This window comes from Bradysia coprophila, unplaced genomic scaffold, assembly GCF_014529535.1.
Source record: "Bradysia coprophila strain Holo2 unplaced genomic scaffold, BU_Bcop_v1 contig_151, whole genome shotgun sequence".
In the NCBI taxonomy this organism is placed as follows: Eukaryota; Metazoa; Arthropoda; class Insecta; order Diptera; family Sciaridae; genus Bradysia; species Bradysia coprophila.
The window spans coordinates 1,923,497-1,994,772 of record NW_023503423.1 but is presented as its reverse complement, the minus strand read 5'-3'; the positions used below and the strand labels follow the sequence as shown (position 1 = coordinate 1,994,772).

The 71,276-nt window shown below is 36.8% G+C and overlaps 6 protein-coding genes across 11 annotated transcripts in view; 3 read left to right on the top strand and 3 right to left on the bottom strand.

The window, feature by feature from the left end:
- LOC119074371 (galactosylgalactosylxylosylprotein 3-beta-glucuronosyltransferase P) overlaps positions 1-28,849 on the top strand; it is a 29,227-nt gene extending 378 nt beyond the window's left edge. The window contains exons 1-7 of one of the 4 annotated variants that reach the window (XM_037180477.1): positions 1-278; positions 23,043-23,137; positions 23,768-24,046; positions 25,653-25,848; positions 27,934-28,088; positions 28,161-28,451; positions 28,514-28,849. The exon at positions 1-278 is cut by the window's left edge and continues 378 nt beyond it. In XM_037180477.1, coding sequence (XP_037036372.1) covers positions 23,834-24,046; positions 25,653-25,848; positions 27,934-28,088; positions 28,161-28,451; positions 28,514-28,621 — 963 coding nt within the window. In that variant the 5' untranslated portion in view covers positions 1-278; positions 23,043-23,137; positions 23,768-23,833 and the 3' untranslated portion in view covers positions 28,622-28,849. Of the gene's footprint in view, positions 279-22,196; positions 22,217-22,694; positions 22,714-23,042; positions 23,138-23,767; positions 24,047-25,652; positions 25,849-27,933; positions 28,089-28,160; positions 28,452-28,513 lie in introns of those variants that run through there. The other 3 variants (XM_037180480.1, XM_037180478.1, XM_037180479.1) reach the window with 3 other exon arrangements.
- LOC119074372 lies at positions 14,987-16,131 on the bottom strand. Its single transcript, XM_037180482.1, has 4 exons — positions 15,901-16,131; positions 15,665-15,830; positions 15,434-15,556; positions 14,987-15,358 (listed from the first exon to the last, which is right to left on the bottom strand). Exons 1-4 carry the CDS (start codon positions 16,093-16,095, stop codon positions 15,111-15,113), a joined length of 732 nt encoding a protein of 243 aa, XP_037036377.1. The 5' UTR covers positions 16,096-16,131; the 3' UTR covers positions 14,987-15,110.
- A 9,901-nt stretch (positions 28,850-38,750) lies between the features above and the next one.
- Positions 38,751-39,512, top strand: LOC119074370. The gene is made up of 2 exons (XM_037180476.1): positions 38,751-39,007; positions 39,077-39,512. The coding sequence occupies exons 1-2, from the start codon at positions 38,954-38,956 to the stop codon at positions 39,482-39,484; spliced, it is 462 nt and encodes a 153-aa protein (XP_037036371.1). The 5' UTR covers positions 38,751-38,953; the 3' UTR covers positions 39,485-39,512.
- Positions 39,513-41,433: 1,921 nt separating this feature from the next.
- Positions 41,434-48,721, bottom strand: LOC119074368 (glutamate receptor ionotropic, kainate 3-like). The gene is made up of 15 exons (XM_037180473.1): positions 48,582-48,721; positions 47,323-47,495; positions 46,929-47,151; positions 46,675-46,868; positions 45,425-45,686; positions 45,179-45,351; positions 44,897-45,115; positions 44,622-44,828; positions 44,206-44,290; positions 43,871-44,147; positions 43,590-43,806; positions 43,185-43,407; positions 43,001-43,116; positions 42,740-42,889; positions 41,434-42,457 (listed from the first exon to the last, which is right to left on the bottom strand). The coding sequence occupies exons 1-15, from the start codon at positions 48,643-48,645 to the stop codon at positions 42,320-42,322; spliced, it is 2,721 nt and encodes a 906-aa protein (XP_037036368.1). The 5' UTR covers positions 48,646-48,721; the 3' UTR covers positions 41,434-42,319.
- A 201-nt stretch (positions 48,722-48,922) lies between these two features.
- Positions 48,923-49,996, top strand: LOC119074369. 2 transcript variants are annotated; one of them, XM_037180475.1, is made up of 3 exons: positions 48,923-49,048; positions 49,293-49,907; positions 49,977-49,996. In XM_037180475.1, exons 2-3 carry the CDS (start codon positions 49,433-49,435, stop codon positions 49,979-49,981), a joined length of 480 nt encoding a protein of 159 aa, XP_037036370.1. In that variant the 5' UTR covers positions 48,923-49,048; positions 49,293-49,432; the 3' UTR covers positions 49,982-49,996. The 2 variants fall into 2 exon arrangements, with proteins under 2 accessions (XP_037036370.1, XP_037036369.1); XM_037180474.1 differs by lacking the exon at positions 49,977-49,996 and having other exon boundaries at positions 49,293-49,960.
- Positions 49,997-51,192: 1,196 nt separating this feature from the next.
- On the bottom strand, positions 51,193-65,587 carry LOC119074366 (glutamate receptor ionotropic, kainate 3-like). 2 transcript variants are annotated; one of them, XM_037180469.1, is made up of 15 exons: positions 65,457-65,587; positions 62,485-62,657; positions 62,045-62,267; positions 61,802-61,995; positions 60,047-60,296; positions 59,818-59,990; positions 57,359-57,589; positions 57,099-57,305; positions 56,952-57,036; positions 56,609-56,885; positions 56,280-56,496; positions 56,003-56,225; positions 55,819-55,934; positions 51,489-51,635; positions 51,193-51,429 (listed from the first exon to the last, which is right to left on the bottom strand). In XM_037180469.1, the coding sequence occupies exons 1-15, from the start codon at positions 65,545-65,547 to the stop codon at positions 51,259-51,261; spliced, it is 2,778 nt and encodes a 925-aa protein (XP_037036364.1). In that variant the 5' UTR covers positions 65,548-65,587; the 3' UTR covers positions 51,193-51,258. The 2 variants fall into 2 exon arrangements, with proteins under 2 accessions (XP_037036364.1, XP_037036365.1); XM_037180470.1 differs by lacking the exon at positions 62,485-62,657 and having other exon boundaries at positions 65,457-65,555.
- Between the last annotated feature and the right edge of the window lie 5,689 nt (positions 65,588-71,276).

Below are 71,276 nucleotides of genomic sequence, written 5' to 3'. Positions count from 1 at the left end.
TAATCATGTTACGAATGACTCGATTTGAATGAAACTTCCACAAAACATTCATTGTATATTGTAACCGGATAGAAGATATAACAATTTTAAGCCAAACACTGATAAGTGAACCGAATGTGTTTCCCATAATTTTGTGTTTTGTTTGTTATTTATTGTCAAGCTCCGATAAGACAATGGTTCATTCCCTTATGCTATAGTGTGTTCCATATATAATCAGTGGAAACAATGAAGGATATTCGTGGCAGATCAACAACGTTGAGAAAACCGTCACGTACAAGGTAAGAGAGTTCGCTGCAAATTACATTTGTGGACTTGTAAAGATCGATACGTACCGAGTTTTCCGCTTTTCACTTCATGGTTCGTTTCAATGTTTTGTGTATTGTTTTTGTCGTGTTGCTCTGGTGGCTGCAGAGAATCCCTGTGTGTAAATTAGCCACTTTCTTTATGGGAAAACATATTCGAATAATTAGAAGGACGTGAGTTTATTGGTTGTTTTAATACAACGTCGCTTATCGATTATACATAATGGTGCGTGTTTATGAATTCACTTTTGGCACTTCAGTGTCTTACTTGACTGACCTTTTTTCGTAGCGCATAGGGTTGTGTGTTTCATAAAGGGTTACCCAACCGTATTTTTTGGTGTAACACTTTCCAGAGAATAAAAGGTGGCGAAACATTTCTATACGGTCAATATCGTCAGGAACGATATTATCGCTTTTTATCGACCAGGACGATGTTATCATCCAAATAGATATTATCGTCCCAAAATATTATGGTCTAGGAAGATAATATCGTCCAAAAGAACGATAAAATCGTACAGAAAATGATAGTAACAATAGGGATATTATATTCTACCGATAAATTAATTCAAAACTACCGATAAAAAATAATAAATGACAGATAAACACGGTACCGATAAAAAATAATAAAGTACCGATAGCGAAATTCCCAAGTACCGATAAAAATATTTAAAACTACCGATAACTTTTTACCGATAAAAAGTACTAAAGTACCGATAAACTGGTCGTTTTATCGATCATTCATTATTTTCTATCGGTAGTTTAATACTTTCTATCGATCATTAATTATTTTTTATCGGTAGTTCATTATTTTGTATCGGTAGTTCATCACTTTCTATCGGTACTTTAAGGCAATAACGTATTAGTATACGTTGGACCATAAATTTATGGTACCCAACATCGATTCGAATGGATTTTTTTTTTCTTCAAAATCGTCTACGTAGTGCCAGTCTACTTCTATTTAGTGTTAGTCATAGATATAGGAAACGATGAAGTTCTAGTTGAATAAAAACGCCAACCGATTCCATAAAATGAACAATTATTTATTTGATTCACAGTGATGTGAAATACAAGTGTTGTCCTTTCTACGTTTCGCCCACGACTGATTACATTTAACCTCGTTGTTTGAGAGAACGATGAGCATCATCGTTCGACATCTGATTGACATACTCGCCCTACCGATTATACGGTAACTCGTTCCCACATAGATGTACCACAAAAATAGATGTAAGTGGCTCTGCAGCATCAACCTCATACGTATTGACATTTTTGATTGAGAACATAGGTCAGCCATTTCGGAACAGTTTTTTTTAGGATAATATATGACGTCAATTAAAAATAATTTGTGCAATTTTCAATGCTCCATTATTTTCATATTATTTTCTTGAAAATCGTAGTACCTAGTACGTAATCGTTTTTTGGTTTAATTCGCTCCTAAGCATATGGTTTAGTCGTATCTATAAAACAAATATCTTGACGCATCGATTTACACGTATCTAGCGTATATTTGTCAAAAGTTTCACAAATATTAGGCCCTGTCACAAGCGTTTTTCGTCCATTGTAAGCCATTGTAGCCCTTTTTGGTAGCTAAACTGGGAACTTTTCAGCCCAAGGATCTGATTCCTCAATATTATTTAGGGTATGGGTTACGTAGAATAAGAGAAAAGGTCAGAAAGACACCATTTACTAAATATCCACCAAATAAAAAGAAAAAAAGTTTTACAAAAAACGAGAAAGAAAAACACGAAATCGAAGATTTTATGGAAAAATAAGATTATTCGACCAAGATAAACTTTTTCGGACCACCCTGTACATTCCAATTTCTTGATTCGTGTTCAGAATTTAGAGATTCACATATCTCACTTAATATATGTTCGTAAAACACTTAAAAGAAAAGAAAATGGTCCAAAATCACGCATTTTCTTCAATACCTTAAAAATTTCGACTTCGATAATTTTTTCGGCCCATCCAGTATTTTCCACAAACTTTTTGTATTCGGCAATGTTGTTCAGAATTCAAAACTCTACATTTTTCCCGAAGAAACTAATTTTTTATCTTTTCGGGTTCTCGTGATATTCAATGAAAAGGAACTCAGCCAGAAAGGCCTCAATTGGAAAATTTTGATTGGAAATCGAAAAAATTAAGAGAAAGGCCTCAATTGGAAAATTTTGATTTGAAATCGGGAAAAAATTAACAGAAAGGCCCTGAGTGGAAACATTTCGATTAGAAATCGAAAAAATTAACAGAAAGGCCTCAGTTGGAAAATTTTGATTAGAAATCGAAGAAAAATCAACAGAAAGGCCCCAGTGACGACCGATAAATTAATTCAAAACTACCGATAAAAAATAGTAAATGACCGATAAATACGGTACCGATAGAAAATAATGAACTACCGATAGAAAATAATGAACTACCGATAGAAAATGGAATTTGACCGATGAATAGTCGTTAAATTATTAATTTATCGGTATTTTATCACTTTTTATCGGTAAAAAGTTATCGGTAGTTTTGAATATTTTTATCAGTACTTGTGAATTTGTCTATCGATAATTTATTATTTTCTATCGGTACCGTATTTATCGGTCATTTACTATTTTTTATCGGTAGTTTTGAATTAATTTATCGGTCGTTTATTAGTATCCGTAACAATAATATCGTCAAGCGGATATTTTCATCCAGGACGATATTATCGTCCAAAATACGATAATATCGCTTTCGAACTATATCATCGTTATGTTAAATCGAAGGGTTTACGCTTTATAGTTCCAAATAGAAACCTTTAATCCGACGAAAACACCTCAAAAACGGTAAATTCTCAACACCGCTAACTAGACAAGATTCAATCAGTATCGATATTATCGTTCCTGAAGATATTGACCGTGAATGAAATATTTTCGTTTTACAAACACTGATCATTTTACCAATACAACGGTAAGACTCACAGATTATTTTAATAGCGACCGATGGCAGATCACAGTGGCATATATCGGGTATATAGGTGTATCGTACTTATGGTGTATGACCAATAAAACAGCCTGTGTCCATGAGACAAGCTTTCGGAATACTGATAAAAAGAACTGGTCGCCCTGACATTATCTCTTCTACCTTTTTCTCGAGAACTGGCAGGATTTTCCTAACCTATATGGACTTCTGCATTACTCATGGACGCAAGCTGTTCCATTGCCTAGTAATTTCTACATGCTTATTAAAAACAATCATAAATCATAAAGTCAACAATGGTGTACGGTACACATAGAATGTATGTTTGTTCTAAGTAAATAAATGTAAACGCGAACTTCGTCAGAGCCAATTCAACCACAGAAACATTAGGGATAGTACACATTTCATAAGACTGCGCAAAATGCATGAAAAGTGATTGAAAAATGAGAGTTTACATCAGGTCTACATCACTAACGAAAAATATTTGACAGATGGTTCATACATTTTCTGTCAAAATTTTTCAATCATGAAGCATTTTTCACGAACTGTGTTCATGTACTCGTCCTAGGCGGGTCTGGGCCTTTGACTAATGATACGTTCGTTTTATCTACTTTCGTAAATTTGAAGTTGCATAATACATTCAAACAATTAGTTGCACGAAAGGTAGGAAGGTTTAAAATACCGTTTTGGATATTTGCCCATTTCCTGCGAAATTATCTCGCCATCTATGCCTTTAATGGAATTGTTTCTTTAGATAGTCATGTAGAACCCATTGCAGCGCGCGTTTGGAGGCTACGTTTAGGCGTGTTCGGCCAACAAATTCTCATGAGTTTCCACGAAGCAAAACATTTTCTAGTTCGCACAGTGGTTAAAAATACCGTTTTGGGTGATTTTCGACTTCCCTCCTTTGATTGTATTGTTTCTTTTTACAGTCGTTTTAAACTCGTTGTAGTGCGTTTGAGCTTAGACGTTTAACATTTCACAGAGCGATTGAAAATACAGATTTAGATCTTTGCCCACTTCCTGCGACATTATCTCCCAAACAGGCATGAGCGCCGACGGAGAAACCTCGGCGGCGGCTAGCCGAAAAAAATTTCTCGGCGGCGGCGAAAAAGTCGGCTTGAGCCGGCTTAAAACGGCTCGGCTGGAGGTTCCTTTTAACTTTTTTTAAAAATAAAAACGTTTAGATAAATTCATGGAAAATGAACTAGTAAGCATGAAAATGAAATTGTACGGAAAGCGAAAATGTAGGTAGATTAGGTTGTTCAAAGTGCAAGTGGAACTGGTCTTGTTACAAGCAAGTCTCTAAGTCTAAGGTTCACTAACACGTCAAGTTTTAATGCCTCAAAACTTGAACTAAATGGAAAATCATGCTCCGGTACACTCATTTAACTCATTAAGAAAATGGTTTTCGAGAAGAAATCGAAAGCTCACGAAAATCAAGTAAAAATTGAAAAGAAAAAAAATCGAGAAAATTCCCAAAGATCGATAAAGTTTTCTCAAATTTGTGAATTAACTGATTGTGCGCCTTCGGCTCGTTCCGCAAAGGTCATACTTGCCAAAACAACAAACTTAGAAGCGAGGACGTAATATACCATTCTGGAAAATTCATGAAAATTCAAGAAAATTTTCAAAATTTTCTTAATTTTGAAAAAAAAAAATCAAAATGTACTTGAGCTGCTTAGGATCAACAGGAATCTCGGTTTTCCAAATTATTTCACCCATTCACCTTTCGAAATCTTTATTTCATTTTCCAGCCGTTTCAAGCCGGCTTGAGCCATGTTCGGCTCGGCTCGGCTGCGGCGCGGCTTGCTCAAAAATGGCCGGCGGCGGCTTCATCGGCGGCTTCATCGGCGGCTTATTTTCGGCGGCGCTCATGCCTGCTCCTAAATCTATGACTTCGAATGTTTCTTTTTACTCTACGAATTACGTTTTTCATTGTTCAATTTACCTAAGCTCCCTTCTATCGAACATCTAATTGAGTAACAGCAGTTTAAATGTAAATTTCCAACGAATTTCCTAATTAATAACCCTTCCAACCTCTCATTTACTTCATTCAATTTCTGTAGGAAAGGAAGCTACGCCGTGATATTCTTCAATTTGCCATCATTTAAATCATCTTATATTAGTCTCGAAAGTCTGTTCAACACAAAACATTTTAGATGTTGAGGTTGAATGTGTTATAATAAACCAATGTGTGTATAGGAATTGTGTGGTATTAAATACATAAAATGAAAGGCACTATTGTTGTTCTACTTGGTTCGCGCTACTTTAATACATTATATTTTCTTCATCCATCTATGTTGTGTTAAACTCTTACGTTAGATGTTTCCGGCTCGGGTATATTTTATAATGTTTCGTTTCGTTCATTTATGTAATGCTACTTTGCGTGTTTATTGAAATTATTACGCTACATTTTGCTACAAATTGATTCTGGGCTGTTTATGGTTGCGCTGTGTGTTTTGTCATGAAAGAGGGCTCGCCACTAACCCGTAACGTTCAGTTAAACTGAGAAAGAGAGGTTGTCCGCTTTTTCTCCCGTTAGCTGACAGGTAATGGCCATACTACACTTGTGACGTTTTTGGTTGGTAGATAAAAAAGAGAGAAGAAACGAAGACCAAAACAGAGAACGTTTATCGAAAGCGTCAATTTTTTTTACACTCACTGCGCTCTGTTGCGACCTTCACTCCTGCTAGAATTACCAGTATTCATCCTCTTGGTTAACAAAGGAATGCTTTCCAGGTCAATGCAAGGTATGCGAATGGTACAAGTTCAAGATCAACCCAATTTTTATTTCATTGAAGATTATATTACCTTTTCCATTATCAATTAAACTCACACTTCCACAGAGCACCGAATCATTTTCCCAAAGTATATATTTACATTAAATTAAGCCAAACAAACTTCTATTTTTGAATATTTAAGCCCCGGCGCTCACGCATAGTTTCGTTTGTTTAACTTACTAACATTTTTGTTTCCTCATCTTAAACATTAAAAGAGAAGATACATTAATCGACGCCGAATTTTAATACAGCAGAGACGACGGTAGAGTGTGTGTGCGTGTGTGTTGATTAGGAAAGAAAGTGGAGAAGGTGAAATTACATTTATGTTTTGTTGCATTTTGCGTTGACAGAAGTCATCTGCCAAAATTATAACATAAAAATTCCCTAACATTACTTTCTTGAATGTGGTTTTAAGGGACCGTTCATAAATGACGTCCGCGGTCTGGGGGAGGGGGGACTCAAGAAAACGTGACGGCCCTAACAAAATTGGGTCAAATTTGACCATTTTTGCGTGACGGTGGGGTAGGGGGAGTCTAAAACCGACCAAAAGTAGTGAACGTCATTTATGAATGGCCCCTTAAATGCTGTCAGAAAGCTGTGAGTTGCTAAGAGCACTTTATAGCACATCTTTTCCAACAGACAGACTTAATATTGAGTAAAATAGTTATTTGTCTGCCGAGAAGAAATTCCAAGAGTGACATTTGGAAAATTTGCAGTCTGTCAAAGTGACATTTCAAACGTCAAACGAAAATAAATATAGAAAGTGGCCACAAAATCGTTTACGGTTACTCAATTCTATTTCTCTGAAATAAACATATTTTTAGGTTAGGTTCTATGTGGATAATTTCTGAATAACCTTGGACTGGATCTACTGAAAGGACGATCACACTGTGCGAAAGTAATTTGATATTTTTGCAACTATGAGCACCATAATGTGCAAAATTTGCAACGCCTCTGTTGCAACGTATGAATCTCGGTGCAATTTCTATTATTGCCTACTAGCAATAATGAAAAGAGCAGGTGGTTTGGTGCTCGTTTCTTTCTCTATTAATAGGGAAATTAAATTAAATGACAATTCCGAAACGAATTTGTTGAAATAAATGTACGAACAGAAAAAAAAAAGTATTTTAAGCGTACCGCCACTGGACTTTCGTAACTTGAAAGTGTGAAAATGAGTAATTAAATTAGAGTAACATGTTTACGCGTTTCGATGGTCATCATAAAATATGATGACTTATATACGTTCGATTTCAATATACCGGTTAGCTGTTTTGGGTTAAAAGTTAAAAGTGTTGGCCTTGCAAAATTTCGTTTCATTCAACGTTTGATTCAAAAATATGGAAGAACTAAACACCTCAGATTTACTAGTGGATAGTGAGAGCAAATAAAAGTTTTTTTTTCGCAGTTTTTTTGTTCTTGTATGAAAGTTTACTTTTATTTCGCTTACGATTCGCTAGATGTTCACGTGTTATGAAAAACATATACATAAAAACTGCCAATCAACGATGCATCTCATCATTTCACAGATCGAAACACTGACAGAATGACAATAATTCTGATGAGATGTTAATATTGGACATATGTACTGATGACAAGTCCATGATGCGTCGAAAAATGTACTTTTCATGTTTGAAGCACGTCTTCCGACGTGTAAAATCGATTACATAACTCACATAACTCGGGATTAAAATGAAAAGTCTCGTTTTCGTGTGTTTATTGACCTCGGCTTCGCCTCGGATCAACAAAATTCACACGAAAACTCTACTTTTCATCTTTTTATCCCTAGTCATGTAAAGGGTCGAAAGTTGCTTATTAAGTCACTAGGAAAACAAGAGAATTGATCTATGAGCTTACAGCATGTAAAATCCATTACAAAACTTGGGATGAAAATGAAAAGTCATGTTTCCGTGTGAAGTTTGTTGATCCGAGGCGACGCATACTGAATGTAATTTTGAACTTTTTCTTCTCGCTTCAATTGGACTTTGCGTGTAATACAACATTATGGAGGATATAGAAGATTGTAACCTAATGTTCGGATTGTAAAATCGTACCGCTCGTCAAAATAAAAATGTCCAAACAAGGACGCAAACTACCATATTCCCCAACAAAGTGGGTAAAATATGCTAATGTTTTCCAAGCGTGAAGTGAAGTAAATTGAATTCTGTATTAACAATGCTGTGTTAAAAGACGTTTCACTTGCAAGTACCTTGACTTGATTTGTTTGTGAATTGAAAAACCGTAAAAAGAAATTAGTCAAAATAATTACGAAAATAATTTAAATAATTTCGTTGCAGCAACAAGGTGATAAGAATATTTTAGCTTATGTGTGCCATTTGAACAATAAATAATACAATAATGCTGACTAAGGTATGACTATATAGGTTTCGTACAAGCGTAAAAACAAACTTCTTACTTTCATTGCTGTACCCTACCCAATGTTAAATTCAAAATTTGCTTTTTATTCCAATTAAGAAGTTTAGTTAAGGCTAGGTCAAGCTAGGTCAACTGAATTGCGTTATAGTGAAGCCCTATTAGAAATGCTAAATATTATTCGAAGACCGATACTTCACTCAAAAACTCGGGGTAATAAAGTTTATGCTGCATGCGTCGAACACCGTATTTTTCATATTTCAAGCACTACCCCATTGTCAAGTAAGGTATTCCATTCAAAAACTTTAGGCTCCGTAAAGTATAGTTAACTTTACCTTACATTTTTAAATAACTCGGTATAAAAATGAAAAGTCTCGTTTTCGTGTGTTTATGACCTTAAAATACTCATTCCTCAATTCAACTAATTTCAATGAATTAAAATGTGGTTTTCTTGAGTCAGCATTTAAAATCATTTTCGTACCAAAACGCGAAACTGAGAACCATTTTAATCTCAACGAGCACGATATCTTATATGAATGCTGAACTTCCGGAGATTATTGTAATAAGAATCATGCCCGCACGTTAGTAAGCGGGCGTGACGCAAGTCCACTACCAAAAATGTTTTAACAAAAAAATTTTGAGGACGGCGGAGCATATTTACAGCAACTTTTTGACTTCTCCCCCTTAACTCCAACGACCCAAACTAGGATATCTGGAATCTAGGAATCCATACGAGCTCAACGAGCTATCACACGTTACTGCAGCTTCAAAATTGGCCGAGATATTGAACGTCGAAATATTGATGTTTGTATGAAAATAAGCAAAATTTCGAATTTTCAGATAATGCAAATCGCCTACGTTAGTTAGTTAGTTACTTAGTTACTTAGTTCCTATGGAAAAGTGGATCCAACAACTCCTAAACGTTTCTATAGATTTTCCTGAAATTTTGGTTGGCCCAAAAATAAGAATGGAATTTTCGAAATTTGGAAAAAACCCATATCTTGGGAGCTGGAGCTTTCCAAAGTCTCTAAGCCAATTTGTATGTGTGTGTGTGAGTTGTATATTTTGTTGCATGATATGGATGGTAATGTGGTGAATGGTGTGTGTTGTTTTGGGATGTATTAGTATTTCTTGTAGGAAATTGTTGGGATCATTAACTTCCACTAGGTCGGTTCCTAAATTTTGGGATGACAGATGATTCCTCTGGCACTTCCTAACGTCCATCGGATTTTTCGATGGATTTGGGATATTTTCGACATGAGTGAGGTGTTCCAAGGTTGGTTCCTAAATTTTGGGATGACAGATGATTCCTCTAGCACTTCCTAACTTCCATCGGATTTTTCGATTGTGGCAGATGTTGAGGAACGTATTGTTAGGAAAATGGTTGAAAAATGTACTGAAAGAATTTAAACGAAAGAAAACCAAATCATCTGCCACTTGTGACGCAAATTTCTTTTTGTAAAATTTTCTTACACAAATTTTTTGGGTCAATTTTTTGTTGATGAAACTTTTGCGTACGGCGCACAATGTGTCACTCTCAGCGATATCAGTTATTTTGTAAGTAAGATAAAGGACTTGCGTCACATTTACCCTTTAAGGGTTTTTTTTGACTGATTATATATTTAACAGAAAGTGTATTTGAGAGGCACGCCTGTGTTTGTTAATTAGATGAAGGTTCTCGAAGTTTTAGAGACCTTAAAAAGTGTCAATGGACATGGAGTATAGATCGCTCTTCGCTCGTTGGTTTAAAAGGTAGTGAAAATTTTGTGAAACTTTATTGAAAATTGTTGATCTTGATACAAAACGTATGATTTTGATTTGATTTACTAATGACAAAATATGTGTAAGGTGATCTACCTTATGTATTATGGTGTTTATTGACCTCGGCTACGCCTCCGATCAACCAAATTCACACGAAAACTCTACTTTTTATCTTTTTATCCCTAGTCATGTAAAATTTTATTTAATGCTTGGTGTAAGCCTGATGTCACTGCTCATTTTTCAGTCTTTTTTAGTTGTTTAAACTTTTCACTAAGTCTCTTATGCAAATTACGGCTCATGAACTTGGAGTTAATGATAGATTTATCTAAATTTTAATAAAAAATTTCGTCAACATACGTCCACCAGTATGTGCGAAATGACTGGCAGACAGCTTCACTTCTGCCTTACTTCGGATATGTATATTCTAACGTCTGACAGTATATGATCATACATACTGCTCGTGACTGTTCTAGTCACTCGTATGTATATACGTCGAACATGTACGATATACATGTCGGACGTTAGAATACACATATTCCAAGTAAAGCAGAAATAAAGCTGTCTGCCAGCCATTTCATACATACTGGACGTATGTCGACGAAATTTTTCTTATCATAGAGAGAGATGAACTATTTCAATTTCACGAAAATAGGCTCTGCCATATGACATGGCTGTCAATATTGCTTTCCATTTTGAAGCGTGATAATAAGCGATAATCACACTGTTATATCCTATTGAGGGCCAGAGTCTGCCCTATTTTTTTTTTCGTGGATGAATGGTTTTAATGAAGAGATCCAAAACATGAATGAACTCTCTTCATCGAAATATTTCTGTTTGTAAAAATGAAATTCCTCAATTAATCGAATTTGACATCGGGTCAGGCCATAGACATTCAATGATTCAATCAATATAATAGTAGCTAGCTCTCACTTACAAGAAAAGAAATAAACAACACGCAAATCACCAACGCCACTTAAATAAACCCACATAGAAAATGAATATCTAAGTCTAATTTGTAGGTCGCTTCAATTACCTTAATATAACAACAACAACAACAACAACAGAATTTCTATTAATAAAACTTGTTCTAGTGACACTTAAGGAAACATAATTTTCATATTAATAAATGAAATGAACGTTTCCTGTGGAGTGAGTTTCTGCACGGTGCATAAACAAACCTTAATTTCAATAAAATGTGCAATGATGATGAGTGCTCATCACAAAATTTATTATCATAGTCCACCATGCAGTATTACATTAGTTAGAGGTTACTGGCATTGAAAACATATTTTCTGCTATTTGTATGAGCAACCTGTTCATTTGGAGGCATCATTATACGCGCAGCTATTTGTATGAGCAACCTGCTCATTTGGAGGCATCATTCGCACTAAATGTACAATTAACGTGCACAAGCGCCTGGAGATCAGGAATAAGTCGTTCTGAATGGGATTAGAAAGTAGAGTGTTGGCCAATGGTTACATTTTAATTCTAGCAGCACTGACTATCCTATTACACCCGGCCGGAGAGAATTGTGCAACTATTATATTAAGATTTGTGACTCGAGTGCCAATCGTGTCCCCTATAGATCATCTTCATCTTCATCTTCCTCACTAAGTTTCGTTCATTCAATCATTTGAATGAGATTTTTTTTGAACGTGGATGGCATTTCCTAACGTAGATGGCATTTCAAACGGCCTTGAAGATGATCTATAGTTAGACGCTACTCGCCCTCGGGTGCAAATAACAACTACAATCATACTGACATTATTCGCACCAGGGGACAGGAGTATCTGCCTTACTTATACAATTCTTAATGCAGCTCAGCAGCAACTAGACGTGTTCGCCGCCGTCGGCGCGCCGCCGAAAAAAGCTTCACGCCGATGCCTCGCCGCCACCGACGAAAAATGGGTCACGCCGCCGCCGCCGCCGACGGTCATCTGTCGGCGTGTCGCATTAGTGCAAAATAAACCAAAAATTCGGTTGATGCCCGAATGTAAAGATACGAATTAGGCACGAATTGCCAGTATCAACTAGAGTGGTAAATAAACTAGATCGAAACTTCATAAAACTGTTCAATTGATTATAAAAATTAAGTGACTTTGCCTACTTCTCTTCGTTTTGTAAATAGTTAATGTGTTCCCCATACTGCAATGTATTTCTGAAGCTCACGAGATCTGCAACAAGATGAGGATCTGGCATTTCTTGATGGAAAGAGCCTTAGTGACTTTCAATTGAAAATTGGGAAATTTTCCTGATGAAAGTAGCAAAGCCGGGGAGGGGAACTAAAGATCAAAGATCTGAGTTCCTGTTTTTATTTTTGAAGCCTCCCAGTCTTCCAACCTAATCTAATCCACCCGTACTGCAGCGGCTTCATAATAATACTTGGAAATAACACTCGAAAAATTACATAACTTCGAAAGGCACACAAGTCTCTCAGCTAAAGAATTGTCCAAGTTCATTTGTATCTTGTACAGTATCGACTTAATCTAACCAACAAATTTCCCGTATATTAGTCTATGATTAGAAGTATCTTGCTGTACGCGAGCCCAGTATGAGGAAATTGTGCAGAAACGCACGTATCAATTAACTTCCATTCTAATAAACGTTCCCTATTCTAGCTAGACTTTGTTAAATTTATTTATTATTCACATCAAAAACGTAAGTAACAAACGAAAAAGGAACATTGCTGACATAAGTAGTAATTCTCTGGTCTTGACTCGTCATTATTAAGTGAATGTATGATTTCACAATTAAATTCGATGCCAAAATTAATGAATTTGGCTGCAAAATTATTGTGTATTACCGCTACAAGCACTCCGAAAGAGCTTGATTTTTCAATAGCACTGATGATTATTCACTCGAAACGTTTGTGTTTGTGGATAACTTAAAACTGTATTCTGTTCATCCATAACAGGTCTGTTCCAAGGCCATTTGAATTGTCAAACTTTTCATACAAAATCCTGTAGGTTATGTTGTCTGTGGATGAAATTGTTGTCGTTCGTGTGGTCAAAGTTCGTTTTTACAGCTTCTTGGAACAAACCTATAATTATGGTATTGTCGAGGAAGCAAAATTTTGTAAAGGTGTTAAAGATTGTCTTCTAAAAACTCACGCCGCCGCCGCCAATGAAACGTATATCGGCTCACACGTCTAAATCCACGCCATTAGTCGTATAAATTTATACGGCAGAGAGAGCTTTTTTCTCCTTTGTTACGATCTGTCAGTTTTTCTATTTTGCGATTTAGTATGGAAGTGAAAACTAAAATTGAGATATCTTTGCGGTTTTAAGTGGTTTTTGATATTTTTTTGGACCAAAATGTTTTAAAATGTGTTTGGAATCGATTGGCATTAACAGATTGTGTGAAAATATTTTTAGCCCCGTACGAAGTACGAAGGGGCTTATAGGATTACGATGCCGTGTGTAATTGATGGAATTCGAAGCAGACGGTAAGGGCAAAGTGTTTGCCTATGTTCATAGATGACGAATCCGCAATAAAAATTTGGGCCGTCTGTCCGTCTGTCCGTCACGTCGATATCTTGAGTAAATCAAATCCGATTTCAAAAATTCTAAGTTCGAAGATGGGCATATTCGGGTCGGCCCTTCGTGAGTTAGGGCCACCTAAGTGATTTAAGGTCTTTTGGTGATATTTATGGCAAAATAAACGATGGAAATGTAAATGACACGGCAAATGATAGGTATTGTTAATACCAATCCAGGAAAAAAAAGTTTTTTAAAATCGGGTGAGTGGACCGTGAGTTAGGGCCTTAGAAGTGAAAAGCTGCTAGGGCCCTATGTGTATTTTACATATAACTCGAGCAAATTTCATCCGTTTTTCGTAATTTTTGTTTCATTTGGAAGGTAATCAAAGGCCGAATAGAATGTTGTTGAAAAAAAATTAAATTTGGGTCCTCGGACTAAGGCCGCTACTAGGGCCCTATGTGTATTTTACATATAACTCGAGCAAATTTCATCCGTTTTTCGTAATTTTTGTTTCATTTGGAAGGTAATCAAAGGCCGAATAGAATGTAGTTGAAAAATAAATTAAATTTGGGTCCTTGGACTAAGGCCGCTACTAGGGCCCTATGTGTATTTTACATATAACTCGAGCAAATTTCATCCGTTTTTCGTAATTTTTGTTTCATTTGGAAGGTAATCAAAGGCCGAATAGAATGTTGTTGAAAAAAAAAATTGGGTCCTCGGACTAAGGCCGCTACTAGGGCCCTATGTGTATTTTACATATAACTCGAGCAAATTTCATCCGTTTTTCGTAATTTTTGTTTCATTTGGAAGGTAATCAAAGGCCGAATAGAATGTAGTTGAAAAATAAATTAAATTTGGATCCTCGGACTGAGGCCGATACTAGGCCCTATGTGTATTTATACTCAATAAATTAAAATTTTAGGGCTATTTGAAATTTTGGTTTTATTTGAAAGGAACGTCGTACGGGGCTTCGTAATTGCGCTATGTGCAATTTCTAAGATGTACACATTACATAATAATTTTACTTTAACTACTTTAACCGGCGCATAGGCTTACGGTCAAAGTAGGGTGACAGACGCACTAGGGTCACGTACGCAATAGATATACGGGTTTGTACGGGGCTCAGTCGCAGCAAACGCTCCGACTGTTCTGATGGCTCGTTTTCTATTTTATTATTCTGTTAATATCAATCGATTCCAAACACATTTTAAAACATTTTGGTCCAAAAAAATATGAAAAACCACTTAAAAAAGCAAAGATATCTCAATTTTTGTTTTCATTTCCATACTAAATGGCAAAATAGAAAAACTGACAGATCGTAACAAAGGAAAAAAAAGCTCTCTCTGACGTATAAATTTATACCACTAATGGCGTGGATTGAGCACGAACTTCTAAGTAAATCTGATTTTTTTTAAAGACTAAAATCTTATTAACTGAAAGCGAAGCAAACAATTGAGAGACACTCGCCATTTTTTCGATCAATTACATTGCGTATTGTTAAAATCAAATTTAATAATGTTGGATGGATGAGTGTTGAATCCACGTCGATTCAATTCGCTAATGATAAGTGCCATGTCCGCAAACGATAATTCCGCGTCCAAATTAAATACGTTGAATGAGGTAGCTACATCAAATGCAGCGCCTGTGTGAGTCTTTCCTATCCAACAGTTAAGAAATAGCACCCATCTGTTGTTTGTGGCCTGTAGTACAGCGTTGTAGGTGGCGGCTTAAAATGAAAATGTGTCAATTATGGACCATTCTTGTCTCTCTCGCGTCGAGCTTCACAGGCAACTGATATTACTTCCTAGTCTTTTTCCATAAGTTCCCGGAGGACCGTCCAGACCCAAGCAGATGTATGTATGTGAGCTAGTCGGAACAGTAGCGCACTTTCTAACGACTTGTCTTTCGAAATTGCATGCAAGATCTGAAAGCGTTCAGAGACATTTTACACATTTTTTACGTCATTTTGTCTTACGATTATGGAAAGCAACAGTCCATCCGAGTACGAGTCAAATCACTTGTTGTCAACTACCTATAGCTATGAAATTATCCTTTCCGCTCCAAGCAGCGATTATGTTTAATGTTTCGAGGAAGGTTTTGTTGGCTTGACAATTATCTTGATATCCCATGGCATCAGCGAATCTAGCCACATGGTACGCTGACGCTAGAGACATGTAATAAATTCCGCAGTTAGTGTCCTAGAATGCATTGAACAGATAGCACTGGTATCACATTTCGCATGGCTCGGTCATTATTCTTGTCACTCACAAATCCACCTTTTATCTTAATCGTTGGTCCGATAGCGGAACATTTCACTCCTTTATCCAAATTACTAGGCCTGCATTCCGGTTCGCATGAGTATGAAACAGTCTCTTCGTATGGATTGCCTGTAATATGTCTAACTGCTGTACAAAATGCAACCGATACCGTTAATGAAATGACTAGAATTTTGTTATTCAACATTGTGTTCAACGAACAGCGAGATTTCTTAAATGAAATCGTCAGTAATTGTTGAACCCTCTTATATCGGTGAAATATTGAAAGATAGCTATTAAAATGGGCTTACGTCGTACAGAGGCGTCGATCTGAATTTTTTAACATTATTGACTAGACCCCACAAAGAACGTACGCGATTCAGTGTTGCCAGACAGAGCTGAAACTCAAAAATGATACGCTTTGGGAAGTTAACTTTATCCTCTATCTCCCATTCAGGGGATGCATGCATTGAAGGGGTCATACATTTACCATCTCAAAAATACTTACTTTTGGAGTTATTAACTATTTTAAACCTGCGTGGCAACACTGAATCGCAGACGTCCTCTATGTATGTTCCCAAATTGATGTTGTGAATCTAGGATTCAGATACTTTGTGACTTGATCTTTCAACTTCTATTGCGTATAAGAAGACGTGACGTATCAATTAAACACAAAATAGAGTAATCGTGTTGGTGGAACCTCTTGCAGGTATAAAAAATCTTGTCGGCGCTTCTGATTAAAAAAGGAAATGTTTTACAGTGCTGTGTTCAGTATGAATAAACAAGAACACATTTTTCAATTGTTGTTCCGTGCATTCATTGACCTGCTCGTTTTTTTTTGAAAGACGTTGCACGTTTATATTTTCAAATTGTTAAAAAATCCAAAAAAAAAGTAAAGTCTGGAGATCGTGAATCACTTATTTGTTTAACGAGAGAAGAAAATGGAAAATTCCAAGCAAATCATTTTGTTTCACCATTTGTCAAAACCAATCCAAAACCACTCATGTGACAAACGAGAATTGAGAAAATAAAAATTTTCTTACGTGAACTGTCATCAGAAACAGCATCCACAAAACGCATTTCATCGCATTTGAATGGAGGAAATAAGGTTGTTCCCGGCGCACGGATGAAATAGTTATTTGTTTGCGCTCGCTTCGCTCTGGTCACAAACATCGCTCTTGTTGACATTTCCCATTTTTTCCCCTCGGAAAACACAATTTTTCTCATGTTCTAGGTTTGATTTACCGTTTTTCTTCACGAAACAAAAAAACATCGATTCACCATACCATTTCCGAAAACATAAACAAACTGACAGTTCAAGTGATAAAAGTTGCGGGAGAGAAAGTGATGCATTTTTCTCACTGGAAATGTCAAATCGACCAATCGTCAACAAAACGCAACTTTCCCATGGCGAATAGAATGACGAAAACAGTGTAAATCACACCGCCCATATGATATAGTTATTTTACATGCTTTTGACATTCTTAACCCATTTTATTTTCCTACATGTGTAATGGGCCACTTTCGACCCCAGGGAAAGCATGTAATACAAGGCGAACTTTTTTGGTCCTAGGTATGAAAAATCAATTGTTCAACGATTTCATTTGTATTAGAGGGTGTTGTTTGTGGCCAGAGCGTAGCGTAATTTCCTACTTTTTTCCCGAGGTCAACGCAACGTTTTTCACAACAAAAGTTCCTGAACTTACAGCTGAGGTTAGAAAATTAGTATTTTCTCGCCTGCGTCGAGAGAACTTACGAGAGTTAATCACAAGCATCTACGATTATAGCTTTCGTAGTTATCGATGATTTACTTTTCTTGAATTCTAACCGACTTTCAGCCGGTTTCTTTACGACTAAGACTTTTTTTTCGCTTGCAACTCTTTTACATTGAGTTTGATTGATCGAGGTTATTTACGCAATGTTGCTTTGTAAAAGTACAGCCGAATGTGAAATTTATCGCGTTGAGGAAGGAACATTAGCTCCAATAAATTCTTTCAACATTTCTTTTCGTGCTTTTAAATAATCTGGATATTGCATCCATAAAACATTGGGCCGATTGTCTTTCAAATTTATAACGTGTACTCAGAAGGGATGAAAATTATGAAAAATGGATTTTATATGTCAGACTGATGTAACCCCTTTAGATTTATGCTCATTCAAGTTTATAATGTCGTTGCAGGGTTATCCAAATTATCATCTCCTTTAGAGGCGAATTTTAAATAATTTCACTAAATTTCGGCAAATGTTAGCGGTTTTGGTAAATAAAATCGCTAAATAGGCACTTAAAACGCTATAGAGGTAAAGTTAGTCAACAGACGTCATTGCATTCTATGTAGGAATAGGTACACGTAAATACTGTCATTTTCGTATCTAAGCTGTTCTTGCTGGCAGTTTCTATTTCTCTGATCTCATCATTTTCAAAAACACACAAAGAAACCGGTGTGACAAATAATGCTTTAGAGATTTTTGGTTAACCCTCGCCAAGGACGTGCGAACACACAACATGAGATAACAAAAAACAACATCAGATAAAAAGTTGGTTGAATTTGGAACAAAGTGTCAACGAAGAACGAAAAGAAAAGAAATAACCACCAAAAATTGTGGGTGTACAGCGAGTTCCCTTTAAGACTGGCGATTATTTATTACGGTAAATTTTGCACGTGCGTCAACATGGCCACAGGAGACTATATATTTCACACAACATGCGTGTTGAATTATTTGCCACTACAAAACCGTGGTTCAACCATGGATTTAGCATAATTTAGTATCTCTCCTCTATTCCCAATCACGTGCGTATATAGCATTACACTTTGCAAGGCAGCTCTCTAGCCAAAGCTGCCTTGCACTTTGCCGTATTAATAATGATTGTGTGCTGTCAAATATCTGTAAAGTTCTTTTGTTTCTTATTTATTTAAAGAAAAATGTTTCTTTCATTAATTAACGTGACGGGTCAAGCTTTTACGTTTTGTTTAGTGAGGAGACGTGATACTGTGGATGTCAGTTAAATTTAGATAGTAATTTGCTTCAGCTGTTCGGCTGATCCACTCATACAAACGAAACTGCTTTTTGTTTCGCAACTGGCTACAGATCATTTTCATTATACGGTACTCGTCAACGTAACCCCACTTAATTTTTCGTCAAGTAGTCCTTAACCTCAATCAATTGACGGTAACTGCGTTCAATTTACTGATTTTTGCATGAAAATCGTTCGTTCAATTCATTCGATATTTTTCGACATGTCTGACAGTTGGGATCGCGTCTGACGTTTACAAGGTCATGAAAATGATCTACTGTATCAAACAAAACAATACAATAAATTATAGTTCGGGTCAATGTGTCATTCCGAAATACATTCCAAGGTATAAAGTTTCCTAACAAAAAAAATCCCAGCGGTAATGAACCGGTAATACCGGCAAAAATCCGGTTTTAGTGTTGAACGAAAAACTCGAATATCTCGAGAACTACTTGATCTACTTATCTGATTTTTCTTTAAATGGACCACCGACATTTTATGGAATTTTGTTCCATAGAGTTTTTTCCCAAAAAGTGACCGGATAAAACCCGTTTAAAACTTTGGACCCGTTTTCCCTGGCCATTCTAAATCCTATTTTTAACCCATTGGATCGAAAAGAAATTCAGACAAAAATATAAAATATTTCTCGAGATATTCGAATGTTTCGTAAAACGAAAACGCCAAAACCGGTTTTTACCGGTTCATTACCGCTGTGATATTTTTTGTGGTATTATTCTGTCGTCAGATTTCGGTTAAGTCTTACAAAGAGAGAGAGAGAGAGTGAGAGAGAGAGAGAGCGCGCAACGGTTTTCGCTGACAACGAAGTCCGGAGAAGTTATATAAGAAATCATGAACCGAAGCGATAGCGGAGGTTCGTGACGCTAGTCGACTCCCTAAGAAAAGAAAACAACCAACGGGAGACTGAGGAACCTATATATAGGCGAACATTTTAACTTTTCCATACTGAACCAAATCAAAAAAAAAATTATGTTCAAACGAATGTGCTCGTCAATACGAGTTCAACGAGCTATAGATCATTAAAAACGGTGGTCCACATCCGGAGAAAACACCACTTGAAATGAAGCATCTTCACACATTTTCAGCACATTCTCCATATTCGAGTTAATAGAAATGTTTCATGTGGGTTTGATATACGTATTTCGCACTTTTGCTAAAACTTATATTAATTCAATCTTAACACTTTTTCATCGGCAAATCAATAAATTTTATTGAAGTTCTTTACTTAATTTCTGTAAATTTAATTAAAACATTTTCATGCAAAAAACCAAAAAACACACTTAAAACACACTTATATGAAAGCCATTAGTTCATTCATATGACAAAAATATGACAGCTACATTCTATTAAATGATTGTGTAGTAGAGTGTTGCCGTGCTTCATATAAAATGTGCGCGAAATTATGAATTTGAAAAATTTGTTTGTTCGCAAAATTTTTGGATCATTTTGGAATTTCAGGTTTCAATGTGGAATTTGTTTTAGGGTTAGAATGTCCAATGGTGGAAAGCAGCCATCTTGGAAATTCTTTGAATTTTTTGTATTTATTGTATTTAGGCCTATATGGCACATACATAGTTGCAGTAAATTGATAATCATAGTTTCGTTGACGGATAACTTTTTCCGGCATTTCAAGAAAATAGCGGCCATCTTGAAATTTCGTATTTTTGAGAGATTTCCTGCTGTACGGCATGTAGAGAGTTAGGATAAAGTGTCGCTTGTACAGTTTCGTTGGTGGAAAACTTTTTTTTCGATATTTCAAGAAAATGGCGGCCATCTTGAAATTTCGTATTTTTGAGATATTTCCGGCTATACGGCATGTAGAGAGTTGGGATAAAGTGTCACTTGTACAGTTTCGTTGACGGTAAACTTTTATCGACATTTCAAGAATACGGCGGTTATCTTGAAATTTCATATTTTTGAAATATTTTCGGCGATACTGCATGTTCAACTTAAGAAAACACAATTTTAGATCATTTATCAGAGTTTTAATGTCCATCGACGCACCCAGTGCATTAAGTGATTTCCAGTGTTTGTTAACTTGGCGCAAAATATCATAAGTGGAAACAACTTAATTGACTGGGAACATCGATGACTGTTAAAATTCGAAAATGTCTCAAAATGTTCCGAACCAAAAAAAGCCAATGTAATTGTACGGTATGTAGACTTGGAATAAATTGTCACTTGTAGAGCTTGCTTAACTCTATGTATTACCCAAAACTTCCAAAACAATTGATATCCCACAAAAACCTCAAAGAGGAAAAGGTGACGCTAGTGTAGTAAAAATTAAACTTCCAAAACATTTGATATCGGTTTTGGTGACGCATTCTGAGGCGCAGAATACGTCACCAAAACCGATATCAAATGTTTTGGAAGTTTAATTTTTACTACACTAGCGTCACCTTTTCCTCTTTGAGGTTTTTGTGGGATTTTAAATTTGTTGGTAATCAGTAATGAATTCACATCATAAGTACGCTTCAGAATTTGAATTTTCGATAAATCGATGGATGAACCAATGAACTAAAAAATAAATTTCAACGGATTCTTAAGTATAGTTTCCACTTAAAAAGAGCACTCCGTTTAGCCTCCGTCTACATGACAGTTGTAAAATAGAACAAAAGAACTGTCACGCAAACGGAGTGGAAATTGAATTTATTTCAATTTTTTACTCCGTTTACGTGACAGTTCCTTTGTTCTATTTTACAACTGTCATGTAAACGGAGACTAAACGGAGTGCTCTTTTTAAGTGGAAACTATACTTAATATGAAAATAAAGCGAGTTGACCAAACACAACGCTGCTTTCGATTTGGTTGTTGTGCGTTTCATTTTGAATTTGCAGCGGACTTATGGAGTGAATTAGTGATATGATATCGAATGATGAAACAGTATACACTGACCATGGATGGCTGAATAATGATGATGATTAGCTAACACATTTTTACTTTACACTTAAACTCAACTCAAATTGTTAGTCTCGTTAACGCTACAAATATGCAACGTATCGCTTTTTGTTCAAAATATCGTGTGTTAATGAACGGTTTATTGCAACTTTTGCGTTCCTTGATCACTACGTGTACAGAAAGATAACATAACAATAAATGTTACAATTCTATGAAATATGACCAACAGGTACGTAAGAAATGTCGCTTGTTACTTACTCAAATCATTCAACATTTAGCCGCGTAATTTACAGTATTGTGCTAATTTTTCAGTGTTCAATTACTTCTCAGTCGATACAGTAAGATACGTAAAATATCGGATTTTATGATCGTGTAAGAAGCATTACGTTCATTTGACCGCGTGAGTTGAAGGTGTTGCGTCAATAAAGATTTTGGTTTTTCACACAGCACACACGTTTGACCATTGATTCGTATTGTCAGTCCTGTAATCTATAAATTAGTACAAATTACAACCCACCAAACCACAGTCTGCCCGTTTCCGCTGTTGTTGAAGAATAAGAATCAGATTTTGCTCGCTACGGATTCCAAAGTATAAACACTGAAGGAAGGTAATGGAAAAGCGCAGTTACGCACGGATCGCTACTTTCAGCCGAATTTAGCTTCGTTAAGTTGCACAAATATTGAATTCGTTTGCATCAAGTTGTAGCCGTGGCGATGTTAACTCGATTTCATACAAACTTAGCAGGTGCAACAACATTGGTCAAAAGAAAACATGATGATGGCAACATTACAAAAATGAATTCACTCTCTTTATTGCGTATGATTACCTGCTTCTTCGGCGGCATACACTGAAACTTGTGCAGTTGATGCAGCAGTATAGTAGTAATAGTGTTGTGTGTGAGTGATCAATAGTCGATTATGCATCTCTGTCCAAAATGCTTATATTGACGATTTGGAAGTTATGTACAGTGAACGACATCTCAAATGTCTCACTGTCAAATTTTTCTGAGAATTTTATTGTGTCATTGCAAATTCACAATGACATTCTTTGAAAAAAATGACAGTGAGACCGATCAAAAAGGGGGTTACATAAACCTGACGTTCTTACGTGTTCTTATAAAAGCGAGCAATTCGGATTTGAGTGGTTGATTGATACATTTCCTCTAACAACAGCAAAACCACCCTATAAATGCGATAAAAATGATCCCGTTTTTTTTTTCTTTCAGGTTGAATGCTTCAAATTTAAATTACATTCATGGCCGTATATCCGGTTGCCAGTACATCGATATAAATCTAGAGCCAAGCAACAGTTTATTAACAGGTTTGAAAGGATTATTTGAAGATAAATAGTTATTTTTGTACCGACGGGAAAAATGTGAAATTCCAACAAGAGCGGAAGGCCGCAATTTCGCTTTATGGAATTTCCTATTTCTCCCAGAGGTGAACACAACGTTTTTCATGCGTGTATGTTGTGTTTTACCGTCTTTCTCCACGAAACGAAAACATCGATTCGTCATACCATTTTCGGAAACATAAACAAAATGACATTTCTAGTGAGAAAAGTTCGATTTTCTCCCCACGGGAGAGAAAGTGATGCACTTTTCTCACTAGATCTGTCATTCGACCAATCGTCAACAAAACGTTAGTTTGTCATGAGTTTAGACACGACAGAGTTAAGTTAACCAGGCAGGAGCGCTTGTTTGACTAGGGACCTGAATAATCTAGTAGCCCTTGATATTTTGCGAATAAATTTTTTCAATTTATGTCAGTGTTCATTTGAGTTCATTTTCATCCCGTGTATTAGGTCCCTTATTTGACGTTTCGAAAATGAACCGCTCCTGCCTGGTCTATTTTACTCTGCCGTGGTTTAGAAGAACAGGCAAAACATAGCGTGCGCATGAAAAATCTTTTTTACAAAGCTGGACAAATAATTGATAAATTTTGTTTTCAGTCTTCAAATGCGCTTAAAACAATACTACCGTGCGAACGACTCACTCAATAAAATTGCACATCGACAATGAAAACATCCACAAAAATGTACCTGTCTATATTTCTATCAACTGCTTGCATCATTTTTTACCAATACCAGTTGTCGAAAGCGAATTTACTGTCATCGGGAAATGTCGACCACATCGATAATGAGGTATCCAATAATTTACGACGTACACGAATTCCATCAACAATAACTACTACAACATCACTACCATTAACATCCACCACAGATAAAACAGTAACTACGTTTATACATGATTTAACTACTAGCTGTTGCAGCAAATTTTGTATCTTTTCCTATTCGCTTTTGGTTCAATTCGTTAAGATGGCCTCGCAGTCATCCGTTTTCATTCCGTTTTGCCTCCATGTACGTGACAGCTGTCATTTCAAACAATGTGCTCTATTGTATCAAATGTCGCTCTATTGTATGAAATGCCAAATGTCATATACACGGATGCAAAACGGAATGAAAATGGATGACTATGAATTCAGACTTAGTTGGTCGGTAGTTGATGGTCGTCAAATCGAATTTTGACAGGTCGAAAATAACCAATGTCATTCACACAGCAACAAACATAACTTCAACGCAAACACGTTTCTTCGATTCATTTAACGTTAGAACTTTCATTTAGGGCTGTGTTGGCTTCTGTGGATTTAATACGTTTTCTAGCAAACAAACTTCGTTTTGACGCTGTCAAGAAACCGCCTTATTCCTTTGTTTTTGGAATCATACCCTGTTGACTAATTTCTAATTTTACACGTGAATTTGAAAGGCGACGTTGCATTTTTACCACCTTAATAAATGTAGCTATGTTGCTAGATAGGGTAGAGGTAGAGGCATCGATAGATAAATTATAAAGTTGTATTGGAGCGGCTGGAAGAGAATTCCCTCAATTTTATATATGTATTTTTGACTGAGATTGAGATTTACATGCACCCCATTGGTACTGACTCCATACAAACCAATATGTCATATCGATAGAAATTTTTAGCCAGTACTAGCTAGTATGCTGGTTTCCGGTCATTTTTCACGAACTGTGTTTTTCAACCATTTTTCAGAAACTGTGTACTCGCCTTAAGTGTACATTTAATCAATTTGATCAATTTACATCCACTATGCGTCACCAATGAAAGTCTAGAACAGGTATGGTCGATCGGCGAATTCGTCTTAAACGCACTCACATTTCATGTCAAAATAATATGAAAATGAGTGCGTTGAAGTACGAAAATCCAATTTTTATGTCCTCCGGGTGGACAACAGTCCATACCTGTTTTACACTTTCATTGTGCGTCACAACTTTCGCTGCAAACCGAAAAAATGTACTTCCCCCATGTTGGCCATTTGCAACAGAGCTTGAGATGCGTAGTGAAAAAAACGGTATAACCACAAGGAAAGAAATAAAATCTCTTCGAGCGCCAAATACAATGAAGTAGGATTGAGAATTCGTCACTTGACAGTTGTATGTGCAAAATCTCGTAAGAGTGCTTAAGCTGAAAGTGGTACATGAGAACCTTAATTCTGGTTATGCAACCCGGAGAACAGATGAATTTTGTTTACGTTGCCCTGAACGGACTCATTTCTTGTAGACATAAAATAGGAAAACAATTCTAGAACTACGAGCTAGCATAGCTTCCTGATTGTTCGAACTTAAAGTCATTCCACAATTTTCAATCATCCTCCCTTTTGTGTTGATTTAATATGCAGTTGGTGCCATTCTTGCACTTTTCTTCCTCCCACTTCTTTTCCCATTTTGTTGTGTTGTTTGTGTATTTTGTGAACTAAATTTGATTGGATAGCAACGCAATGGAGTGAAAGACTAAAAGAATGTTTCTAACCATTTAAGATTCTACCACCCCCATTGTACATTATAACGCCAACATATAAACGACCGGAACAAGTTGCTGAAATTACACGATTGGGCTACACTCTGAAGCACATACCAAACATATTTTGGCTCGTTATCGAAGATGCTACGCTTCCGTCAACACAATTAACTAGACAACTTAAACGGATTGGGATTCCGTTTGAACATTTTACAGGTAAAATGATAGCTGGGCATGTAACGTCTTTTTAGTCCGGAAATGAGCAATGAAAGTCTAGAACAGGTATGGTCGATCGGTGAATTCGTCTTAAACGCACTCACATTTTATGTCAAAATAATATGAAAATGAGTGCGTTTAAGGACGAAAATCAAATTTTTATGTCCTCCGGACGGACAATAGACCATACCTGTTTTACACTTTCATTGGAAATGAGCATCTCGTTATCCTTGAACTAATGAGGTTGATTAGTAAAAGTGACTGATTTCACACAGAATAAGATGCGCGGGTAACTCACCACAGTTGACGATAAAATGGTGAATTTCATTCCAAAATTATTCTCGTCGCTGCGATGATTTGGTGAATTTCGTTATCATCAGAAATCATTAAAAGTGGTGTGTACCCACGTATCTGACAAAATAACGATCAACGTTCTGCGTGACATACTCAAAGTTTACAGCGGTTTATTTCTTTTTGTACACAAAAATTACGTTCTGTACACAAAACATACATTTTGTACACAAAAAGTCAATTGTGTACACAGAAACCATGATTTTGTACACAAAAATGATTATTTTGTACATAAAAGTGATCATTTTGTACACAAAAGTGATCATTTTGTACACAGTAAGTTCGTTCTGTACACAGTATGTTCGTTCTGTACACAAAGAAGAATCATTTTGTACACAAATTTGATGATTTTGTGAGAGAGAGAAGAATATATTTATTCATCGACGTTATTACAATGTTGGCCTGTGGGAATCGGAATAATGCGAATTCTTATACATGTGCATTTGAATATTTAAAATTTTGAATGAGTAATCTAAATATTGTATTATTGTGTTATTAATTTAAAAAATGTTAGGTAAAAACATTGTACATGAAAAGCAGCGCCGCAGGCTGTGAATTTTTAAAAAAAAAAAAGAAGCGGGGTCGAGGGGCGGCAGCCCCCGCAGTGGGGGGGTCAAGGGGGGTACAGCCCCCCTTGCGGGGTCTAAGGGGCAGAGCCCCTAGCGGGGTTTGGGGCAGAGCCCCATGAACGTACGGCAGCCTGCAGGGCGTAAAGAAAAGCTCGCAGCAGGCGCGGGGGTTTGGGGGCGGAGCCCCCGCACAAAGAAAATACATCATCCTACAGTAAAGAAAGTGTATGAAACAAGATGTAGTCCAATGACAAAAGATTGAATTAAGCAAATATACTTTTGAAAGACTACAGACACAAATTACACGTTCTCTTCTCTAACTGTATTACCTCTTCTTTTTGGTGCCGTTGTTCTGTTAATTATTAACTTCTAGGAATGAAAGTGCTGCTCAATGCAATTTATGTTTATAATAAAAAAATCTCTCAAAATCAAAAAACACAGCCAATTGAGAACTCTCATTGTGATAAAGCTTCTTTGTTTTGTCACACTTGATAACTTATGTGCTGAGATCGCGTAAAGCTAATTCAAAAAATTGCTAGAAGCTTAACAAGATTTTGTGTGCGAATAGTGTTTTCTGTGTACGTTGTTACGGTTTCCGTGTACAAAATCAGTTATGTTTGTGTACAAAATATTTTTGTTTGTGTACAAAACAGACCTTTTGTGTACAAAATAATCAATTTTGTGTACAAAATCTTTAATTTTGTGTACAAAATATTTTTTGTGTGTGTACAAAAGGGACGTTTTGTGTACAGAACGTACTTTTTGTGTACAAAATGAAATGAACCGTTTACAGCCTTGGCTCAACAATTCTTAGAGCGGATTCAAACTCTTAAAATCTTTTCATTTTAAAATGATTCGGCTCACCAGAGCCTACCATTTGTGAAATTTAACGAAATTTTTCAGACATTTCTCGAAACTTAACGAAGTCTGTACAGTAATTCATCGTTAAGTTTAACCTGTGAATTTTGACAAGTCTACCCAGTCACAGTGAACTTCAACGCTATCTTAACAAACTTTTGTGAAACTTAACGAATTATGCAAAATTTAACGAAGTTTTGCGAAATTTCGAAAATTTCGCAAATAATAGGCCAATTCAAAAGGCTTTGATTGACACATTCAAGTACTGCAACTTCTTCAATTTTATAAATTGCATTTCCTTCTGCAGCTCCAATGCCTAACAAATACAAAAAGAATAAGGTGAAACCTCGTGGTGTGTCGAATAGAAATCGTGGTTTGGACTGGATCCGAGCTAATGCCACCGATGGCGTTTTCTATTTTGCTGACGATGACAATACCTACGACCTACAGATTTTCCATGAGGTGACCGACTACATTGGTGCTATTCCAAAAAATGGGTTCGTTGTAACATTTCCTTTCTTTGCAACGTTTTAGATGCGGTATACGAAAAAAGTGTCTATGTGGCCGGTTGGCCTGGTAACCAAATTTGGACTGAGTAGTCCAATTGTAAGAAAGGGTAAATTGGACGGATTTTATGATGGTTGGATCGGTGGCAGAAAGTATCCCGTTGACATGGCCGGTTTTGCGGTGAATGTAAAATTTTTCCTAAGTCGACCGAAAGCTGCAATGCCATACAAGCCAGGATATGAGGAAGATGGATTCTTGAAGAGTTTGGCACCACTGAACAACACCGAAATTGAGTTGTTAGCTTCACAATGCACAGAGGTTTGACCGTTAGCTTTTATTACCATATCAGTTGACGAAAAACACTCATTTCTACATCAAAGGTCCTGACATGGCACACGCAAACGAAAAAAAATCAACCAGCCTCCAATCTAGACTTAAAGAAGTACAATGGAACGAATTTAGTCAAATTGCACGACATCATCGTGTGATCACCGAACGTTTAACACCTGGATAATGCGAAGAAATCAAAAAAAAAAATGTCAGACAGTTGGTTGCGAGAGAAGCGACGACGTTCCCAGATGATGCAGGTGCTATATTTTTATATGATAAAATAAGATTTACGAGAATCGAACACACACAAACACGTACTTAAAGTAGATAGGAATAAGAAATTTGACGAACAGAATGTAGAGCGGAATAAATAAAGTCTCGCTAGTTTAAAACGAACGATTGTCTCACATCTACTCGCCCCAGTATATACATATATGCAATTAAAGTGTCGATTCGGTACCGATGCCCAATATAGACTGTTTAAGTTCAGGTAATATACTAGATCAGCCGAGGGTTAGTGACAGCCCTTTCATATAAAAATGTTGTGAAAATGAACGTATCACACCATTTCTATGTATATCAAAGAGACCTGTCATCGATCTAGTATATTTCCTGAACTTAAACGTCTAAGGACCTTTTAAGTTCGAAAAAAGACTAGATGGTCTGGAGGTATGAATTGACAGTTGGGAAAAGGGACTAGATTCCTCGGAGGGACAAACCATACAAAAATGTGTTCACTTTTGAAAATCTTTTGTGTGCATCAGATGGGTGGTCTATCTAGTTTTTTTTCCCCCCAAAGAAACACAGTCTGTTGAAGCCAAAGTATAGACAATGAAGGTAATCAAGTAAGGTTTTTTATGAGAAGTTTACGTCAATCGCCATATTTTTGCTGGGGCAGTGTCGCAAATAAGTCAGTAATTTAACTGTATTTTTAGTATGTAAACAAGAAGTTTTTATGGAAATAGTAGCAAAATTTACCGGCATATATTTGCCATATATTTGCCATAACTGGCCCCAGCGATTGGCGAAACTTTCTCATACAAGACCTTGCGGATACCAACTTGAATGTGAATTTAGTTTCGTTATGTTGGACGCATATTGAATTCGATTGAGCCAAGTTGAAGCTGGGAACAGGGCCTATTTTTGGAAAAATTGACGAAAATTTCCAAACGCTTCGAACGTCCAAAAACCAGGGCTTATTTTTGGAATTTTTTTCCAAAAACTGCGAACATCCAAAAACCGAATTTTTCCACCATTTCGAACGGTTTTGGCAACTACTGAACTCAGCCTTGCGTTTTAGCTGACTCTCGATTATTTCTTGACACCATCAGCTGTCAAATGAAGTCGAGCACGATTAATTTGAAAGATGAGAGCGTTAATAATCAAACAAAATCATTAAGAGCCGGCTAAAACATAAGGCTGAGCTTTAAAGTTGCCAAAACCGTTAGAAATGATGGAAAAATTCGGTTTTTGGATGTTCGCAGTTTTTGGAAAAAAATTCCAAAAATAAGTCCTGGAGGGGTGAGGTGAATTCGATTTCATACAAACTTAACAGGTGCAACAACATTAGTCACAAGAATATAATGATGATGGCAACATTACAATTGAACCTGAAATAGAGATCCGTTAAACGTTTGCATTCAGTGTCTATATACTTTGGTCGAAGCTACTGCTGTTTTTAAATTCGGTTATTATTACCGCTGCAATCAAATTCAAATTAAGCGCCATTCACACTCGGCGTTAACGAACGTCACAAAACTGAGGGGAAAAAATTGAAAACTTGAAAGTATGAATTGTCAGTGAGCTGCGGGAATTGACCAAAGTAAACCACCTTATAGACCTTTATTCCAATTCTTATGCCAGAGGTATATTTGAATGACTTATGTGGACTTTCATTGAATTAATTAACGAAGCTGAGCATGTCCCTATAGAAAATGGCAGATATGCCGAAAATATCCCAAAATTTGCAGTATGTCAGTGAAGGTATACAGAAGACCCTGAAATAAAGCTCTGGCATAAGAATACTACACATTCATAATTCTTTTTGATGACAGCAGAGCACCACACCCACATGAAATACTTTTCACGTTCATCTCCATCGGAGGGTCTCCAGTTGAAGTTGAAGCAATTTTAATAAATTACGAAAGCTATAAAATAATGGTTTAAGAGGTGGTTTTCCTGTTCCGTTCCCGCAGCTCCCTCAGTTAAATAGTTAGCTACAGTGAGCGGAAATTAATTTTGTACCGACTTTCGAAAGAAGGGAATTATATTTGTAAAAAAAATCTCATCTGTGCGTTTACCAGCCGTTATGTCTCCGTTTTCAAGCGGTTGGAATTAAATCAATGGAGACATCGCGTGAGAGACAAAACGGATGCAAAACGGACGACTTTAAATTCGACTGCATCCAATTAAGTGCCCATTCCACTCAAAAAAAGTACTCCGTGAGAGAGCCGTGAGAGAGCAATCTGTCAAAAAAACAAAGAAACATTGAAAAAATTCAATTTTGTCTCTCACACGGAGTACTTTTTTTGGTAAGAGGAAACCAGAGAGATGCTAATATGACGACTGGGTCGTTTCGACGGATAGAGGAAATATGTCGAATGACAGTTGGGTTTTTGAGAGAGAATTCAATACATTTTCTCTCAACCAATTTTAAAGTCATTCGACATATTCCCTCTATCCGTCGAAACGACCCAGTCGTCAAATTAGCATCTCTCTGGAGGAAACTAAGCATTACCAATCATCGCACTCGTTTCCGCATAATAAATGATAGAATTGAGATATCTCCCACTTTATAATTTGTTTATATTTCGAAATGTCAATGTTTGTACCACTTGCTCACATTTGGAAAAAGTCAATATCATGACATATCTGTCAAGTATGGAAATTATCAAATGTTCCAATATTGTGTCGACAGCACTCATATCGCGTGATTTTACTATGTTTATAACGGTGCAAACGTCACATGGACGTGTCGAAGCTGGGGGTATCAAATACAAATACGAAAACAAAAACAAATGACTGACGTCAGCTGGATATTCCATATATGTCGTGGAATTCGCTAAATAAACAAAGGATAATGAGGCGTGTCCTCAACAGTAGATATAAATTAATGAAAGCTGCGAGCAAATAAAATTGTAAAATTATCTTTAAACTTTTAAGACGTTTTCTTCTCTATTAAGTGTATAACGTGTATACAGATTCATCCTATTATTACGATAAATATTACCACTTATAGCAAAAGTTATTATCCTATTAATATTTAAATAAAAGAACATATTGTATGGCTGTATTTTGGAAAATTAGCTTCCTTCAAACGATAAAAAGAAAAAAACTTTTTTTGTCTTTAAATAAATAAAAAAAAAAAAAAAATTATTTTAGAGAAATATCATCTCATTTTATCATTACTCATATCACATCAAAACATAGAACATAATTATTGATATCGTTGAAAAGAACACAAAATGAACAAAACGTTAAAAAAAAGAGACAAGTATGTACCTAGGGATTGCACTAGCGGGTCTATTTTTACCGATATTCCGCCATTATTGACACTTTAAGTGTAATCTGGCAACACTATTAGAAAAGATACGTCAAAAGTATATGGAAAAATGAGAAAGAAAAATGATACGACAATAGGTTTGTTCCAAATAACTGTAAACCCGAACTTTGACAACACGAACGACGACGATTTCATCCACAGAGATGAACATAACCTAAACGTCAACAAATTTCTATGTAAATTTTTCGTTAAATTTTCTTCAACCTGAAAGTTGAGGTTAAGTTACCTTATGTGGATGAAATTTGACATTTCGAAATGACGTTGGAACAAACCTATGACTAGTACTACTTGTTATCTTTGCTTTTTCATAGAAAATTGTCGCCATCTACTAAAGTGTATCGAAAGTGCCAATCCTATCGGCATTTCCTTGATGGAAAAGAAGTGGTATTGAATTCCCTAATTGTACGGGTAGTGGTTATCTATAATGGTTTTAGTCAATGCAAAAATGATCGAGTGTAAAAATATAGTAATGGTCTCGGTAGTGGTACATGCGCTCTCTATTGCTCGTCACAGGTCGCTGAAAAATGGACTCATGCAAAAACGTTGACAGAAAACGTGTGTGAACTATCTGTCAAATTATTTTCATTATAGTCCTTTAATGTAAACTCTGCGATATTTCAAACATTGTTCACTACCTGTGTACTCGGCTTAAGATTTTTGCAAATGAAAATATTAATTTACTGCATTTTCGTATGGGACAAACGATAGAATGGAACATGATAGAAATGTTGATAGCTTCACTGAAACATATTGGACTGTCACGGAAAAAACATTTACAGAAAAGGCAAAAGATAATTTTATTTTCCACAATCAGGGAAATATGTAATTGAAGAAGCAATAATTTTTACTTTAAAGCACACATTTCAATGAGCCACTTAGGCCAGCAATATTCTCCAGTTACAAACTCTCCAGAGTCAACAAATTTTCGTTTTTTATATTCGTTGAAGAACCTTACTCATACTCTGGCTGCACGTAGCGATGCGAAAGAGACCTTATTCGAATTTTTGTTTTATTGTCCTGTCAAACGTGACAGGAGAACAAAAGAAATTTTTGGAGTAGCTGCAGTCACTTTTATCGTGGCTGAGAAACAGAAATGCGAAAACACAGTTGCAGCCTTAACCGCGTTTATTCATTGCAATGCAAAAAAAATCTTTTTGCTCTAAGCGTTAAATGCAGGATTTAAATTAAAAATCTTGACTTTCCTGTCATCGATAGACCGAATCATAGCACTGAGCCCAGCACGAGAACAGAATTTTCAAGAACGGCGCAGTAGTACGTTAAAAAATCTGTTCTAGTGCTATGACCGAATTAAAACTTTTACAAATGGCAAGAGTATCGCTACAGTGTGCATTGGTCTGTTTCTTCTCTTGTTCAAAGTATTGAGGAGTGTTAACAGATAAAAAGCCACTTGTAAATGGTTAACTGATTCGTGTCTTAATTTTTTACGAAATCTCATAATATTCTTAATTTTGACATCAATTTGTTTTAAATTTGTAAATACCAAAAAAAACTTATGAAAACAGAAGTGAACAATAAAAGTAAAATTATTTTGAAGCAAGTGATACCTAAGAATAAAAAACACATTTTCAAATTCAAAACCAATATTGTTTTTTTCTAACTTGTCTGGTGGTATAGAATAGTGTATCGGCATCGATAAGATGGAAGAGTTTATCTACATCGATAAGTTGGAAGAGTTTGTATACATCGATCTATTGTAAGAGTTTATCGACATCGATAAATTTGACTAGTTTATCTACATCGATAAGTTGGAAGAGTTTATCTACATCGATAAATCTAACGAGTTTACCGACATCGATAAGTTGGAAGAATTTATCGATATCGATAAGTTGTAACAGTTTATCTGTAAATTTGAATATCGATTAATTTGACTAGTTTATCTACATCAATAAGTTGGAAGAGTTTGCATCGATCAATTGTAAGAGTTTATCGACATCGATAAGTTGGAAGAGTTTATCTACATCGATAAGTTGGAAGAGTTTATCAACATCGATAAGTTGGAAGAGTTTATCTGTAAATTTGAATATCGATTAATTTGACTAGTTTATCTACATCAATAAGTTGGAAGAGTTTGCATCGATCAATTGTAAGAGTTTATCGACATCGATAAGTTGAAAGAGTTTATCGACATCGATAAGTTGGAAGAGTTTATCGACATCGATAAGTTGGAAGAGTTTATCTGTAAATTTGAATATCGATTAATTTGACTAGTTTATCTACATCAATAAGTTGGAAGAGTTTGCATACATCGATCAATTGTAAGAGTTTATCGACATCGATAAGTTGGAAGAGTTTATTGACATCGAAAGTTGTAACAGTTTATCGACATCTATAAGTTGGAAGAGTTTATCGACATCGAGAAGTTGGAATAGTTTATCTGTAAATTTAAATATCGATAAATTTGGCTAGTTTATCTACATCAATAAGTTGGAAGAGTTTCCATCGATCAATTGTAAGAGTTTATCGATATCGATAAGTTGGAAGAGTTTATCGACATCGATAAATTTGACTAGTTTATCGACATCGAGAAGTTGGAATAGTTTATCGACATCGATAAATTTGACTAGTTTATCGACATCGATAAGTTGTAATAGTTTATCGACATCGATAAGTTGGAAGAGTTTATCTGTAAATATGAATATCGATTAATTTGACTAGTTTATCTACATCAATAAGTTGGAAGAGTTTGCATACATCGATCAATTGTAAGAGTTTATCGACATCGATAAGTTGGAAGAGTTTATTGACATCGAAAGTTGTAACAGTTTATCGACATCGATAAGTTGGAAGAGTTTATCGACATCGATAAGTTGGAATAGTTTATCTGTAAATTTGAATATCGATAAATTTGGCTAGTTTATCTACATCGATAAGTTGGAAGAGTTTGTATACATCGATCAATTGTAAGAGATTATCGACATCGATCAATTGGAAGAGTTTGTCAACATCGATAGATTGATAGAGTTTATCGATAAATTGCGTGTACAAATTAAGTTCTGATCAGCTGAAAAAAAATCGTCTGCAATCAAGATCCAACTCAATCAATCATTCATCCAACCGGTTCAACCTTACTATCTCATCTGCAAACTTTCTGATTGAGCTGACATTCGCTATATATGCATGCAACTATATTGGATTGGAATAAACTATTGAGTCAAATCAATAAATTTTGTTATCGATTGCAAAAAGCATATTGTGGCTCATCAACAGAAAACAAATGCAATGAAAAAACGCCTTAGCAGATGCCAAGTAAATGTACACACCATTGATCGTCTGTTTAATTGAAGCTGATGTACAGTACTGAGCCTGAATGTATACTCAGAATGTTGCTCAAATATCTGTAACACTTGTTTATACTGCCGATAGGCGACTCAAAAACTTCGTGATTTTTTGAATAATTAAGAACGAGAAATGTTTTCAATTTGTATGTGGTGATCTTCTTTCATCAAAAACAACTATACTCTTATACCAATTTCAGATACTAGGAAATGAAGTTTACTATGACATTTCCTGTCGAGAAATTTAATTTCTGTCCCAACATAGGTTTGTTCCAAATAACTGTAAAACCAAACTTTGACAACACGAACGACAACGATTTCATCCACAGATCCAACGTCCAACGTCATTTTGAAATGTCAAATTTCATCCAAAGAAGGTAACTTAACCTCAACTTTCAGGCTGACGAAAATTTTAACGAAAAATGTACAAAGATATGGTTGGCGTTCAGGTTATGTTCAACTCTGTGGATAAAATCGTTATCGTTCGTGTTGTCAATGTTCGGGTTTACAGTTAACCTATTTTCGTCAACCTGAAAGTTGAGGTTAAGTTGCCTTCTGTGGATCAAATTTGACATTTCGAAATGACCTATATCAAAACCTATATCTAAATTTTTACCGATTGAAATGCTTAATATCTCGTTGGAAAGGGCTAAATGAGTTCTAGGAAATAGAATGAAATTTGACCATTTTAAGTGCGCTGTAGCGCTGCATAAAAGGTGATACATTTGAGCGAAAATTTCGGTGTAGTGTAGTCTCGCACACCACACAAATTCATGGTGTGCAAGACTCACCTCTAAGTAGTGAATCTCACACAATCATGTCGTAAAAGAACATTTGCAAGATTCGCCGACACCAAAATTTCCATAAGCTTCACCTAAAAGTGGTCCAATTTCTACAATTGGATGTTTGTTGGAAAGGTCTCAACGAGCTATTAGAAATAGGATAAAGTATGAGATAAATGAAAAAAATATTTACAGAAAAGCGCTAACAATTGGCTAATATGTCGAAAATATCCTAAAATTTGAAAGTTCAATTTCAATTTCAATTTGGTTTATTAATTCAGAACAAAAAGGATCACTCCTTATACAAATGTTCAGAGATAATTCAAAATCAGCAGCTTATACAAAAAAATAAATTAAACAAAGCAAACTAATAAACGACAAGAGCCTCAATCATCGAAAGATAAAAATAAAAAGAATAAAGTAAAAGAAAGAAAGTTAAATTAACAAGCGAAAAAGAATACGAAAACGACGGACTGTACGTACGCAGGAACGACTAAAAGACAACATATGAATTCCTCAACAAAACTAAAGAACAACAATGCTTGCATGCTCAAACAGTGCTCGAATCACAATGCACTAACGGTATGGTCAATGCCTCTAGACCATCCACCTTAACGTTTCTACGGATGTCCCACTAGGCGTTCAAAGCAACGCCGCTTGAAGGATGCTATTGAACTGCTCTGCTTGATGGTATACTAGGTAACATGTTGAACGCCGACACCACGTTTACGAAGAACGACTTGTTGTATTGGCTCGAGGTGTGACGTGGAATGATCAGCAAACTGGACCGTCCAGACATTTGAAAGTTGTCGTGCAAATAGCCTGGTTTCTTGTCTACAAGTAGTTTGAAGACGAGAACTATCGATCGATACTTCAAGAATTCCATTATGGGACAACCCAATATCCTGTGTATGTGCTCTCTCGTGCTATCACGCCTTCCAATTCCAAAGACAAACCGAACACATGCTGCAAATGCCCGCTCGAGCACTTGAATAGATTTAACACTCAGATTAGTTGAATATGCCGATCCACAGTACGTAAACAGAGGAAGGATGAGTGATTTAATTAGCATCATTCTCGTTCTCCATGACAAAATGTTGTGATTCGGCCACAAACTCCTCAATCTTGAAAATACTTTTGCACTGATATCCCTCACATGCGCATCAAACGAGAGGTTTACGTCCATAATTGCACCAAGATTTCGAACTTTGTTAGAGTAGCTGACCGTAACACCATCAATAATTATTTCAGGAATTGTAACTCTGAGCGATCCGTGGGTAAAAGCAATAGCCTGAGTTTTCTTGGCAATAGACCATTTTCTTTTGCCCATAAACAAACAGCAGCAATATCATCATTGATCCTCACGAATGAATCAGCAATTTCCGCTTCCGCACAGGAATAATACAACTGCACATCATCGGCGAACATATGATGCAACATATTCTTGAGTGAACGTGGTAGATCATTTATATATAACGAAAAAACGAGGGGCCCAAGGACAGAGCCTTGCGGGATGCCTTGACGGATCGATATCGGTGATGAAGTGTGATCACCGATCGTTACACATTGCATACGACCCGTTAAATAATCTTGTATGAACGACGTAGCAGTTGATAAAAAGCCAAAATTAAGTCAGCAACAAGATAGTAAGGTGCTTCCTTTCAAATGCCTTTCTTATTTGATCGGTTAAATGTAGCATGACGGTCTCTGTGCTATGTTTCGCCCGGTAGCTTGATTGAAATCGGTCAATGAGTTCATTACTCTGTAAGTAATCAACAAGCTGTTCCTTAGAAAGTATCTCAAGAACTTTCGATAAACACGGCAAAATGCTAAGTGGTCTAAAATCGTCTAAGCCACGCGATCTTGTCTTCTTGTGATTTGGTATAATTTTGGCCAATTTCCAGCATTTAGTGTTTCCAGTGTTTAGATTTTCTGTAAATGAAGGCTCGCGTTAGAAACACGTCGTCAGGAAAGTGTGGAAATGGATAAAGCCTGAAGCGAAGCGAATTACTCAGCTTGTTTTAATTGTGGCAGTGAAAATCTGCATTCAAATATAACTCCAGTATAATAATCGTCTTTGAATGCTACACATTCCTTTTGTAGAAGGGCCAGCACCACGTCCATAATAATATATTTTTCACATTCATCTCCACTGGAGGCTCTCCAATTGAAGTTGAAGGAAATATAATAAATTACGAAAATATTTAAAATAATTGGTCTAAAATTGTGCTTTCCTTGTTCCATTCCCGCATCTCCCCGTACAAGATTTGAACACGAGGCCGAAAAAAATTCGCAACAAATTCGAAACGAAAATACCGGTATCCCGGCATGGAAAACGACCAGTATGCCGCTTTATTGTAAGTCCTATTTCCGTTCCATTTTTCCTCACTATACCGTAAAGGTTGTAGTCTCTCAGGTCTCTAAACGTCGATGCAAATTTATTCCCTCAGATTGTAAAGTGTTTCAGGGTTACACATTTCGATAGGATTGACAATGAATTCTCATTTCGAATTTAGAAGTTGTCTCAATGTAGATGCATAATTAATGGGAATTTTGTGTAGTAATTATACTGAGCATCAAGTACGTCGACACATTGTATCAGGCTTGTCGAAATACTTTATTTATAAACAGTCTGTGCAAACAGACACATTTCTTAAACAACATTTTGTGCTGATGAACCAATAGAATTTTGAAATAAACAAATACGGAGAGCAACAGCGTCACTGTCATCTACCTGGCTTACCTTTTATCATTCAAATAAGCTCGACATTGATTGTGCTTGCTGTTCTAATATAAAAGATGTTCGGCTCTAATGTTACATTCATTGCTCTGTAGTCCACACCAAACTAAATGACGATGAACCGTTTGCTTGCATATTTCGGTATTTTTATTGTGCTCGCACAGGTAAGACTTTCGTGATCGAAAAGCTAACATCAACTTAACTTAACATCCCAAAAATTAAATAATCTTCAGAGTGCACTATGCGTGCCTATTCCCGTTGAAGAGCCACCAGTCGACCCAGAACTACGTGGTTTCATCGACGCCATATTATCAGCACTATCACAGCCTATTATGGACGGATTAGCTTCAACCGGTGTGTCTGCCATAAATTCCGGCGGAAATTTACTCAGCAATTTAATGGCCGGGCTGAACTCGAATCCTGACGTCATACTCAATTCGAATCCTGAACTCGATTCCGAACAGATGATTGTTCAACAAGACGATCAGATGCTCGATGTGTTAGATGCGCTCCTGGATCAGATGATTTTAGACCAGCCTATCGGTACGACGGAAACTATTAACGGAAATAGCGAAAGGGTGTCGCAAGACGAAAGTGATGATGTTCCCGGCACGCCATTGTATTTGGTCGTTCTCCCGTGACGAATGCGAAAATAAAATAAGTTTTTGATGGAAGAAATTTGATTTTATTCGTTGATCCCACATAAAATGTCTACTTGAGTTGATGGTATATAGGCGTTAGCGTGTTAACACGGATGGGCCACGCAAAGTATTTAAGAAGGTAATGTCAAATCGCGTAAAGCTGGAATCGGAGTCACTCCATTTAGCAAGTCGTTTTAATAATGCGAATGCGCAGAGAGAGAATTTTCCGCATTTTCTAGCCGGAGACGCTAAATGGTGAACTGCGTTTGGGCTTTAATGATGAGTAATAGTTCGTGAAACATACTGCTCAGTTGGTAATTATATTTCACCATTGTTACCAATAGCGCAGTATTTGTATACCATTTAAATATAAATTGTTTACTTTGGACTGTAATCCACGCGTTTAGTGGTATGGTTTATAGTGCTGCATAAAAAAGCCGTCGAATCCGATATTTTGAATTTTTGTATGGGAATTCACATTCAAACGTTTGTATCTCCATTGTTTTTAAAGAATAAGAGCCAGATTTTGCTAGATTTGCATTTTTTATGGAGTTGTTTCGACTGGCATACTCATTTGTGAAAAGTAAGTAGAAGAACATTTTTACTCAACATTTTACACAAATGATCGGTAAAACTCCATAAAAGACCTAGCAAAATCTGGGTCTTATTCTTTAAAAACAACGGAGATATCAACGTTTGAATGCGAATTCCCATACAAAAATTCAAAATACCGGATTCGACCCTTTTTTATGCAGCGCTACAAAACATACCACTAAACGCGTGGATTCCACACATTTTCCATATGACTATTTTTCACGAACTGTGTACTCGCCTTTACCACTTAAATCCACCTGTTTAGTGGTATGGTACTTAGCGCTGCAAAAAAAGCGTTCGTATGGGAATTGACATTCAATCGTTGATATCTCCGTTGTTTTTTAAAGAATAAGAGATTTGCTAGATTTGCGAGATTTTGCTAGGTACGCATCTTTTATGGAGTTTTATCTAACGGTATGGTTCTGTAATCCACGCCATTAGTCGTATAAATGTATACGTCAGAGAGAGCTTTTTTCTCCTTTGTTGCGATCTGTCAGTTTTTCTATTTTGCGATTTAGTATGGAAATGAAAACTAAAATTGAGATATCTTTGCTGTTTTAACTGGTTTTTCGTATTTTTTTTTTGGACCAAAATGTTTTAAAATGTGTTTGGAATCGATTGGCATTAACAGATTGTGTGAAAATATTTTTTCTATTTTATTATTTTGTTAATGTCAATCGATGGCAAACACATTTCAAAACATTTTGGGCCAAAAAAATATGAAAAACCACTCAAAACAGCAAAGATATCTCAATTTTAGTTTTCATTTCCATACTAAATCGCAAAATGGAAAAACTGACAGATCGTAACAAAGGAGAAAAAAAGCTCTCTCTGACGTATAAATTTATACGACTAATGGCGTGGATTTATATGATTTGCTCAGTGAAAAATGTGTGGAATAAGGCAGCGACTAATCGATTTTTTTCGCGATTTTTTGTCAAATATCGAAATATCAGAAGAAATACGAAAAAAAAAAGAAACACGTAGTTACTTCGGGCCTTTTTTAAAAATATTGTCAAATTGAAGAGATTCTACAAAAAAAATCTATGAATATAAATTAAGATTGGCTCACCTAGTTTGTGTATATTACGTAGGTGGAAGCACGGGGTTTCAGGGGGTTTCGAACATTTAGTTTTTTCATGTTGCAGATATTGCAGTGTCAAATTCTGTCCAAGATGTGACATATTTGCAAGGTATTGGCCTTTTTCACAAAGTATAATCAGCGTAACCTTCGTAAAAAGAATCTTGAATCTGACAAGAGCACGTGTGCCAACGTGTAAAAAACCAATGTTCAAAACCCCCTGCTGAACCGTGGCGATCTTCTTGTCAAACGGACAGTACATAAACAAATTCCATCATTTATAGCGTTTCCCACCCAAATCACATCCACCTTGAACTTAGTCGAATATGGTTTAACGAAGAAAATCGTCGTTAAAGTCGTTAATCGTAACATTAGATCAGAATTGTTTTCGGAACGTCAAATCATCAAAATAAAAATTTAGTGTTGGCCGGTTGTGAAAAATGTAATAATTTCGGTGTGGTTTTAACAGTTCACTAAGTGTTTGACTTAAAATATTTGTCAAAGCCACCGAAATGACGAAAAATTTATTATGGCCAATCATGTAAACAAACAATAATATTGTCGCTTGGTGTGATGTGAGAAGAGATGCAGAAGAGATGACTCAGTAGAAATAAAATGGCGGCGGTAATCTTAAAAATTACGTTTTAGCGGAAACGCTTTAGTTTAAATGTGTGTGTACGTGTCCGGTGAAATAAATTAGTGCGAAAGCATCAACTTTTGAGGAGCTTTACGATAACACCTTTAATTAGGGGTGAGTCACATCCGTCATTACCGTCTAAAGTTAACATTCTAATGGTATATAAATCCTGCGCGATTGGTAACTTTGGTGAAATATAATTACCAATAGCGCTGTATTTGTATACTACAAATTTTTCAAGCATTTTTCACGAACTGTATACTCATCTTTATACTCTTCTGAGTCTTAAGATCTGTTGGCGGGAACGTTTGAACTAAAATCAAATTTTTTCACTTCTCATTGCTATGGAAATTTCAATTAGAAATGTTCTTGGGTTAAATGCTACCGTTCAATTCAGAGTAATTACTGGTACGTGACCACAAATCAAAAAAAAGTTACAATTTCCGAAAATAACCACCAGATGGGTCTGTTAACCGAAAAAGAGACACAAACGATGCGGTCGTGTTGGCCCGGTTACATTCACCTAACTTCGGCTTGATCGCTTGGAATCATTCGATTTTGAAGTTATCGAAGCACTTTTGCGATGGCGAACAGCTTTGGTATTTCCACTGCACTTGACAATGAACTTCAATTCTGCTATAAGCTCTTCCTTGAATGGAACCTGAAATTTCGATATTTAACACTTAATTGGCAGCTCCCTTACTCGGGGTTTGTTTCTACTTTGCATTCGATAAATTAACTAGTTTTACGTACGATCCCAGTGTTACCAGTCCAGTCTGGCCCTGTTTGCGTCTGAAAATGACATTAATTTGGGCACATGCTGGGAGTATCACATGCAAAGGTGGTGGTTACGAAAATAGTGTAGGAGCTACGACACAGTGACAATTGACTAATCTGTGACATGCTTGCATGGAACACCGGTACGTTTATTAACGGTTCCAACCTTATGTTCCATTGAACGTGATAGCACAGCTAACAACATTTCGATTGAGTTGCACAGAACCGCAACCGCTATGCCTATTATAAGCAGAAGGAAGACTCCTTCGACGTTGGCTATTTCCAAGGGAAGAGCTTCGTTATCGTCACCAGTGGCCTATTTCGTTTTTGAGGAAATTTTCGCAAATTAATTAGTGAATCAGCCATCCCAATCTTCACAGTTAATTTCATCTCATCCCGCCAGACAGCAATATGAATTTCAACTTACCGCGCAAGCACCTCCTCCTTTCTTCTCTTTCCACCACTTGATTTTCAAATTATTCAATATTCCTTGCTCCTGCAATCGCAAAACTCCCTCGCTGAGAGCATTCCTGTATGGAGAACCTACGGAGCCAAAGCACAAATTTAGAAGCACTGAGACTGTCATTCCCATCGGTCTGTTCGAACTCAACCTTTTTTCATAGCAATGCCGTAACCTTTATCGTCTAACAGACCGCCAACCTGCGTTACGTCGCAGTTACGTTCGACAATGTATTCAATTGACGACGACTCCATGAGAAAGGCGTAGTTTTTTGTCTTCGCCCATAGTAGGCCCTGATCATTGTCAATGGAAAGCAATTCGGGATGATTTGACATGTAGGTGAACATGTTTCTGTATGTTTCATGTTCGGCCTCCTGCAATTGTATAATGCAGCCGTTACTGTCCCGCCTACTTTTAGCTTCCAATTATGCCGACCCGAAATTGACAACAATATCAAAATTTCGTTAAGTTTCGTTAAGTTTCACAAATTTCATAAAATCTCTGACATTATGTCGCTTAGAATTTTAACCCTTCCAAGGCTCTCTTTCCAACTCACCTTGAAGAAGTTATATGTGCTCCCACCATTCTTAGCACCAAACTGCACTGGACATTGAAAATGCTGATCTCCACACTGTTTCAAGTCTTCAGCGCTTTTAATTAGCGACGTCAAAGACTGTACGGTAAGGAAAGCGGCTAGATTTGCAGTGTACGATGACACCATAATCAGTGTAAAAAACCACCAAAGTGCAGCCACGGCACGAGTGGATGGAGCTCTGGAAAAACCATTTCATTAAAAAAAAATCCAATCCAACTGTTCGGCGCGTCGTTGCATCTTACTTGGGTGCAATTTCCGATCCCTGCTGTAGTAGCGCACCGATGGTGAACCACAAGGAATTTCGCAGGGTAAATTGATTTTCCAGCTCCGTCGGTTCCTCAATGCACGGATAAGGATTGTCCCATTCCGACGGCGAGATTCGTCCCAACAGGAACAAGCAAAATGACACGCTTAAATATGCACCGCCCACGTAATGCCAAACTTCTGGCGAGAATGGAGCCATGAACGAAAATGTGGACGGCGGCTCTTTTGTGGGTTTTCTGTAGAGGATCGATATGCCTGGAACGTATGCAATTCGTTTCACTTTACATTGAGCGGACAATGGTTACAACTATACCCAAGTTCATAAATGGCATGGTAAAATCTGCTCCACTTTCACGTTCTGCTGTGATCGTCAAGTCTGTTATAGCTAAGTCAGCGCGCTGGAAAAAATGAGTGATGTGATTCTGAGGAGTGCTAAACAGATCAATCTTCGTCCCTGGGCATGGAGTACACGGAAATGAAAGAATGGGTGAGTTGTTCAGGACTTAAAAGAACAGAACCACAGGTGGGGCCTGCTATTGTTGTTCACATCCTTACGGGTGTCCTATTTATGTCTTCCCGAAACTCACATTTTCCGCAAAATTTCGTAAATTTCACAAATTTCCCAGAGTTTCGTTAAGTTTCCCAAAAAATTCGTTAAATTTCACAAATTTCGAAAGGTACCATTTTGGGATAGAATGGATCGTACATCTGGGTTGCGGTTCAACGTACCTCGTCTTGTAATTCCCTAATCATTCCGTTCCACTCTTTGGTGACGTTGTCCATGTTTCCATATTTCCCGTCCTCTTGCAGCTTAAATTCGTATTTAAATCCCAACATCAGCGAAAGCTCATGTATCAAGTCAATGCCGAATCCTTCGAATCGATCATTGCCGGTTAGCTTGCTGGCCGAATCTCTAAGCATTCCATATGGTGCGCTCTAAAACCAATGACGGGTTGCTTTTAGCATTGAACTTGCCAATCGATACATCAGTTCGACACACATACCAGCGCCGTAAGCACGATGAATGTTTTGTTTCCCAATGATGCAGCTTGGATGGCACCGGTTTGATCATTTGTTCGCAAAACACTCAATCCATCTGTGGAATTCCATGTCCCTATCTTTGCAATACCGGCCGAAGTGAGCTCGACGATATCCACAGCGAAAACGGTTCGGTATCCTTGATTATCGAATTTTATGTCCCCGGTCAATCCCTGTACAACCGTCTGTGGGAATTGGCTCAATCACAATTTCCATCGGTGTGGAATGTGCATATGTTAGTCACTTACGTTCCGCATAAAGTTCGTGATGCTGTTGCCGTTATCCCATGCCTCGTTGTTGTTGCAGTTCAGATTTTTCGGTTTCAGTTGGCCTGCGTTGAGTTGTTTGAATGCTTCAGCCAGAAGCAAGACTCCATCGAAAGTTAAGGCCTCTTGCACGCGTAGTGTCTCTGGAGTGATCACTGGTAACGAACGAATTACAAAAGTCGATTAGTCAAGGAATCATCTGCAAACAACAAGTCACTTTTATCTTACAGCTCTCCGATTCTTTTTCGGCAACTGTCTCTTCCATCTCTTCATCTGAATCGTCCTTTTCCGATTCTTCTTCGTTTTCGGCTTCTTCCGATTCACCCATACAATTGGTAATGTGTGCCATCATGGGATTATCCGGATCAACGAGGCGAATGCCTGTAATGTTGGTACCGCTGTACTGATACGGTTCCAGATCGATGGTGTGCATGTCCATTGTGGTTATTATGAACTGATTGTTGTCGGTCATTAGACCCACTTGCTGTGCCTAAAACTCAATTTTATCATTTGGGCGACTTCAAGACTGCTTAACCTGCACCATAGCTCTTGTGATACTGACACGAACAGTTTGTTTTATGAAACTGTTGGTCAACATCAGATGGTATTATTTGATAAAATCGCGAAATTTATGAAATTCGATAATTTTTCCAAAATTTTGTTAAATTTCGCAAGTTCGTCAAGTTTCATAAATGTCATAAAGTTAACGAAATTTCGTTAAATGTTGCAGATTTTGCAAAACTTCGTTAAGTTTCACAAAAGCCATACTCAGGGCGTGCCTATTCGTTAAATTTCTTAAAATTTTCAAAGTATCGTCAAGTTTCATAAATGTCATAAACTTAACGAAATTTCGTTAAATGTTGCAGATTTTGCAAAACTTCGTTAAGTTTCACAAAAGTCATATACTCAGCCAGTTGGTGTATAGGACAACCTGTTTGGAAGGGCGTGCCTATTTTGGGTAATTTCTGGGACTAGGAACTAGAACGGTTTGTCTTACGAAAATGTTGGTCAACATCAATGGGAGAAAATTGCGAAATTTATGAAATTCGTTAATTTTCTTAAAATTTCGTTAAATTTTATAAATTTTTCAAAGTATCGTCAAGTTTCACAAATGTCATAAACTTAACGAAATTTCGTTTAATTTCCCAAAATTTCGGTAAGTTTTACAAAATTTTGCAAAATTTCGTTAAGTTTCACAAATGTCATATACTCAGCCAGTTGTGATATAGGACAACCTGTTTGAAAGGGCGTGTCTATTTTGGGTAATTTCTGACGAGTTAAGGAAGTACATAAACTTCTCAAAATATGCCATGTGTGGACAGGTTTAGGTAGAGTACCTTCACGATTTCAATGATCACTATGACTGGATAGAACAAAGAATTCATTCATTCGTTACATCTGTGCATCGAACAGACAAAACCGTCACCAACTGACGAAATCTATGCCAAGAGCTATGGCTACACATACCACTATTTCACCTGTTTCAACAATTCCGGCAATGTTTCAATTGAACAGTCCAACACAATGTTCGTTTCGCCAGACAATTTAACACGTCGAAGCACAGGCCTGTAATTTTGGTCGCCTAGTCCGACATTAATTCGCCTGACGGTGATGGCATGGGCTTTTGGATCGTACAAGTTTAAGAGTTCAGCCACTTTAGGAAGCCAGGAAGCTGGGAGAAAAATCAATTGCTTGGACTGAAAGTGTTTGACATTTTCTCCCCATTTTATACCTGACTCATAAACGATCGTAAATCCTTCCCAGTTCCACGCTTTGATCATATCGACAAAAATTTGCGCAACAGCATCCGGATGTGGATGCATATTGATTACGGGCGGGCTGGTGTCGGCATCGAATTTAACATCGATGTACGGTATTTCTTTGACGTCACAAATGTTCATGCTGTGTGCTGATGAGGACGGTGTTGATGGTCCGAAAATAGCGGAGATTCCCGTCTGGAAAATATTTAAAATTTGTGCTACCGTGCAGTGCATGGAAATTCATTGTGCGTGTAACTTGTTGCTACATGTGATTTTAAAGTCAGCATTTTTGTATGGATCAATGAACTGCTCCTCGACAGTGTTAAACATTCGGCAAATTAACTAAAATTTGGTTTAGAAACGTACCTTCAACAATTTGCAAACATGTTTCGACGCAGCAAACTCATTTCCGTATGATATTTCAAACGATCGCGGGCTCAATTTTATATTCGATTCAGCTAATTTTCCACTGTTCACCACTTGAGCGGCACATTGGAAAATTGATTGTGATTTTTGAACATTCGTATCAAATATGCCTCCTAGAAAGGTCAAAATTTGTGTGAACGAAGTGGTTTGAAACTGAAATTTTGGGTATACGATGTTTTGTCAACCTTGGCCCCTGATAAAGATCAGGTCGCCGATTCTCAGTGCATTTGTGTCTTTAAGAATTCGTAACTTGACAGTTCTTTTGGCATTTTTTACACGCAACTGTCAAATTACGATTTCTTAGTGTTACGAAATACGAGAATCGTCGCCCTGGAAATCTATGACTTGTAACTTGACAGTAGTCACCTTAATGCTATAAGAGTGGTCCATACGATTCGTAACTATTAAGGTGACAACTGTCAAGTTATGAATTATTAAATTCACTAGAATCGACACCCAGGTTAGGACAATAGTAATTTTAGGAAATGGCAAAGGGATATGTAGCGCCGCATGTCGCGAATCATCCGATTTGTGCTTTAGGTTCTATTTTAAGAAGTTTTTTTGGTAAAATTCATGAAAGTTTCGGCAAATTGATTCCATTTTGAAAACATTTCTGAAACAAAAGCCATTTCTCAGACATTTTTCAAGAACTCTGAACTAGCCTCTTAAAAAAATAGAAATGTCTCTCTCAGTGGAGTCAATAAACATTCAATCGATCAAATTATAAAGCAATTGATGCTGTCAAGTGGAGCCTATTCTGACTTTTATGGAAACACTTAGAATGTTCACAAGAGGCGAAAAATGATTGTTAAGTCTGAATTCACAGTCATTCCGTTTTGCCTCTGTGTACATGACAGTTGTCAGTTCATACAATAGAGCTAGTATGCTGTTTGAAATGACAACTGCCCACGTACATGGAGGCAAAACGGACGAATCTGAGGCCACCATAAAAATTCGAGGTCATTCACCGGGTTGTTGAAAAAAACCGTCAACACAACGATCATTCGCACATGTTCTTGTATACAAACTACACATTAATAATCACGAACACAGCACAAATATTTAACGGAAGAGGCAGAGAGGGAGAGAGAGAGAGAAAAAAGAACAAGAAAAAGTCAAATGATGAAAATGGTTCCGAAAAAAAATATTTTCATTTCACTAAAGTCATTGCAACACAATCTGATCCTTAAATAAAATACCAATTTTAAGCTCGACCGCTAGCGATACCGATACAAATGCAAAAAATGAACAAATTCTCAACATTTTCGGTGAAAATCCTTTTATTAATTGGAAAATTGAAATACCACCACCGTGTAAAACATGACAAAATCTTGATCGATTAGATTGAAACTGACTGAGGTGAAAGAAAATGAGCAGAGTTTTTAGGATCGCTGCACTTCGTTTATATAATACCGATCTTATAATGCAGCTCATGATGCACATGCGAATATAATAATGTAAATTTAGAGATTCTCTTTGGGAGTGAATTCGTGCCATTCATTTGAAATGTTTTGTTATTGTCCACATTGCGAATTGTAAACAGCTGCATTAAAGTCGGTCTATTTCTTTAATTTAATTAATTTATTTGTGATTTATTTTTTAAAAATAACTTTCGAATACGGGCTACAGGGTGTACGATACAGAATTACCAAAATATATCTTAAATGTGAGTAAATGTGCATTTGAAGTGTTTGTTGATTTATTTGAAGAGGTTTCCCGTCAGTAATCACAATTTTACATCACAAATACAGATCTGCGTTTATCAAAGTTTTTTTTAATGAAAAAAATGCGAAATTATTCTGATTATTTAATTAATTATCAGGGATCCGTTAAAATGTGTAGACAGTCCGTACCAGCAACTCGCACATCCAATCAATTTTTTACCGATCACTCACTCTCTCTCTTACCAGATCTGTACGCTATAACGTTGCAACGGTACACATCGGTATAATATATATGCATCGAATTGGATTGAACGTCACTATAAACAAAGGAAGAAAAAAAACGTCACAACAAATCCATTCTGACGAAAAGTGTAAACGTGTGAAAGATGCCACCGAGAAAGAAAATTAATATTCAACGAAATAAGAAGATGCTGGAAGGTAAAGCAAAGAAAAAAGTGACAGTCAATGCCGAAATTGAATTAAGTGGAAAAAGTCCGGACGCTGGTCGTTGTTTGGACGAAATGGAATTGGATTACACTGAAACCGCTGTTTGTTGCTTGGCTCCGCACAATGTGGATTTGGATTTGGATAACAATGAAGACGACCAATTCAATCGAAACAGAATCGACAATGTGGCAGACGACGAGCAGTACATCCTTGAAATATGCGGTCTTGAGCATCAATACGTTCAGATGGACGAGGATGAGTTCGACAATGAATGGAATGATGTCGTGGGTGAATTTGAAGTACCATTTCGCAAAGCAAAACTGCCATCAACGATGCCGGATGGTGTCGAGATGCTGGAAATGGACGAAAATCGCGTCGTTCAATTTGTCCCGTACCAGAATCTTAACCGTGACGGTGAGAAACTATAATAACAATGCATCGCCGTGCGACTTCTTTAACGATTTTTTTTTAAACATTTTTCAGTGTGATATCCGTGTTCGGACTTTTCTTTATTTTTTTTTTGTTTTTATAAGAATGAAATTTGTTATATTTTTTGTTATTTACACCAATATATATGGAATTGAATAGGCAACGAGATTTCATGGCGTTTTATTAGCACCATTACGCTACGTTGTGAGATAAGGTAATATGCCATCGAACCAACAACCAAACCATAAATTGTTCATCTTTCTATGTGTATAATATGGTTGTTGTATAGATCCCAGTGAGTTGTTGGCAAAGAAGCGGAGAATTGTGAATTGGGAAGATGGTGATTCACATGGAGTGATGGAATTGTACTAACCAGCCCAATATCTTCTCCAGAAGATAACCCGCACAAAACGGTAAGACTCTGAAAAACGAAGAGTTCGACAATTGACCGAGGAATGCAACTCTTACAAGAATATCTCTTAAAAACTAAAAATTTGTTGTCAGTTGTTGCTCTTCGGGATGATGAGCTAGAAACTCACTCTGATTTACAAGTTTATTGTCCTCGATTGCTGTTTGGCCTCTCTTATATTAGTCGGAGTTCTCACGTCAATCCGCGCGCGCTGGGGAACTCATCGAAAATTTGACAATAGTATTTAATAGAGGGATCAAAGTTGTGGAACGAGTGGAACTAAAGTTTTTTTGTGGGTGTCACGAGCCGGTAATACCGGTAAAGTAACCGGTTGAGTGTAAAACTAAAGACTATGAATATCTTCGGTAAAATGCAAAATTTTTCTTATCTGGTTTGATTCGTGTGAAACACTGTTTCATTGCCGGCATATTTTGTGGAAGAACGTTTTTCTGGGACTGGACTCCAATTTCTCTGGCCAAATCGAAATATAGGAACCTTTGGAAAGCTGAAGAGCTGTTCAAACAGAGGTAAGTTCCTTTGATTCCACTATTCCTGAATGCTCCACCCTATTTCCAATCCTAGAACTCACGGATCACGTTCGCTTCTATCTATAATTTAACAAACTCTCAGTATTCTTTTGTCGGTTTAACTATTCATAGCTTGTTCTATGTTCTCCGCCCTACAACGCATGAAAGACTTAGTGCAAGACTTTGAGAGAGTAAACGAATGAAATTCTCTCACAAAATTGTGCAGCTTTTATGTCATAAGTCTTTTGTGCGTTGGAGGGCAATTGTATGAACATCTGTCAGAATATTGGATTTCAGATCCCAATCACCCTCACCCATATGAAACAAATTGAAAGTGTGCATCTTTCACGGTTTATTAAACTCCAATAATTTACAGCAAAAATTCTCTTTCTGTTTGTAATTATTTATCACCATAATGTCTATTGCTGTCCTTCGAAGAACCCGATCCCTCCGATTCGATTGAATGTCTTGAATCCATGGACGTACTTTGGCGATGTCGAACAGTTTTCGTATTACCACTGCACTTGATAATGAATTTCATTTCGTCCATAAGTTCCTGTTTGAATGGCACCTATAACCACGAATTATCGTATTAGCGACACGAATGCTCCAACGAATTATTATACGTACGTTGTCTCGCTTTGCATGCAATAAAATGATGATCAACCATTCGATTACAGCGTACAGGCTGGCGAATGCGCTTCCGGTGAGAAGTACGTAAAACACGCCTTTCATATTATCCATATTTAGTTCTTGTGCCTCTCCTGTTTCTTTTTCCTGGAAGTTTTTTATTTTTCTGAATTAATTTCTTTGTTTAAAAAAGCGTCATCTCATGCAGGGAGAGCTTATTGAAATAAAGAATTAAATTACGAATAGGTTGGGTGAATATCTCATTCTCGAGGAAATCTTCGTTAGCAGCGACAGAACCAAAATCGCTTTAGATTCTATATCGAAAGCCCTTCAAGGGTTCTGTTATTTTCAATGGACTGTTGAGTGAACCCAAAGCAATTTTGTGTTCTATCGCGAGTAAAATCGGTAACGTGCTGGTGATGGGTTTCTTGGGGATATAACAATCCAGTCTTACTCAATTGATCGATACAGTTGAAATATGCCATAGAGAGACGTAAAGAGCCAATGTCGTTTCGATCTTATCCAATCCATATCCATCGGTTCAGTCTGCTAAAACTACCTGTTTAATGCTAAAGAATGGGCTAGTCCAAAAATTGGGTATTAGAAACTTACATGGAAAGACTTTTTAGTATTTAAAAACTCACGCCAGAAAAATAGTACATTTTGTTACGAATGGCGAAAAGTTTAATTTTTCGGTACTAGTCCGCTTGCGACTCGTACCGAAAAATTCAGCTTTCATCACGAGTCACAAACGACGATTTTTGCGCTTGAAAACTGAAATGAGACGAAACCACAACAAGATCAGTGTCAAAAAACGGTTTCTTTTCTTAAAATAGTGTCAAATGATTTGTCAATTTCACAAAGCTAACCTCAAACAATGACATCTCATATAAATTTTTGTAACATTGTGGTTAGCATTGTGAATATGACAGCCAATTTGACATCTCAAATGACATTGACAATGATTCTTTCGAAAAACAGCCTACTATAATCGGACGCATTTCCCAGTGGACTTTTTCACATGTGCTGAGAAAGATATTCGGCCCAAGAGGCCAAAACCACTTTCAAAAAAATTATTCGAAGCTTGTGTGGCTGGTGAAAGGTGATTAAAAACCGAAAACTTGCACTTTTCATATAAAAATGTCTCCAGTTACGCGAGCCTACAGGGTCGTGTGGGGTGTCATTAGAAAAGTAATCACATGTACTATTGAGCCGAATAGGGACTTATTGTGTTTCAAATTCATCGACATTGAAATATGTGCAGTTGAAGTTTTCAACCGAAGACTTACACTGCCCTTACAGAAATTTCTCGAGGTACACAAAACGTGCATGGTCGTGTGGGTTATCATTTGAAAGGTAATTTTATGTACTTTTCGGCTAATAAGAATATTATGGGGCTTGGATGCATATACGATGAAATATGGGGACTTAAACATTTCAACTTTTTTTTCATGATATATACATCCAAACCACATAAGTCCCTATTTAATTTAACACTTTGTCGTCTGAAAGCTGATGGTCCCAGCTTAGCGATACAATTAATCTATTGCCGTCTGAGACGTCTATAGGAGGTGTAGGGCATGACAAAGTTCGACGAGGGCGGAAATTTCGATCATTTTATCAGATTTTTGTCCTGATTTTTTTAAAATCTGTTAAACAGTTTTTATATTGTTTTTAGACCATAAACCCAACCATAATCACATTAAAATTCATTTAAAATCAAAAAATTTATGAAAATATTTTCGATGAAAACTGAAACTAGTTGATGAAAACTTGAAAAAACTACGAGAAAAACGGAAAATTCTGAAAATTTTTGTCCACTTAAAAAAAAACTTCGAACCTTTAGCTTTCATTTGAGCCCAATATCGCCTATGTAGCTTCGATGGACGCTTCACAGAAATTCATCAAAGTTACCTCTGCATCGAAAACTCCAACTGGATGTAGATGGCGCTTGTGATCACTTTTTCAAAGTCTCCTAATCGTTTTGGAATGCCCCCAAATGAATATTTATCCATTTCAGAAAAAATTAACGCTTTTATACCAAAACGAAAAAATGTTCAACTAGTGAGCCCTACTATTTGCAATACAGTCCCTAAACCAAGGCTGTATACTTTGGGGAGGTCACGCAGCTACAGATACGCGGGTTACACACCATGATAAAATGGCCGATTTCATACAAAGTTTCACCTACTCTGATGATTCTCGTCGTCTTGATGATGTGGTGAAATTTTTTACATGTAAAATCATCAGAAGTGGTGTGTTCCCGCGTATCTAATAAAATGGCGGTCTGCGTGACCTCCTCAAAGTGTACAGCCTTTCCCTAAACCCGTAGAAATGTTTAATTTGAGTATATTTAGCTTATCCTTCTGTCACATCTTTTGACAGCTTTTGTCGTTTTAGTACGTTTTCTCTCCCAGCAGCAAAAACCCTGTCCCAGCAAAAAAGAAACTATATCGAATGCCGCAAATGCATTCAAAAACGAACATTCGGTGAAATACTTTTTTATCACATCATGTGTTACATGTGTTACATGTGTTACATTTACATTATGGAAGAGGAACGTCTTATTCTTTATCCTTTGTGCCCAGCTAATTGTGTTTTTCAACGGCTGCGAAGTTTATATGTAAAATGGTACTTAACAGAAACAAAATTTTGAATTTTCGAGAAAAATATTTTCTTAACCCGATGAGACCGACTGGGATACCTGTTGTCGCAGCTTGATTTCTCACACTTTCTGTTTATAAAATTTGGTGTCACCCGCCTTCGTGGTTGTCTTAACCTGTTCTTTCAGGACTTTGACTAAATAAACATTTCGATAAATTTATTTAGTGGCTTATTCAGCTGGGAGAGAAAACGTACTAAAACGATAAAAGCTGTCAAAAGATGTGACAGAAGGATAAGCTAAATATACTCAAATCAAACATTTCTACAGGTTTAGGGACTGTAAATCGAGTCAGTCTCGTCGAGCAGTAGAATGGTACGGCCATGTAATAAAATCGAACTATTTCATCGAATACATTTAATTATTAGTTAAGGATAAAGAACTCGATGTTTTATTCAACATCCTACAGTGGTGACCCCGACGCCCAACCTGACTTGAAGACGCAACCTACTGATAGGTTTTGTGGATTTTCCTTTCCGGAAAAACATATTTTACGATTTTGACCATGTTTTTCCGCCAGTTTGGATTCAAATGTCAATTTTTTCTATAATTTACCCTTTGGGATCTCTTCTCGTTTACGAATGAAATTTTTTATAAAAAAGTGATACAACAGCCGCTCACGGGTGTACGATGGAGTTGCCGTTATTGTCCCACATCAATTTAGTATCAGGAACAACCTACAATCATCGTTAGAACGATTTCGCACGATGCACGATTTTTAGCCCCGTACGAAGTACAAAGGGGCTTATAGGATTACGATGCCGTGTGTAATTGATGGAATTCGAAGCAGACGGTAAGGGCAAAGTGTTTGCCTATGTTCATAGATGACGAATCTGCAATTAAAATTTTGTCTGTCCGTCTGTCACGTCGATATCTTGAGTAAATCAAATCCGATTTCAAAATTTTTTTTTTCCCTGAAAGATAGTCGAAAAAGTGAGGCTAAGTTCGAAGATGGGCATATTCGGGCTGGCCCTTCGTGAGTTAGGGCCACCTAAGTGATTTAAGGTCTTTTGGTGATATTTATGGCAAAATAAACGATGGAAATGTAAATGACACGGCAAATGATAGGTATTGTCAATACCAATCCAGGAGTGAGTGGACCGTGAGTTAGGGCCTTAGAAGTGAAAGGCTACTCTGCCCTAAGTGTATTTTGCATATAACTCGAGTAAATTTCATTCGTTTTTCGTAATTTTTGTTTCATTTGGAAGGTAATCAAAGGCCGAATAGAATTTAGCTGAAAAAAAATTTAAATTTGGGTCCTCGGACTGAGGCCGATACTAGGCCCTTCAAAAAAATAAAATTTTAGGGCGATTTGAAATTTTTGTTTCATTTGAAAGGAACGTCGAACGGGGCTTCGTAATTGCGCTATGCGCAATTTGTAAGATGTACACATTCCATAATAGTTTTACATTAACCGGCGCAATAGGCTTACGGTCAAAGTAGGGTGACAGACGCACTAGGGTCACGTACGCAATAGATATACGGGTTTGTACGGGGCTCAGTCGCAGCAAACACTCCGACTATTCTGATGGCTCGTTTTTTTGCCTAAGCAGGTCGACTACTATAAAAAAAATGGTAACAGTGCACGGAGTCGACCGAAGCATGTGTATCAAATGAGAAGACGAAAAATGAAGTCAAAATCGAATATCTCATTTCTGTGCAACTTACCACGCAAACAGTTCCTTTCGTCTTTTCCTTCCACCATTTATTTTTCATTGACGTTAATTTTCCCTGTTCTTGCAGCCTTAAAACGCCTTCGCTGAGGGCACTTCTGTAAACCGAGTCTACAGGGACGAAAAATTGAATCTATCAGTTCCGTTTTGCCATAGCCGGCTCACGTGTCTGCACCCACCCTTTCTCATTGCGATGCCGTATCCCTTCTCGTCCAACGGTGTGCCCACTTGCGTGAGATCACAGTTACGTTCAATGAAATATTCAATTGACGACGATTCCATGAGAAAAGCATATTTGCCGGTCTTGGCCCTTTCCAAGCCTTGGTTATTGTCGTCAGTAAGGAACTCGGGATGGCTCATCATGTAAGTGTGCATGTTTTTGTATGTCGAGTGATCCGATTCCTTAAAGCAGTGATGGGTATATCACAAACGAAATCATTTGATTTACCGTAAAACCTTGAAAAAATTGATGGTACTGCCGGTCTTCTTTGCACCAAACTCTACTGGGCACTCTGTTTCTGGAAGATGACAGTTTTTCAGGTCCTCAACGTCTTTAATCGCAGACTCTTTATTCTCGACTGTAAGAAAAGCCGCAAGATTTGCAGTGTACGATGACACCATAATCAGTGTAAAAAACCACCAAGTCGTTGCCACGGCCCGGGTCGATGGAGCTCTAAAATCATTGATCAATTATTATCCATTCATATTGCTTATCCATCGGACCGTCCATAAATATCGTCATCGAACAACCTCTATGGACAACTCCCCCAAAGTGTTCATCTTACTTGGGCGCAATTTCGGATCCCTGTTGTAATAGAGCACCGGTACTGAACCACAGCGAATTACTGAAACTAAATTGATTTAACAATTCCGTCGGTTCCTCAATGCATGGATAGGGATTGTCCCATTCCGATGGCGAGATGCGTCCCAAAATGAACAAGCAAAGCGACACGCCCAAATATGCACCACCCAAGTATAGCCAGACTTCAGTGGAGAATGGAGCCATGAACGAAAATGTGGACGGCGGTTCTTTCTTTGGTTTCCGGTAGAGGATCGATATCCCTGGAACATATGGAATTCGTGTCACTTTACATTGAACGAACGAGCGGACAATGGTTGCAACTATACCCAAGTTCATAAAAGGCATAGTAAAGTCCACGCCACTCTCACGCTCTGACGTAATCGTCAAGTCAGTTATAGCCAAATCAGCGCGCTAGAAATAAGAAGCAGCCTTATAAGAGGAAAGTTAAAAAAAAGACCGTAAAGCATGCCAACCCCATCAATCAGTTCCCTCATCATTCCAGACCATTCTCCCGTCGCATTATTCTTCACTCCGTAATCTTTGTCCTCCTGCAGTTGAAATTCGTAATTAAAACCGAACATCAGCGACAGCTCATGTATCAGCTCGATGCCGAAACCTTCGAATCTATCGTTGCCAGACAATTTGAGGGTTGAATCTCTCAGCATTCCGTATGGAGGAGACTGGAATCAATTACTTATTCAGTGTTGGAATTGTATTTTACTGTTAATTATACCAGCGCTGTAAGGACAATGAAGGTCTTGTTTTTCATCGAACCATCGTCAATTTCTGTAACGAATTCCCCATCCAAATGGCGTGTAATGTTCAGTCGATCAGGGAGTGTAGCATTCCACGTACCCACTTGGGCAATACCGGATGACGTTAGTTCAATTACATCGGCAGCGAAATGCGATCGATAGCCGCGGTTATCGAACCTAATTTCTCCGGTCAGTCCTTCAACGATCGTCTGGTGGGAATAAATAAATCAATCAACCAACGACGAACGACTACACGAATGATCAAAATATTGAAACATCCGTAAACCAAGCAGTAGAAAATTTTGAGCGCCACAATTGGTCCAAAACTACTGAAGTTACAGCTAAAGTGATACTTTTGTTAAGACGGCCGATCAGAGCGCCATCTTTTGTTGTTTTGTAGTTTGGACATATTTTTTGCAGATCAGACATAGTACGAAGAAAATTTAGAAATTTCATTTACTTCGGATTAAAAATGGATTTTGTTAGGCACTTTTTAGTTTTCGACGCCATCTTGGATCAACGCGCCATTTGTCATTATAAAACTTGGAACCTTGAGTCCAAAATATTTGTCTTAGTCCATCCTACAATATTCAATCCCCACAAAAATCTCTTCGAGAAAAGTGTGACACAGTCTTTGAAATACAATTTCTAAAATGAATGATATCGCTAGAGTTGACGCTTTCAGCTTCGTTACGCAAAAATTTAATTTTACACCTAATTAGTGCAAACAAGCTGGCTTGGTTTTTCTCATCATCTGCCAAATAATTTTTACCAAAAAAAAAATTTGACTGGAAACAACCAAAATTTGACCAAAAAAATCTGCGTCGCAAAGTGGCAGATGTTCAGGAACAGACCAGCAAGAAAATTTATCTGCCACATGCGACGCAGAATTTTTTGGTAAAATTTTGGTTGTTTCCAGCCAAATTTTTTTTTGGTAAAAATTATTTGGAAAATAATGAGAAAACCTAAGCCAGCTTGTTTGCACTAATTAGGTGTAAAATTTAATTTTTGCGTAACGAAGCTGAAAGCATCAACTCTAGCGATATCATTCATTTTAGAAATTGTATTTCAAAGACTGCGTCACACTTTTCTCGAAGATATTTTTGTTGGGATATCAGTTGTTTTAGAAGTGTAGTCAACACTGCTTTTTATAGCAGTTTACAGTTTTAATTCAAAAATTTGACGAAAATCGAAAATTTGACGAAATTCGAAAATCTGACGAAATTCGAAAATTTGACGAAATTCGAAAATTTAACGAAATTCGAAAATTTGACGAAGTTCGAAAATTTGACGAAAATCGAAAATTTGACGAAAATCGAAAATTTGAAGAAATTCGATAATTTGACGAAAATCGAAAATTTGAAGAAATTCGATAATTTGACGAAATTCGAAAATTTGACGAAATTTGAAAATTTGACGAAATTCGAAAAATTGACGAAATTCGAAAATTTGACGAAAATCGAAAATTTGACGAAAGTAATTCTCTATCTACCACCATTCAAGAAATATCTCCAAAACCCCAATTGACCCACCCATTTCCAACTTTCGACATTTCTCACATATGCCCCTCTGTTCTACTCGTAAAACTCTGAGACTTTGCCGAAGAAAGTAACTCTATCTCTCATAATCGCAAAAATATTAGTCCTTTCATCCTACGCTCGAGTAGCTCAAAATTTGGTCACTTTAATCACTCTAGCTCAAGCGAATCTGCCCCGATTTTTTAATTTTTTTTTTATTTGAATCGTGTTACGAATACCTTTCATTTGATGGGTCGCACGCCTCTGTAGGTTTCAATACAGCTAAGCTACAGCCGAAAACGCGTTCCCGACCCTCGAAAACCACACTCAGAAACCACTTCGAGACCAATAAAACAAAATTATGGTTTTTCCTGGGGTAATGGCGTATCACATATTCATTTTTATGTCCACCCTGAGGTTCCTGCAAAATTTCATGGAGATTGGCTGACTAGTTTCCGAGATCGACCGTCGATAGATAGATAGATAGAAACATACAGAGTAAGTTGAAAGATTTTGATTGTTTGGGAAAAGTCAATTTGGTGTATTTTGTATGAAAAGTGGCAATTTCAAAACGATGTATCTCCGGCTACATAGTCGAGTGATAGCTCGTTTTGCTCGTATTTGAAGCGAGAATAAGTTGGAATAGGATTTGTGGTGATACAGGCCAAAGAAAAGAAACTTAAATTCTCGCCTATATATAGTTGCCGCGTCTCAAAAAATGTTCTTCGTTCTTTTTTTGGAAGTTAGACTGCGTCAAGTCCTCCGCTAACGCTCCAGACATGATCATAACATTGCTTTTACAACCCGATCGCGAAAAACTCATTTTTTGGGCTAACTGAGACCAGACTAATAGCCAGTGCAGCCTTGCATCCATGCAAGTAAATTCTATTGCTTGGTCTACGGATACTTTGCCAATTTACATTTCGCATGAAGTTCGCTATGCTGTTGCCAATGTCCCACGCTGCGTTGTCATTACAATTCAGCATTTTCGGGCGCAGATGCCTCGGATCGAACTGTTTAAATGCTTCAGCCAGAAGCAAGACTGCATCGAATATTAGAGCCGCCTGAACACTTATCGTTGTTGAAGTGGTCACTGTTTCGCGATTCGATTAAATATTTTCTTTGATAAAAAAAACATTTTTCCCTTACGACTTTCTGATCTCTCTTCATCATCGTTTCCATACGGGTCGTTCCTAAATGATTCATATTCACCGTTGTTTTCCGTGGATTCGTCCAGACATTTCGTAATGTGTCCCATCATGGGACTGGCGGGATTGACGAGGCGAATCGCCGTTATATTTGTGCCGCTGAATTGATACGGTTCCAAATCGATGGTATGCATGTCCATGGTAGTTATTATGAATTGGTGGTTTTCAGTCATTAGACCCACTTGTTGCGCCTAAATTGAAATGTGGTGCTGAGGTTTTCCAATAATTATTAAATGGGCCGTACACAAATGATGTCACGTCTTGCTGCATCCTAAGAATGCCAATCAAAAAGCTACGTCTACCATTAAGCACTGCAATAGCGTCTTTGGTCTGTACCATGGCCTCACGACATTAATTATGCTTTGTCAATGAGTACAGCGCCCACAGCGGCACTTGAGGTCATTCTGAATGTTCCTCATCTACACATTCAAATTGAGGTCGTAGCTAGGTCAACAGGTTGAACTCAGGCTTAACGTGTACATACAACTCCTTGCTGAAGTCCAACATTAGACATGCACGAATTTGGAAAATCATGACTAATGAGTCACCTCTAGCATCTAGACCTTTCGCCTTTCTTGTATTCAGAAAGAGCTAAAAAACAGATGGAAATGTTTGTCGTCCTTGAGTTCTAGAACAGGGAAAAAATTGGACCCTTAGGAATGGTGGAATTTTTCAAACTAGAAGTCCTAAATCCAGAAGAAAATTAAAAAAAAAGGATAAAAATAACTGAACCATCCCTGAGTTCTATAGTTAGAAAAAGATAGACCTTATGGAGTGATGGAATTCTGGGAACTGACCTTCAGACACCCTAATCTTGCCGAAAGTCTGGAAGAGAGTTCAAAAGAACTGTTGAAATGCTTACTATTCTTGAGTTCTGGAGCTGGGAAGAAGGTGGACCTTTTGGAGTGGCGGAATTCTAGGAACTGACCTCTAGCCGTCCAATTCCAGAGGAAACTTCAAAAAGAAATATGAAAGTTATTGTTATCCTTGATCTCTAGCTTTGAGATGCGTGTGGGAAGACTCAGGAATACAGTTGCAAACCATTCAGATATCATATCATGGTCTTTTGATAATGAGAGTGAAAATAGTTGAAATCCTTCGAAACTTACGTTCTGACGAAGAAACTTTTTTTGAAGAAAGAACAGATACTTGCGAGGCTCCCGATCCTTTGACATAACAGAGCTCGACCAGCTATCGTTGATAGGGTTTAAGAGCAGCTTTTTAAAATGCCTCATCAAAATTAATTAAGAAATGGCCAGGGAAATCAGTCTCAAAGTTAGCGGTTTCTTAGTTTTTAGGGAATCCTTCATAGCCCGGACTGTTCAAGACCCTTGACAAAAGAAGTTGTTCTACGAGTTTTAGTTATTGAACAAACCTTCCATAATCCGTTGAATCATCAAAAAACGTTCAGATTTGACGGAGATATCTAAGTTTTAGTCTCAACTGAGGGGGGAGTGAATGTCCCAGAGAACGTTACGATTCTAAAATATTTGGGTAAATTTTGACCATTTTGCATGACACCGGGGAATTCAACAGGTTCAATAAAATAGCGTGACGTCATTTGTGTACGGCCCCTTAAATCGGACAATATGCAAGAGACGAATTACAATGACTCTGCATGTACGTGTTTAGCGAATTATTAGAAAATTGCAACAAAAAATCGTTTGTCATGACGTTTGCTACGATATTTTTCTACCTGTTTCAACAGTTCAGGCAACGTTTCAATTGAGCAATCCAATACAATGTTCGTTTCACCAGACACTTTCACCCGTCGAAGTACTGGCCGAAAATTTGTTTTGTGCAGTCCAACATTAATTCGTCTCAGGGTGATTGTGTACGACTTGGGATCGTACAGTTTCAGAAGTTTTGCCATTCTTGGAAGCCATGGCGCTAAAGTATTCACCGTTAATAAACATTTAACGATCGATTTCCGTTTTACCAGATTCATAGACGACAGTAAATCCTTTCCAATTGGAAGCATTGGCGATATCAACAAACATCTGTGCCAAAGCTTCGGGATGAGGATGAAGATTGATCACAGGCTGTTTGGTATTTGGGTCCAAATTGACATCAATGTACGGTATTTCTTTGGCGTCACAAATGTTCATACAGTGACTGGATGTGGATGGGGCGGATGGTCCGATAACAGCTGCCGTTCTGGTCTTCAATGTAAAGATTTCGACTTATTTTCGTAAAAATATTTTCTATCAAAAAAGGGGTTCTCTGCTCTACGACATGCTATATCGTTAGTAAAGTTGCGCACACAGAACACCTTTATTGGTAAGAAAAGCACGTATATACACGAAAGAGGGCTGGATTGTCTATCAGTTTTTTTTTTCTTCGTTTTAATGAATATTCCTTAGACGAGTCTGAACATACCTGGAGTAGATCGCACAGACTTTTAGACGCTGCAAACTCATTCCCGTACGTTATTCGAGATGTGCTAGCTTCTAGTTTTATACTGTTATTAACTAATATTTCGCTGTTTACCACTTGAATCGCACATCGAAAATTTTGCTCCAATTTATCGTACTCCGTGTCGAACAGACCTCCTGATAATATGAAAAATGTTACAAATTCGCATACAATAAAAAATAGTGCAAGCCTTCGGTCTAATGCAGGCCCATCAGTAGGAAGTTTCTACAGAAAGATATTTTAGCTAAACTGTCCAACCAAAGCGTAACAACATTTAAAAAATCAAATTTTTCGTTCAATTTTCACTCGATTTTTCTAGCGCGTTTCAGATTAAGATTCTATGAATTCAAATGCGTCAAAGTTCGGAAAAAGGAGGAAAAGTACATTTTGTGTGTGTTTAAGGGGGACTATAGTCCTCGTTGTACTCAGAGTTAGTAGGCCAAACTACAAAAACGAACAACCACAAATTACACAGCTGATGTAGATCAAGTGCATTTGATGTTAAGCATATAACTGTCATTTTCACAAAGCTAACCGGTGTTAAGGAATCTCGCGCCGCGTCATTCACAATAATTCACAAAGTGACATCTTCCTTATACAAAATGTGTCAAAATGTGAATTATTGTGAATGACGCGGCGCGAGATTCCTAGCAACCAGCTAACCTCTAAAAGATAACATTTTTCAAAGGTTGAGGTTAGTTTTGTGAAAATGACAACTAATTTGACATATCAAATGCACATGACAATGATCTATTGGGAGTTTCTCTAGTGTTTAACCCGTCAAAGCGCACTCAATCGCCACAAAACCACCTACACGGGAAGTGTGACGCAAGTCCCTTTATGCACTTACAGAAGCACAAATATCGGTTAGGGTTGACACTCATGATTATACGTCACAAATGGCAGATAATGAGGAAAGTGTAAACTCATTGAAAGATTGTTTATCAATAACTGTAGCATAGTGGCATAGCTATGAAGCCGAAATCTTCTACCATTTGTGCCACCGATTACCTGTTGTTTTGTAAGTGGATATAGGGACTTGCGTCACACTTTCACTGTGAGTGGTTTTGGGCGATATCATTTATTCTGTAAGCCATCTTTTCAATCGAATTTTCATCTGTACGATTGTATCGAAATGTTAAACTTAGCCGAAATACGCGGTACACACTTAAAACGCTCAAAACTCCCAAAATGACCGATATTTGGCAAACACCCTGAAACACTGGACTAGAATCCAAAACCACTTTGGTCTTTTCTTTTCAACGAATTTTCCACCTGCCATAGCTCGTAGTTCAGAACTTTTATGAAAAATCCTTCAAATTTGTTTGTTGCGACAATCACCTACACTCGAAAAAAAATGTCGTTAGAAACGCTTCTACTTTTTAAGAGCTTACGAGCGTACGCTGAAATTGTAGCCTACATTTCTGCGTTTCGAAATTTTTGATCGCTGATATCTTTTTACGAGAGCCCTTTTTGAAAAATGTACGACCACATTTTCGAGTAAAAATATGTCAGCTTTGAATAAAAAATAAAATTGTCTGTTAAAGTTCTATGTGCTTTGAGAAAAGTGTACCTTTGATGCAAATTTGGGGCATCGGTACAGTTTTCTCAAAGCACATGAAACTTTCACAGACAATTTTATTTTTTATTCAAAGCTGACATATTTTTACTCGAAAATGGGGTCGTACATTTTTCAAAAAGGGCTCTCGTAAAAAGATATCAGCGATCAAAAATTTCGAAACGCACAAATGTAGGCTACAATTTCAGCGTACGCTCGGAACCTCTTAACCAATTCCACAAGTTCAATTTATATGTGCGTCTTTAAATCTTTTTCTTTTAGACTTTGAAGTGTCTGATTTGACATTTGCATTAAAATCGAGCGAACATTGTACACACTGTGCACTGCAGAACCTTTTATAAATCTAGTACTTTGAGACTAGTACATCTTTTGTGTATAATGTTGGTGGATCAAAGAAACAGAATATATTTTAAACTAGTTTTGTCGGGTATATTCAACCCGTGTTGCGCCGTAGTTGCATAGTTAATGACAATGAAATTAATCATGGGTTCGCCTTTTTTCCGTTTTTCTTTTGTTTGAGGACGTATTTTTCCCTATTTTAACAATTTTCTTAACAGGACTTTCCTCAACATCTGCCACTTGTGACGCAATTTTTTTTTAAAATTTTTTCTAGAATTTTTTCGGTAAAATTTTTGCTTTTCTTTTTGCGAGTCGAAGCTGTAAGCGTCACCCCCACCGATATCAGTTCTTTTGTAAGTGGATAAAGGGACTTGCGTCACACCTCCACTGTAAGTTGTTTTTGGGCGATATCAGTTCTTTTGAAAGAAGACTCTTTGAGAATTTAGTATAACGCAATTAAAACAGCGACTTTTATGAAAAACACTGAAACACTTGTCGACTTAAATCCAAAATTCTGTAACTTTGTCTTTGAATAGAACTTTATATCTGCTGTATTTTCCGAGATATGGATCACATAGCTCACAATTAAAACGCTCATAGCTCCCAAATGAGTAATTTTTGGGGAAAACCCTGACACATGTGTCGACTAGAATGTGAAACTCGTGATCGTGATTCACCACTTCGTCTAATCAAACTATTATTAAATTGAGTCGATAAAATATTCGTTTCACAATGCCAGGGACAAATAAAACATTTTTTCATTTTAGATGGACCAAACATATTAACACCAATCGTCGTGCGTTTTTCATTTTGTATACAAAAATAAACTAATACGAAAAAAGCGTTAACATTCATGCACTGCACATACTGCGTGTGAATGGTGTGGTGCGTATGGAACACAAACCAAAAATTGACAAAAAAAAATTCTGTCACTCGGACACATTCTCAGTGAAATTCAGTGAATAAAAATTTAGTCACTTTACAGCATTAAAACGCAATCTCAATTTTGATTCTTTACCGATCGTCAGTTTAGTCTTAAAGCCGGATGACGCAGAAAATAATGAGACAATTAAGTAGATAATTATTTTTGAGTGAAAATTCGAAATCATTTTCACGGCACTACTTATTCACGCCGTCGAAGACGTCGTAGAGTTACGAGAAAACTGAAGTCGAGAGAAAAAATGTTCAAATTTTCAACTGAACGATGATCGTTAAGCGATCGCTCTCTTTCGCTAATTTGGGAAGTTTGTGGGTAATGTAGGAAAAGTTGATTTGCTTGTCATGGTTTGTTTGTCTCTTCTCTTTTCTTTCTATTTTTAATATTTACTATTTTTGCGCCAAAATCTTCATACTGGATTTCAAGGAAAATATCATGATGAGCAATAAATCATATTTTAATCAATAATCAATACTTCGAAACTTAGAACGAGATAATGTCAACAAAATCCTGTACACGGACAGAATGAATTAATCTACGCACGAATTCTATCTATCAACTTTTGGTGGAATTTTATCTTGTAGACTTCAACGGTGTTCAAAAAGAGTCGAAATCATGTCCGGAGCGATAGCGGAGGATTTGACGCAGTCTAATCCCCAAAAAAAGAACGAAGAATTTTTTTTGAGACGCGGCAACTATATATAGGCGAACATTTCAGTTTCTGCTCTTTGGACTTTATCACTACAAAACCTAATCTATCATATTCTCGCTTCAAATACGAGCAAAAAGAGCTGCCACTCGACTATGTAGGTTTAAAATTGCCGGAGATACATCGTTTTGAAATTGGTCACTTTTCATACAAAATGCACCAAATTGTCTTTTTTAGGGGAGGCCTACATCCAGCAGTGGATACAAACAGGCTAAAGAAGAAGATGAAAAAGAAGAACAAGGAAATTATTCTAATTTATCATAAAACTATGCTGTGGTTATGAGTCGGTTGCCAACCTTTAGACGCGATGTTTCTTATTACAAATTGTTCGATTATTCTAATTTATCATAAAACTATGCTGTGGCTATGAGTCGGTTGCCAACCTTTAGACGCGATGTTTCTTATTACAAATTGTTCGATTATTCTAATTTATCATAAAACTATGCTGTGGTTATGAGTCGGTTGCCAACCTTTAGACGCGATGTTTCTTATTACAAATTGTTCGATTATTCTAATTTATCATAAAACTATGCTGTGGTTATGAGTCGGTTGCCAACCTTTAGACGCGATGTTTCTTTTTACAAATTGTTCGATCATTCTAATTTATCATAAAACTATGCGTGGTTATGAGTCGGTTGCCAACCTTTAGACGCGATGTTTCTTATTACAAATTGTTCGATTATTCTAATTTATCATAAAACTATTCTGTGGTTATGAGTCCGTTGCCAACCTTTAGACGCGATGTTTCTTATTACAAATTGTTCGATTATTCTAATTTATCATAAAACTATGCTGTGGTTATGAGTCGGTTGCCAACCTTTAGACGCGATGTTTCTTTTTACAAATTGTTCGATTATTCTAATTTATCATAAAACTATGCTGTGGTTATGAGTCGGTTGCCAACCTTTAGACGCGATGTTTCTTATTACAAATTGTTCGATTATTCTAATTTATCATAAAACTATGCTGCGGTTATGAGTCGGTTGCCAACCTTTAGACGCGATGTTTCTTATTACAAATTGTTCGATTATTCTAATTTATCATAAAACTATGCTGTGGTTATGAGTCGGTTGCCAACCTTTAGACGCGATGTTTCTTATTACAAATTGTTCGATTATTCTAATTTATCATAAAACTATGCTGTGGTTATGAGTCGGTTGCCAACCTTTAGACGCGATGTTTCTTATTACAAATCGTTCGATTATTCTAATTTATCATAAAACTATGCTGTGGTTATCAGTCGGTTGCCAACCTTTAGACACGATGTTTCTTATTACAAATTGTTCGATTATTCTAATTTATCTTAAAACTATGCTGTGGTTATGAGTCGGTTGCCAACCTTTAGACGCGATGTTTCTTATTACAAATTGTTCGATTATTCTAATTTATCATAAAACTATGCTGTGGTTATGAGTCGGTTGCCAACCTTTAGACGCGATGTTTCTTATTACAAATTGTTCGATTATTCTAATTTATCATAAAACTATGCTGCGGTTATCAGTCGGTTGCCAACCTTTAGACCCGATGTTTCTTATTACAAATCGTTCGATTATTCTAATTTATCATAAAACTATGCTGTGGTTATCAGTCGGTTGCCAACCTTTAGACACGATGTTTCTTATTACAAATTGTTCGATTATTCTAATTTATCTTAAAACTATGCTGTGGTTATGAGTCGGTTGCCAACCTTTAGACGCGATGTTTCTTATTACAAATTGTTCGATTATTCTAATTTATCATAAAACTATGCTGTGGTTATGAGTCGGTTGCCAACCTTTAGACGCGATGTTTCTTATTACAAATTGTTCGATTATTCTAATTTATCATAAAACTATGCTGTGGTTATGAGTCGGTTGCCAACCTTTAGACGCGATGTTTCTTATTACAAATTGTTCGATTATTCTAATTTATCTTAAAACTATGCTGTGGTTATGAGTCGGTTGCCAACCTTTAGACGCGATGTTTCTTATTACAAATTGTTCGATTATTCTAATTTATCATAAAACTATGCTGTGGTTATCAGTCGGTTGCCAACCTTTAGACCCGATGTTTCTTATTACAAATCGTTCGATTATTCTAATTTATCATAAAACTATGCTGTGGTTATCAGTCGGTTGCCAACCTTTAGACACGATGTTTCTTATTACAAATTGTTCGATTATTCTAATTTATCTTAAAACTATGCTGTGGTTATGAGTCGGTTGCCAACCTTTAGACGCGATGTTTCTTATTACAAATTGTTCGATTATTCTAATTTATCATAAAACTATGCTGTGGTTATGAGTCGGTTGCCAACCTTTAGACGCGATGTTTCTTATTACAAATTGTTCGATTATTCTAATTTATCATAAAACTATGCTGCGGTTATGAGTCGGTTGCCAACCTTTAGACGCGATGTTTCTTATTACAAATTGTTCGATTATTCTAATTTATCATAAAACTATGCTGTGGTTATGAGTCGGTTGCCAACCTTTAGACGCGATGTTTCTTATTACAAATTGTTCGATTATTCTAATTTATCATAAAACTATGCTGTGGTTATGAGTCGGTTGCCAACCTTTAGACGCGATGTTTCTTATTACAAATTGTTCGATTATTCTAATTTATCATAAAACTATGCTGTGGTTATGAGTCGGTTGCCAACCTTTAGACGCGATGTTTCTTATTACAAATTGTTCGATTATTCTAATTTATCATAAAACTATGCGTGGTTATGAGTCGGTTGCCAACCTTTAGACGCGATGTTTCTTATTACAAATTGCTCGATTATTCTAATTTATCATAAAACTATGCTGTGGTTATGAGTCGGTTGCCAACCTTTAGACGCGATGTTTCTTATTACAAATTGTTCGATTATTCTAATTTATCATAAAACTATGCTGTGGTTATGAGTCGGTTGCCAACCTTTAGACGCGATGTTTCTTATTACAAATTGTTCGATTATTCTAATTTATCATAAAACTATGCTGTGGTTATGAGTCGGTTGCCAACCTTTAGACGCGATGTTTCTTATTACAAATTTTTCGATTATTCTAATTTATCATAAAACTATGCTGTGGTTATGAGTCGGTTGCCAACCTTTAGACGCGATGTTTCTTATTACAAATTGTTCGATTATTCTAATTTATCATAAAACTATGCTGTGGTTATGAGTCGGTTGCCAACCTTTAGACGCGATGTTTCTTATTACAAATTGTTCGATTATTCTAATTTATCATAAAACTATGCGTGGTTATGAGTCGGTTGCCAACCTTTAGACGCGATGTTTCTTATTACAAATTGTTCGATTATTCTAATTTATCATAAAACTATGCTGTGGTTATGAGTCGGTTGCCAACCTTTAGACGCGATGTTTCTTATTACAAATTGTTCGATTATTCTAATTTATCATAAAACTATGCTGTGGTTATGAGTCGGTTGCCAACCTTTAGACGCGATGTTTCTTATTACAAATTGTTCGATTATTCTAATTTATCATAAAACTATGCTGTGGTTATGAGTCGGTTGCCAACCTTTAGACGCGATGTTTCTTTTAACAAATTGTTCGATTATTCTAATTTATCATAAAACTATGCTGTGGTTATGAGTCGGTTGCCAACCTTTAGACGCGATGTTTCTTATTACAAATTGTTCGATTATTCTAATTTATCATAAAACTATGCTGTGGTTATGAGTCGGTTGCCAACCTTTAGACGCGATGTTTCTTATTACAAATTTTTCGATTATTCTAATTTATCATAAAACTATGCTGTGGTTATGAGTCGGTTGCCAACCTTTAGACGCGATGTTTCTTATTACAAATTGTTCGATTATTCTAATTTATCATAAAACTATGCTGTGGTTATGAGTCGGTTGCCAACCTTTAGACGCGATGTTTCTTATTACAAATTGTTCGATTATTCTAATTTATCATAAAACTATGCGTGGTTATGAGTCGGTTGCCAACCTTTAGACGCGATGTTTCTTATTACAAATTGTTCGATTATTCTAATTTATCATAAAACTATGCTGTGGTTATGAGTCGGTTGCCAACCTTTAGACGCGATGTTTCTTATTACAAATTGTTCGATTATTCTAATTTATCATAAAACTATGCTGTGGTTATGAGTCGGTTGCCAACCTTTAGACGCGATGTTTCTTATTACAAATTGTTCGATTATTCTAATTTATCATAAAACTATGCTGTGGTTATGAGTCGGTTGCCAACCTTTAGACGCGATGTTTCTTTTAACAAATTGTTCGATTATTCTAATTTATCATAAAACTATGCTGTGGTTATGAGTCGGTTGCCAACCTTTAGACGCGATGTTTCTTATTACAAATTGTTCGATTATCATGTCCGGAGCGATAGCGGAGGACTTGGCGCAGTCTAACTTCCAAAAAAAGAACGAAGAACATTTTTTGAGACGCGGCAACTATATATAGGCGAGAATTTAAGTTTCTTTCCTTTGGCCTGTTTCACCACAAATCCTATTCTATCTTATTCGCGCTTCAAATACGAGCAAAACGAGCTATCACTCGACTATGTAACTTTAAAATTGCCGGAGATACATCGTTTTGAAGTTGGTCATTTTGATAGAAAATGCACCAAATTAACGTTTTCCAAACAATCAAAATCTTTCAACTTACTCTGTATAAACATTTTTGATTTTGATCTATCTGTCTATCTGTCTATCTGTCTATCTATATGTCTATCTATCTGTCTATCTATCGACGGTCGATCTCGCAAACTAGTCAGCCAATCTAAATGAAATTTTTCAGGAGCTTCAGCGTGGGCATAAAAATGAAAATGTGATACGCCATTACCCCAGGAAAAATCAGAATTTTGTTTTATTGGCCTCGAAGTGGTTTCTGAGTGTGGTGTTCGAGGGTTGGGAACGCGTTTTCGGCTGTAGCTCAGCTGTATTCAAACCTACTGAGGCGTGAGACCCATCAAATGAAAGATATTCGCCACACGAATCGAACAAAAAAGTGACCAAATTTTGAGCTACTCGAGCGTAGGATGAACGGACTAATATTTTTTTGGTTATGAAAGATAGAGTGTTACTTTCTTCGGCAAAGTCTCAGAGTTTTACGAGTAGAACAGAAACAGAGGGGCATATGTGAAAAATGTCGAAAGTTGGAAATGGGGTGGTCAATTAGGGTTTTAGAGCTATTTCTTGAATGTTTGCATCTAGAGTTACTTTCTTCGT

Coding starts and splice junctions, on each gene's coding strand:
- LOC119074372 (XM_037180482.1), bottom strand. CDS start 16,095: ATGTTGAATAACAAAATTCTAGTCATTTCATTAACGGTATCGGTTGCA. Junction 15,831..15,900: donor TTAAGATAAAAGGTGGATTT/GTGAGTGACAAG, acceptor AATGCATTCTAG/GACACTAACTGCGGAATTTA. Junction 15,359..15,433: donor TTATGGAAAAAGACTAGGAA/GTAATATCAGTT, acceptor TTTCATTTTAAG/CCGCCACCTACAACGCTGTA.
- LOC119074370 (XM_037180476.1), top strand. CDS start 38,954: ATGACGATGAACCGTTTGCTTGCATATTTCGGTATTTTTATTGTGCTC. Junction 39,008..39,076: donor TTTTTATTGTGCTCGCACAG/GTAAGACTTTCG, acceptor AATAATCTTCAG/AGTGCACTATGCGTGCCTAT.
- LOC119074368 (XM_037180473.1), bottom strand. CDS start 48,645: ATGTTGAGAATTTGTTCATTTTTTGCATTTGTATCGGTATCGCTAGCG. Junction 43,408..43,589: donor GCACATATAACTTCTTCAAG/GTGAGTTGGAAA, acceptor ATACAATTGCAG/GAGGCCGAACATGAAACATA. Junction 43,117..43,184: donor CGGCATTGCTATGAAAAAAG/GTTGAGTTCGAA, acceptor TTGGCTCCGTAG/GTTCTCCATACAGGAATGCT.
- LOC119074369 (XM_037180474.1), top strand. CDS start 49,433: ATGCCACCGAGAAAGAAAATTAATATTCAACGAAATAAGAAGATGCTG.
- LOC119074366 (XM_037180469.1), bottom strand. CDS start 65,547: ATGATTTCGAATTTTCACTCAAAAATAATTATCTACTTAATTGTCTCA. Junction 57,590..59,817: donor TAGCGAACTTCATGCGAAAT/GTAAATTGGCAA, acceptor TATTCCCACCAG/ACGATCGTTGAAGGACTGAC. Junction 57,037..57,098: donor TGAGGGAACTGATTGATGGG/GTTGGCATGCTT, acceptor TCTTATTTCTAG/CGCGCTGATTTGGCTATAAC.